Source organism: Macrotis lagotis, chromosome X (genome assembly GCF_037893015.1).
Source record: "Macrotis lagotis isolate mMagLag1 chromosome X, bilby.v1.9.chrom.fasta, whole genome shotgun sequence".
NCBI lineage: Eukaryota > Metazoa > Chordata > Mammalia > Peramelemorphia > Peramelidae > Macrotis > Macrotis lagotis.
Genome location: NC_133666.1, coordinates 620,794,383 through 620,866,156, shown reverse-complemented (window position 1 = coordinate 620,866,156; position 71,774 = coordinate 620,794,383). Strand labels below are relative to the sequence as shown.

Sequence of the window (71,774 nt, the reverse complement as noted above, 5' to 3'; positions counted from 1 at the left end):
AGAGAATTAATGATGAAATAGTCTTGCTACTTACTGATAGATGGGTGAAGGACTCAATGCAGAATAAGACAAATTTTTTTAGAACATGCCCAAAGTGGAAATTTTTTATGATTGACTACATGTACGTATAATGCACTTTGGGTTTTTTGTGTTCTCAAAGAAAGGGGTAGGTTTGGGGGTGGGAGACAAAGCAAGAGTATCTTGGCTGGTTAAAGAAAGTATATATTCCTAAATGTAAATATGTGCATATAAATATGTTTATATATATATTGTTTTAATGTATACATATAAACATATATATATATATGTATATATATATATATATATATTATATATATATATATGAGAAAAGGAGTCTTGGGAACTCTTTATGAACACAACAACTCAACCACATTTCCCGATGACTATTGTTGAAACGTGCTCCCCACCTCCTGACTGACAGGTAATAGAGAGTACATATATAAATTAATATATATGTATATGAATGTATGTAGGTAGTTGTATATAATATATAATATATACATACATATACATACAATATATAGAAATGATCGATGAGAAATTTTGTTTCACTTTGAAATAATCAGATTGACTCTGTATCCTTTTTTGCATTAATTTACACATTTTATTCCATAATATTTATATAACATTACGTAATATCATATAATATTTACAGTTAATTGATTTTTGTCCTGTAACTGCCTAAATCCTGGTACTTTATCTCTGAACCTAGTTCAGAGATTCAGGGGACCTGTAACAAGTTAAGGTTAGAAGTTCAGTTCTCCTAATCACTGTTCTATTTTTGTCACAAGGAAATCTGTTATCTTTGAGGGATGTGAGTGGACACCAAGCAGTGTAGCCTAATATCTTTATACCACCAAGCTTTCCTTCAAGAATGTCTGGTTTATTATCCAAGAGCTAGGGCATGATCCATTGTCTCTAATCTTGCTGATGGACTCAAACTTTGAACATTTCTTAGTCAAAGGAGGAAAGGGGAGAAGGAAGAGAGATTGCTGCTAGGCTCCTTCTCAATTTCCAACCAATTATGTTGCCCCCATGCCTCAGCTCTATAACCAAATATATTGATTTTACCATTCATAATGTCAAGCTCCTGTAACCAATCATTTATTTGTTCCCTGTCAGCAAAATTCTCTTCTTTGTTCTGTACTCCCCCAAAAACTATAAAAAGAAAGCTTTCCCTCTCATTTAGATTTTTTAGCTTTGCTAAGGAAGTCAAAGATCCTATTTATTTGTAAATCTGTGCTTTACTAAGAAAATGAGCATGCTCACAACACTGTGCCTCATTTCACCTTATTTTGATTGAAAGTTTGACCATAAATATTTGTAACAGAGATTTTGTTTGTTTGTTGTTGTTTTAACTTTCTCAGTGGAGATCAGAGTAAGGGAAATAGGACAGAGAGAAGACTGATTTTTGAAAATAAAATTTAATTTTTGGGGGAAGCAGAATGGCATTGCATATCATGGAAATATACTTCTGTAAGTATCGGAGGAACCTTGTTCTCAGAGCAAGCTTAGTATACTCTGCCTGCTCCTAGTTGACTAGGATTTAAGGGACAGGTCTTTGCCCTTGATTCAGAGTATGATATGCAAATATTCTGTAAATATTTCCTTTTCTTGCTCTCTTATTAGGAGGTGAAGAAAAGCTTTTAAGGAACTGATGGGGTGAGAGGTGCAGGAATCTGAGGATGAATACACCAGAAACAGATTATCTCTCTCCCTGATACGTTGAATGAGGAGGAAGAACATCTGTAGGGACCTAGGTTGAGTGGAGGCTCTCTGACATATAGCTATAAATATATTGTACCTTAGCTTCTTTGACTATTAGTATTTGTCCTTTCCTTCCCTTGTGTTGGGACATTGTCTCCCACCCCAAACCTACCCCTTTCTTTGCTCATGACCAGTCAAAGAGAATACCAAGGTTATGAACCTGGGAGATTGGGAAAAACTGTATTGTTTCACAAAAAATAAAGGAGTTTATAACAGGGATAGATTTCAGAGAAAAAAATAGCAACTTATGTTTTGGACATAGTTGAATTTGAGATGCTGTCATAATAACAAGTCTGAAATATCCAGTAGGCAATTCATTTTTATCTCCTTTTTATGTGTCTTTACATCTTTAATTTAATCCTCTTTTATTATTACTATTGCTAGCAGTTCTAAAATCATACCAAATAATGGTGGGGTCAATGGGCATCTTTGCTTTACACCTGTATTAAATGGAAAATATTCTGTTGTATCTTTATTGCATATGATGCTTGCTTTTGGCTTTAGAAAAGTACTTTTTATGACATTAAAATTTCCTTCAGTACTTATACTTTGTAGAAATTTTTAGCATAAATGAGTATTGTTCTTTGATGAAGGATTTTTCTATATCTATTAGGATAATCATGGTTTTGGTTATTTTTAATATGATTATGTTAATTATTTTCCAAATTTTAAACCAATTTTTAATCTCTGCCATAAATCAACTTGGTCATGATGAATGATTTCATGGATAACTCTTTGTAATCTGACAGAATTTTATTTAAAAAAATTTTGAATGATTTTCATTGATAATATTGTTCTATAGTTCTCCTTTTGTGCTTTTTATCCTTCCCTGGTTTAGGGGTTAGGATTATATTTATCTTCTAAAAGGAGTTGAGTTGGGTACTTTCTATATCAATTTTTGAGAACAATTTGTGTAATACTGGTGGTGCCAATTGCTCTTTAAAAGTTTGATAAAATCCTTCTGTGAACACATCGGGACAAGGAATTATTTCCTTTGGTAGTTTCTTCCCATCTAATTTCATTTCTTTTTCTTAGATTGCACTATTTAAGATTTCTATCTAATCTATTATTATTTTGAGTAAGTATATTTTTAGCTGTTTTTTTTTTTTTTTGCAAGGCAAATGGGGTTAAGTGGCTTGCCCAAGGCCACACAGCTAGGTCATTATTAAATGTCTGAGGTCGGATTTGAACTCTGGTACTCCTGACTCCAGGGCCAGTGCTCTATCCAGTGCGCTACCTAGCCGCCCCCATAGGTTTATATTTTTAAAAGTATTCCCCTATTTTTGAATTCTCAGTTTTGTTAGTGTATAGTTGTGCATAGTAGGCTCTGATCTATTTTTAAATTTCTTTTTTTTTTGTTTGGTTTGGGGTTTTTTTGTAATTTTACTTTCCTCATTTGCTATTTGGTTGGTTTGATTTTCTGTACTCTTCTTTTAAATCAAATTGGCTAAATGTTTATTGATCTTATTAGACTTTTCAAAGACCCAGCTTTTAGGATTTTTTTATTCTTATTTTTTCTTTCTAATTTATCTATTACTCTAATTTTTAATTAAATTTCCCCTCTTGTTCTTATTTCAGGTTTTCTAATTTTAAAAAATGTATATTCAGTTCATTAATTTTCTTCTTTTCCATTTTGTATATGTAATAATTTTATAGGAATATGGTTTTCCTCTGGGGAGAGCCTTGGTGGCATCTCAGAAATTTTGGTATGTTGCTTCATCATGTTAATGTTCTTTCCCATAATTATTATTTCCATGATTTATTCTTTGATCCAGACATTACTTAAAATTTCATTAAGTTTCCATTTGGGTCTGTATCTTTTGCTTATATTTCCTGAACTGATTGCTCTTTTTATTGCATTATAGTTTGAAAATGATATATTTACTATTTCTTCCTTTTAACATTTATTTGCTATATTTCTATGCCCAAATGAACTGTCAGTTTTAGTAAAGGTTTCAGAGTGCTGAAAAATACTTGCATTCATTAGCAGTCCCAGTTAGAAGATGCCATGCTTTTAAGCTCTAGTTTCTTTAGCAATTTTTTCAATTCTGTATTTTCTCCTTAGTTTATCTGTTAGGCTTATCAAAAACTGAGAGTGACATTGAAATTTCCTCCCTTTACTGTATAACTATGTCAGTTAATTTTTCCTTTATAAATTTGAATAATGGTTTATTGTCTTTTATTCCTTTAATATGTTGTGAATGTTAATATTTATTTTGTCTGATAGCATGATTGAGCCTCCTACTTTTAGAGATTCACTTAATATATAATAAAAAAGAGTTTTCTATTCCTTCAATTTTATTCTGAGTATTTTTTGTTTCTTAATTGTGTTTCTTATAAGCAACAGAAAGTAAGGTTTTTTTCTTATTAAATCTTTTAATTTTTGATTTATTGGGTTGTTTAATCCATAATCATTTAAAGCTATGAAAATTAAGTTGGCATTTGCCTCCAATTGTCTCTAATGTTTTTTCCTAAACTGGGAATTTTTCTTATTCTTCTATAAACATAACATTTTGTCTCTCCAGTTATTTTAGGTCAATCTATTTAAAACACCCCTATTCAATACTATTACAAAGTCTGTATCCAAAGAGATCACAAAAAAGGAGAAAAGATCCACAAGAAAAAAAATTTAATGCAACTCTTTTTGTAGTGGCAAGGAATTGGAAATGGAGGGACTGCCCTTCAATTGGAGAATGACTGAACATGTTATGATCTCTGAATATTATATAATACTGTTGTTCTGTAAGAAGTCATGAGTGGTCAGACATTATAAAAGCATGGAAAGATTTGCATGAACCAATGCTGAATGAAGTGAGCAGAGCTAAGAGAATGTTGTACACATTAAGGGAAACACTGTGAGATGGATCAGCTCTGTTGGATGCAGCTCCTCTCAGCAGGTCAGTGACCAATGACAATCCTAAGAGACCTGTTATGGAAGCTGACATCCTCATCCAGAAAAAAAAAACCCAACAACAAATCAACACTGGAGTTTAAATGCAGAGCAAAGCAGAATTTGTTCACTTCTAAAATTTCTTTTTTTTTCTTCCTTTCTCATGGTATTTTCCCTCCTTAAGTCTAATTCCTCTTTCACAATATCTCTAATATGGAAATATCTTAAACACAATTGTACATGTACAACTTTTGCCAGAGTATTCACTGCCATGGGGAGGGACAAGGGAGGAGAGGGTGGTAGAAAAATGTGCAATTCATAAGCTTACAAATGGAGAAATGTTGAAAACTACCTTTTGCATATAATTGAAAAAATGAAATAAAATAATGAGAAAAAAAGAAAGCAACCCTATTTTCACTGTTGAAGTTTTCCTTAACATGTATGTATATATATATGCTTGTATATATATGTATATGTGCTTATATGTATTTATATATGTATACATATAAAGAGAGAGAGAAAGAGAGAGAGGGAGAGAGAGAGAGAGAGAGAGAGAGAGAGAGAGAGAGAGAGAGAGAGAGAGAAAGAAAGAGGAGAGCGGTCATATGGCATAATGGATATAGAATTGAACTAGGACCTAGAGAGAATTTCCCTGATAGAATATAAATGCCTGGCATAGTATCTGCCACGTAGTACCAAAGGATGTCAGTTATGTAGACGTGTACTGGATCTTTCTCTTCCAAACACAGAACAGTTAATAACTTTAAGATTTGTCTTGATAATTAGTTCATTCATCTGGCAGACTGAATTAGAGGCAGGAAATGTTCCTGATCAAATTGATGAATTACTCTTTTTGAAAAAATCACAGGGTATAAACTATTAAAGCTTTAAATTTCACTAAGACTTTTGGGGGACCATAGATTCTATCTTACTTGTTGATATCATTAGTTTCAATATTCAATAGTATTCAATTATTCCCAAACCTAGTCTTTGTTTCTTCCTGAACTATGGTCTCATGTTATCAGTTGCCCTTTGGATTTCTTGAACTGGACATTTTTAGACTTGTCAAAATCAACATATCCAAAACAGAGTTCACATCTTTCTTCCCAAACCATGTCTTCTAATAAACTTCTCTGTTATTATTGAGGACACCATTTTCATGCATCACCCAGTCTTGAATCCTTGGTCTCCTTCTCAATTTTTCCCTTCCACTCATCCCACTTATATCTAATTCACTGACAAATTTTTGTCATTTCTACCTTTCACAATATTCCTTGTTTATTTCTTCTCCTTTCAAATGATCCCTACTCTACATCAAGCCCTCATCACCTCTCTCTTGAACTATTGCAATTGTTTTCCCAGTCTCAAGTTATCTCTCTATTTTAATCCACCCTTCTACAGCCTTATCAATCTGTTCTTTTTTTAAAAAATAGTGTTTATTTTAAACATTCTTTTCATTTAAAATTTTGAGTTCCAAATTTTCTTCCTCCCTCCCATCCCTTCCTTACACCCTAAGAAGGTAAGCAATATGACATCAATTATTATCTTTCTTTTTTAGATTTTTCAAGTCAATGGGGTTAAGTGGCTTGCCCAAGGCCACACGGCTAGGTAATTATCAAGTGTCTGAGGTCAGATTTGAACTCAGGTACACCTGACTCCAAGGCCAGTGCTCTATCCACTGTGCCACCTAACCGCCCCTGACATCAATTATTCATGTGAAATCATACAAAACACATTTTCACATTAGCCATATTTTTTAAAAAGCAAGAAAAATAAAGAAAATGAGAAAATTATACTTTAATTTGTACTTTAAGTTAATTAATTTTCTCTCTGGAAGTGGATAGCACTTTTTTAAATCATTAATTCTTTTTTGTCTTCAATCACTGTATTTATTTATCAGAGTTGACAAGTCTTGCACAGCTGATCACCAATATAACATTGCTGTTACTGTATACAATAATTGCTCTCATTTCACTTTGTATCACTTCATATAGGTCTTGCCATGTTTTTCTGACCCCTCCCCATCATTTCTTATAGTACCATCACAATCATATGACTCAACTTCTTCAACCATTCCCCAATTAAAAATCCCTTCAATTTCCAATTCTTTGCCACCACAGAGAGAGTTGCTATAAATATGTTTGTATGTATAGGTCCTTTTCTTTTTTCTTTGTTCTCTTTGGAATACAGACCTAGTAGTGGTATTGATTGTCTAAAGAGAATGTAGAGTTTTATGACCCTTTAGGCATATTTCCAAATGGTTTTCCAGAGTAGTTTGGACCAGTTCACTACTCTACCAGAAATTCATTGATGTATATCTATTTTTCCCTTATCCTTTCCAACATTTGTCATTTCTAATAGATGAGAAGTGGTACCTAAGAACTGTTTTAGGGGCGGCTAGGTGGCGCAGTGGATAAAGCACCAGCTCTGGAGTCAGGAGTACCTAGGTTCAAATCTGATCTCAGACACTTGATAATTACCTAGCCGTGTGGCCTTGGGCAAGCCACTTAACCCCTTTGCCTTGCAAAAAAAAAAATCCTAAAAAAAATAACTTTTAATTTGCAACCCTCTGAACTATAATGATTTAGAGATTTTTTTCATATGGCTATAGACAACTTTGATTTCTTCTGAAACTACCTGTTCATATTTGTTGACCATTTATCAATTGAGGAATAGCTCATGTTTTTATAAATTTGACTCAGTTCTATACTTAGTATATATTTGAGAAATGAGATTTTTATCAGAGAAACTTACTATAAAATTTTCTTCTTATTACTTTATTGTCTATGGTACCTTTTAGCAAAATATAGTTTCCCTGATTATCTCTTTTAATGAGGTCTGTTTTCCCTTTTGCTTTGTCTGAGATAATGATCTCTACCCCTATCTTTTTTACTTTAGCTGGAGCATTTTAGATCCTACTCCAGGCCTTCATTAACAGTGTGTGCCTTTCTGTATCAAGTATTCTCTAGTAAACAACATATTATGGATTCTGGTTTCTAATCCATTCTGTAATTTGCTTCTGTTTTATGGGTGAATTCATCCTATTCACATTCATAGTTATGATTATGATGTATTTCCCTTCATCCCCTGTGTCCTATCCTTCCTATTCAGCAAGTTTACATTTGCATAAGCAATTGAGTGTGGATATATATTCTTCCTTCTTTAAACCATTTCCAATGAGACTGAGATTCAAGCATTGCTTGTCATCACTCCTGCACCTCATTTTCCTCTCCATTGTAAAAACTCTTCCTTGCATGTTTCATTTATGTGAGGAAATTTTTCTATCCCACTTTTCCCTTTCCCCTTCTGTCAGTGAATCCCTCTTTCCCATCCTTTTATTTATTTGTCTATTTTGGAGTTCATTTCAACAAAATAAACTCAAACTCATGTGTGTATCTATTTTCTTATGTAAACTCCCTAATAATGATAAAAACTCTTAAGACTTATATTTGTCATCTTCCCACAAAGGAATGTAAAATTTTTAATTTTATTGAATTTCTTGTTATTTATATTTCATATTTACCTTTGTATGCTTTGCTTGAGTCTTCTTGACCTGGAACTCTGAAATTTGGCTGATATTATTCTTAGATTTTCATTCTGGGATCTCTTCCAGTAGATCATCAATGGATTCTTTCAACTTCTATTTTACTCTCGGATTTAAGACATTTGGGCAGTTTTCTTTGACAATTTCTTGAAATATGATGGCTAGACTCTTTTTTTTCATCGTGACTTTCAGGTAGTCTAATAATTCTTAAATGATCTCTCTTTAATTTATTTTCCAGGTTGTTTCCTTTTCCAATGAGCTATTTCACACTTTCTTTTCTTTTCTTTTCCTCCTTTTGACTTTGTTTGATCATTTCTTGATGTTTCATAGAGTCATAAGCTCCTACTTGCTTAATTCTAATTTTTTTTAGTTTTTTTTTGCAAGGCAAACAGGCTTAAGTGGCTTACCCAAGGCCACACAGCTAGGTAATTATTAAATGTCTGAGACCAGATTTGAACCTGGGTACTCCTGACAACAGGGCTGGTGCTTTATCCACTGTGCCACCTAGCCACCCTAATTCTAATTTTTAAGGGAATTATTTTCTTCATTGAGATTTTTAACCTCTTTTTTCCATTTGGCCAATTTTGTTTTTTAAGTTCTTTTCTTCAGTGAATCTTTGTACCTCCTCTTCCATTTGATGCAGACTGCTTTTTAAAGAGTTCTTTTCATCAGTAAATTTCTGTGCCTTTTTTTTTTAACCATTAGGCCAATTTTGTTTTTAAGATGTTACTTTCTTCAGCATTTTTGGTACTTCTTTTCCTAAGTTTTTAATTTTATTTTCAGCAGTTGCTTTCATTACTCTCATTTCTCTTCTCAGTTTTTCCTCTGTCACTCTTATTTCTTTTTTTCAATTGATATTTTATTTTATTTTTCTAATTGCATATTTTGAAAGTTTTTCAACATTCATCCACATGCATATGCATATTTTTAAGTTACATGATTTCCTTCCATCCTCCCTTCCCACCCTCCTGCCCTCAGCAGCAAACAGTCAGGGGTCATCTCTTTCTTTAACTTTTCCATGAACTCTTGCTGGGCTTGAGTCCAATAAGAATTTTTTTCTTTAAGGCTTTTTTGGTAATTTTCCATATTGTTGTCTTTTTCTGAGTTTATATCTTGAGCTTCTGTTTTATAGTCAAATTCTTTTTTTCTTTGTATTTTCTCATTTTTCCAGTCTGTTTCTTGACTTTGAACTTTATGTTAAAAATGGGCTCTGCTCATTAGGGTTGGAGAAGCACTTTTCCAAGCTTCAGGATTTTTTCTTCCTGTAATTTTCAGAGCTAGCTCTGAGGATCTGGAAGTTTTTGGTGTTTCCAAAGTGGTATGATCCTGGGAGAGGCATGATCACTGCTCTCCTGTTCTGTGCTCTGGTCTTTACCAAGGAAGAGTTCTTGGTCCTCTGTAGTTGCACATGCCTTGGAACTGTAACCAGGGTCCTTCTTCTCTTGTGATTGACCATCAGCATTCCTCTTTTCTCTGAAACTGTGACCTAGAACTGCATATGAGCAACAGAGTCACCAATTAGCATAAGTTGTACCCAGTACCACCAAAGGTCTCATGATTGTAATCTCTTTCTGACCAGTTCTCTGACCCCCTTACTACTTCTGGGCTGAGTTCCCAAAGCTGATGCTGCTGCCTTCAGCCACTGTTGGACAATTTGCTCCTTGCAAAAGAATATTTTTTATTCCCACATTATCCATATTAAGGGGGAAAAGGAAATTTTAAAAAAGGAAGTGAAAAAAATATATTTCAATTTGCATTCAGAATTCATCTGTTCTTTCTCTGGAGATGAACAGCATTTTTCATAAGTTCTTTGGAACTGTCATGAGTCATTGTAGTGATCAGTCTAGTTATGTTCGCAATTCATTGTCCTTATAATATTGCTCCTCCTGTGTACAGTGTTATCCTAGTTCTGCTCATTTCTTCCTGCATCATTTCCTATAACTCTTGTTTTTTGTCTTTGCAAGGCAATGGAGTTAAGTGACTTGCCCAAGGTCATACAGCTAAGCAAGTATTAAGTTTCTGAGTCCAGATTTCAACTCAGGTTCTCCTGACTCCAGGATCAGTGCTCTATCCACCATGCCATCTAGTTGCCCCCTGTTTCTATAACTCTTAATAGTTTTTTTTTTCTGAAACCATCTGTTTCATCATTTCTTGTAATACAATACTATTCCATCACAATCATATATAATAACTTGCTTAACTATTCCCCAATTGATGGGAATTCCCTTCATTTCTAATTATTTTATACCATATAAAGAGCTACTGTAAATATTTTTGCACATATGGGTCCTCTTCTTTGAACTCTGGTATAGAACTATTTACTAGTGGTATCTCTGGGTCAAAGAGTATATATATATATATATATATATATATATATATATATATATATATATATATATATATACACACACACACACATATGCAAGTCACTTAACCCCATTGACTTGCAAATAAAAAAAGAGTATATACAATTTCATAGTTCTCTGGGAATAATTTCAAATTTTTCTCCAGAATGGTGGACCAGTCCAGTTCTAGCAACAAAACATTAATATACCTACTTTTCCATATTGCTTCTAAGCATTTGTCATTTTTCTTTTCTACCATCTGAGCAAATATGAAGACTATGGACTTGTATTTCAGAATTGTTTTTTGCATTATTAATGATTTAAAACTTTTTTCCTTATGATTATTGATAGCTTTAATTTCTTTTTCTGGGGACTGCTTATTCATATCTTTGATCATTTGTCAACTAGAAATCATTCTAATTTTTGTAAATTTGATTCAGTTCCTTATATCATTAAGAAATGAGACTTTTATCTGTGAAACTTTCTATGAAGAAATTTTCCCCAGTTTCTTACTTTCTATCTAATTTTGACTGCGTTGGTTTTATTTGAGCAAATTTTTTTTAATGTATTGTAATTAAAATGATCTATTTTACCTTTCATGAGAAATTCTCTCTGTATCTCGTCTATGAATTCTCTCATTCATAGTTTTGACAAAGAATTTTTCCATGCTCCCCTAATTTGCTTATGTTATCACTTTTTACATCATATACCTGTTTTGAACTTATCTTAATAAAGTAATTTGAAATGTTTATCTTAGTTTCTGCCAGATTGATTTCCAATTTTCCTGGCAGATTTTGTTGAATAATGAGTTCTTGTTCCAATAGTTTGGATCATTAGGTTTAGTAAATACTAGGTTGTTATGGTTACTTACTTCTTTATATTGCATACTTTCTGTATGTTGTGTGGTCATTTACTTCCATATATTGTGTAATCTATTATATTTATCAATCATCTATTTCTCATCCAATACCAGATATTCTACTCCTAGTTTGACTTCATTCACTTTTCTTATTGATTGCTTTAAAAATCATCACATTATACCTACAAATGAATTTTGTTATTCTTTTTTCAATCTATAAATTTTTCTTTGTTTATTGGTTTATCACTGAATAAATCAATTAATTTAGATGGTATTGTTATTTTTACTATATTGACTTAGCCTACCTACAATTGTTCAGATCTATTATTATTTGTGTGAAAAGTGTTTTGTAATTGTGTGTTTGGGTAGTTCCTGAGTGTGGTTCAAAAGATAGATTTCCCCAAATTTTATAATCTACAGTTATTTTTATTTAGTATTTATTTTCCCCTAATTATATGTAAAAACAGTTTTTAACATTCATTTTTTTTAGGTTTTTGCACAGCAAATGGGGTTAAGTGGCTTGCCCAAGGCCACACAGCTAGGTAATTATTAAGTGTCTAAGACCGGATTTGAACCCAGGTACTCCTGACTCCAGGGCTGGTGCTTTATCCACTGCACCACCTAGGTGCCCCAACATTCATTTTTAAAACTTTGAGTTCCAGCTTCTCTCCCCTTCTCCCTCTCCAAACCCATTGAGAAGGCAAACAATTCTATATAGACTATGCATGTGTAGTCATGCAAAACATATTTCCATTTTAGTCATGTTGTGGAAAAAATAGACAAAATTTCAAGAAAAATAAAGGAAAACAGTATGCTTCAATCAGTATTATTTTTCTAGTATGTATAGCATTTTTCATCATAAGTCCGTGTATTAGATTACTATATTGCTGAGAATAGCTAAGTCATTCATAGCTAATCATCTTATGATCTTGCTGTTATTTGGTACACAATACATTTCTGTTTGCATCAACTCATGTAAGTCTTTCCAGGTTTTGACAAATGGTCAAAAGATATGCTAAGGTAATTTTCAGATGAGGAAATCAAAGCTATCTATAGTCATATGAACATTATTGATTAGAGATATAAAAATTAAGGCATCTCTGAGCTATCATCTTATACCTCTCAGACTGGCCAATATGACCAGAAAAGATAATGACCAATGTTGGAGGGGATGTGGAAATTCTGGGACACTAATATATTGTTGGTGGAGCTGTGAACTGATCCACCCTTTCTGGAGAGCAATTTGAAATTATACCCAAAGGACAATAAAAATGTGCATACCCTTTGATCCAGCAATACCACTACTGGGTCTATACCCTGATGAGATTATGAAAAAGGGTAAAAATCCCATCTGTACAAAAATATTCATAGCAGTTCTTTTTATGGTGGCAAAGAATTGGAAGCTGAGTAAATGTCCATCAATTGGGGAATGGCTGAACAAATTGGGGTATGTGATAGAACACTATTGTTCTATTAGAAACCAGGAGGGATGGGATTTCAGAAAAACCAGGAAAGACTTGCATGAACTGATGCTGAGTGAGATGAACAGAACCGGAAGAAGATTACACACCCTAACAGCAACTTGGGAGTGATGATCAACCTTAATGGACTTGCTCATTCCATCGATGCAATAACCTTGATGGACTTGCTACATCAGAGAAATAATAAGGGACAATTTTAGGAGATCCATGATGGAGAATATTGTCTGTATACAGAGAAGAAACTATGGAGTTTAAAGGAAGACCAAAGATTACTAGATTACTATCTTCAATTTTTAAAAAGTTGTCTTATGTATTACATAAGTTTGCTATCTTCTAATGTTTTCTTTCTTCCTTATGGATCTGTTTCTCCTCTTAACATATTCAATTGTAATCTATGCATATCATGAAAACAAAATTAAAGACTATATCAGATTGTCTTCTGTTGGGGGAGGGGAAAGGAGGGAGGGAGGAAAAAAATTATAAAATTCAAAACTTTGAAAAAAAAAGATTGGTAGGAAAAAAAGTGGGGTTTTTTTTGGAACTCTGCCCAAAGAGCAATAAACTATATATATATATATATATATATATATATATATATATATATATATATATATATATACCCTTCAATTCAGTAATAACATTATTAGATCTGTATTCTAAAAAGATTATTAAAAAAAAGGGGGAAAGACCTAAAGGTACATGGATATTTATAGTACTTCTTTTTGGAGTGGTAAAGAATTGAAAATTGAGGGGATGCTCATCAATTAGGGACTGACTGAACAAACTATGGTATATGAATATAATGGAATATTATTGCTCTGTAACAAATTATGAGCAGGTAGATTTCAAGAAAAACCTGAATAGACTTACATGAATTGATGTTCAATGTAGAGTAGAATCTAGAGAAAATTGTACGCCTTAACAGCAACATTGTGTGATGATCAGCAATGATTGACTTATCTCTTCTGAGCAATGCAGCTATCAAACATAATTCTAAAAGACTTGTGATAGAAAATACCATCCACATCTAGAGAAAGAACAATGGAATCTGAATGCAGATCAAAGTGTATTATTTTCACCTTTTTAAATTTGTTTTTTGCTTTTTCCTTCTCATGGTCTTTCCCCTTTTCTTCTAATTTGTCTTTCACAACATGACCAATAAAGAAATATATGTAACATGATTGTACATGTTTTTCTATATCAGATTACTTGTTATCTAAGGTTGGGAGAAGGGAAGGATAGGCAAGAGAAAACTTTACAAAATTACTATTGAAAACTATCTTTACATAGAATTGAAAAAAAAACAAAAATTACAAATAAACCAAAGGGAAAGTAAGAGGTAGTAGCTTTTTGGTTTTGGTTGTAATTCTAGTTCCTTTGCCTCCCAGAATATAATATTTCAAGCCCTCCAGTCTTTTAATGTAGAGACTGCTAAATCTTGTGTTATCTTTGGGCTCCACAATACTTAAATTATTTCTTTTAAAAATTTTTTTTTTATTTAAGGCAATGGGGTTAAGTGACTTCACAAGGTCACACAGCTAGGCAATTATTAAGTGTCTGAGGCCGGTTATGAACTGGGGTACTCCTGATTCCAGGGCCAGTGTTCTATCTACTGCACCACCTAGTTATCCCCTTAAATTATTTCTTTCTAGCTATTTGCAATATTTTCTCCTTGACCTGGGAGTTCTTCCATTTGGCTATAATATTTCTGGAAGTTTTCTTTTGGGTAATCTCTTTTAGGAGGTAGTTGATGGATTGGTTCTTGACCATCAGGACAATTTTCCTTGAAAATTTCTTAAAAGATTATATCTAGACTTCTTTTGATCATGACTTTCAAGTAATCCAATTATTTTCAGGTTATCTCTCCTGGATCTATTTTTCCAATGAGTTATTTCACATTGTTTTCTATTTTTCATTCCTTAGTTTGGTCCTTATTGCCTGATCTCAGTTTATTTTTCTTCTTTCATTGCTATCAATAGCACTTCTAGTATAATATTGAAACACTTGATTTCTTATAGTCATTAACTTCCATTTGTCCAGTTCTTGTTTTTAAGGAGTTTCTAAGTTAGGGGTTCAACCTTTTAGCTCTTACTGGGTCATATATCCAACAAAAATCCCTCAAGGGCTATATACAGAATTTAATAACCACTCTTTTTTTAAAATTATAAATATTTTTATTTATTTGTTTTTCCAACTACATACAATGGTAGTTTTTAATCAATCATTTTTTGTAAGGTTTTGAATTTTACATTTTTCTCCCTCCCTCCTCTTCCCCCTGACAGAAAGCAAGCTAATATAGGCTCTACATTTATAACCATGTTAATCAAAGATCCATATTGATCATGTTGTGAAAGAAGAATCAAATCCAAATGGAAGAAAAGAATATTAGAAAAGATGACATAATACATGATAAATTAAAAAAATTGATATTATAAACTTTGGTCTTCATTTAAACTCCACAGTTCCTTCTCTGGGTATAGACGGTATTTTCCATCCCAAGTCATTTAAAATTGTTTTGATTATTGTACTGCTGAAATGAACAAGTCCAACATGGTTGATCATCACCACATGTTGTTGTTAGTATGTATAATGTTCTTCTGGTTCTACCCATTTCACTCAGCATGAATTCAAGCAAGTCTTTCCAAGCTTTTCTGAAGTTCCATCCCTCATGATTTTTTAATAGAACAATAGTATTCCATCACATTCATATACCATAATTGGTTCAGCCATTTCTCAACTGATTACCACTACTAAAAGAGCTGCTATGAATATTTTTTTATTTGTGGAATTTTTACCCTTTTTTTATGATCTCTTCAGAATACAGACCCGGTAGTGGTATTGCTGGATCAAAGGGTATGCATAATTTTATTGCCCTTTGGGCAAATTGCTCTCCAGAAAGATTGGGTCAGTTCACAACTCCAACAATGCATTAGTGTGCCAATTTTCTCACATCTCCTTCAATATTGATCATTTTCCTTTTCAGTCATATTGGCCAATCTAATAGGTATGCGGTGATTTCTCAGGGTTGTTTTAATTTGAATTTCTGTAAACAATTTTTCATATGACTATGACTAGCTTTGATTTCTTCATCTGAAAATTGCCTTTCCATATCCTTTGATGATTTATCAGTTTCTTATAAATTTGACTTGATTTTCTATATACCTTAGAAATGGGTCCTTTGTCAGAAATACCCATTCTTAAATACCACCAATGAGCACAACAACAAATGTAATAGGGGCTGCTTGAATGGACTTGGAGGGCTATTGCAAAGTTGGACACAATTGTTTTAAGTTGTCTTTTTACTGGGAAATTATTTCACTGTGTCCTTTTGTAGGTTCTGCCATTCCAGGAATTTGTTTCACTTATTACTTAAAGGTGTTTGGAGGAATTTTGGGGAGAGCTACTACCTTTATTCTACCATCTTGGTCCCCCCCATAAGGTATTTTAAATGGAATTTCACTATCTAGCTCTTCCTGCTGAATTGGTAACATACAAAAGGAAAATAATTTGAGTTAATTTTATATCAAAACAGCTTTGCTGAGGTTGTTTCCACTAGTTGACTTTCCAGGGTTCTCTAAGTATACCATCATTTCATCTGAAAAAAAGAGATAGTTTTGTTTCCTTATTGCCTGATCTCAGTTTATTTTTCTTCTTTCATTACTATCAATAGCACTTCTAGTATAATATTGAAACACTTCTAGTTTATTACAATTCAAATAATGCTTTCTCTTGGTTTTAGACAGATATTACTTAACATTTTAAGAAAAACTCCATTTATTCCTATGACTTTTTTTTTTGCAAGGCAATGGGGTTAAATGACTTGCCCAAAGTCACAAAGCTAGATAATTATTAAATGTCTGAGGACAAATTTGAACTCAGGTCCTCCTGACTACAAGGCTGGTACTCTATCCACTACGCCACCTAGCTGCCCCTATTCCTATCTTTTCTAATGCTTTTAGTAAGAGTAGGTGTTACATTTTTGTCAAAACCTTTTTCTGAATCTACTGATATAGTCATATAATTTTTGATGTTTTTGATATTGATATGGTCAATTATGCTTATAGTTGTCTGAATTATAACCAATTCTAGTCAGTGTATGAACACTGTGCTGTAATTACTATAATCTTGCTAGTATTTATTTAAAATTTCTTCTTCAATATTCATTAGGTAAATTGGCTTATGTTTTTTTCCGCTGTTTTTGCTTAATGGTTTAAGTACATCAAAATTATATTTGTGTCATAGAAAGAATAGGCTACTTTGCCTATTTTCTATACAGTTTATGTAATATTAGAATTAATTGCTTCTTAGGTGTTTGGTAGAATCCCTTTCCTTAGGGAGCTCGTTTATAGCATGTTCAATTTTGTTAAATTGTTAAATTTTTGTGAATATTTATTTGTTTAACTTAAGTTGTCAGTTTTATTGGCATATTTCACAAACTAGTTCTTAATAATTGTTTAAATTTCATCTTTGGGGTAGGTTGTTTAATGGATAGAGCACCAATCCTGGAGCCAGGATAATCTGAGTTCAAATGTGGTCTCAGAAATTTAATACTTAATAGCTGTGTGACCCTGGGCAAATCATAACGCCAATTACTTTAACCTAAAAAATAAATAAGTAAAATTGGTGATGAATTTACCCTTTTCATTTTTGGTACTGGTCATTTGGTTCTCTTTTAAAAAAATAACTAATGGCTTATCTATTGTATTGGATTTTTTAAAGATCTTGGTTTTATTAATACAAAGGTTTTGTTGTAGTTTGTTTTGTCTTCCAATTTTATTAATCTCAGGATTCAGGATTTCTATTTTGGTGTTTAATTGGAGATTTTTAATTTGTTCTTTTTCTGGTTTGTTTGTTTCCTCATTTCATTGATCTGCTTTTTCTTCCTTTAATTGAGGTAAACATTAAGATAAATATTTTCTCCAAAACTGCTTTGGCTACATCCCACAAATTTTGGTATGTTATCTCGTTATTGTTAATGATATAAAGAAATTATTGATAGTTTTGATTATTTTATTCTTTAGGAATAGATTATTTAGTTTCCAATTTTTAAAATATTATTCCAAGACTCTTCCTAAATAATTTTTATTGCATTATGATACAAAATGGGTACATTTAATATTTCTGCTTTTCTGCATTTGTTTGAGAGGTTTTATACTATAAGTACATGATCAATTCTTGTGAAAGTGCCATACACAACTGAGAAAAAAAAGGTATGCTCTTTTCTGTTCCTATTAAATATTCTCCAGAGGTCTATCCCATATCTAACTTTTCTAAAATCCTAGTCATCTCAGCTTCTTTCTTGTTTTTTAACTGCTTAGATTTATCTAGATTTGAGAGGTATTAAATTGAGATCTTCTGCTATTAAAATTGTTTTTGTTTATTTTACCAATTATATGTGGAGATAATTTTCAATAAAAATTGTTTTTTCACTGGAAGATTTATCTAGGTCTGAGAGATATAAATTGAGATCTCCTTCTAGTAAGGTTTTTTACTGTTATTATTTTACCAATTATATGTGGAGATTATTTTCAGTATTCAATTTGGTAAAATTTTCTCTCTCCCATCCTTTCTTCCCCCTACACTAGAATAATAAGTAATATAATATAGACTATACATGTCCAATCATGTTTCATATATTTCTATATTGGTCTTCCTGTGTAAAAAGTATCAGAACAAAAAAGGGGAAAAGCAAAAAGCAAAATTAAAAGGGTGAAGATAGTATGCTTTGATCTGCATTCAGATTCCATAGTTTTTTCTCTAGATGTGGATGGCATTTTCCATCACATGTCTTTTAGAATTTTCTTTGATTGCTGAGAAGATCTAAGTTCATCATAGCTGATTATTGAATATATTCTCCTGGTTCTGCTCACTTCACTCAGCATCAGTTCATGTAAGTCTTTCTAGGTTTTTCAGAAATCTGCCTACTCATTGTTTCTTATAGAACAATAATATTGTTATATTCATATACCACAGTTTGTTCAGTCATTCCCAAATTGATGGGCATCTCCTAATTTCCAATTCTTTGCTACCATAAAAAGAGCTGCTATAAATATTCTTTTACATGTGGGTCTTTTCCCCTTTATGTGATCTCTTTGGAAGTGATAGTACTGCTGGATCAAAGGGTATGCATAGTTTTATTACTCTTAAGGCAGTTCCAAATTGCTCTCCTACTAGTATGGTTTTACTGTTTCCTCCTATAATTCACTTAGCTTTCCTTAAAGAATTTGAATGCTATGTTAGGTTTTGATATTATTTCATTGCCTATGGTACCTTTTAGCATTTGTGGTTTCTCTAAATATCTCTTTTATTAGATCTATTTTTGCTTTTACTTTATCTGAGATCAGATCATTAATTGCTATCACATCTTTTTTATTTTAGCTGACATACAATAGATTTTGCTCCAGTCACTTATTTTAACTGTGTTTCTTTTTGGTTTCAAATATGTCTCTTGTTACCAACATATTGTTTGATTCTGGTTTCTAATCTATTCTACCATAATCTTCCATTTTATGGGTTCATCCCATTTACGTTCATAGTTGTGATGGATAATTGTATATTTTCTTGCATCCTATTCTCTTCTATTTTTCCTTCTCATTTTTTGCTCTGACCCCTTCTCAAAAATCTGCCTGGCTTTTGATGTCTACCTTCCACCATTCTCTCCTTCCTTATTCCTTTCCTCTCCTTACCTTTGGGTAAGATGAATTTCTACACCCAACTGTATGTGTCATGTATGTATGTATGTATGTATGTATGTATATAGTTCTCTCTTTAAAACATTTCAAATGACAGCATTGCCTGCTCTCCCTCTATAGTAAAAACTTTTCCTTAGCCACCTCTTTTATGAGATAATTTTCCTCATTCTTTGTCTCCCCTTCCCCTTCTCACAGTGCATCCCTTTTTCTCATCCTTCCATCATTTTTCTGAAATCATCCCAACAGAACAGACTCACACTCATGCCTTCTGGTTATATGCACTCCTTTGTTGCCCTAATAGTGATAAAATTATTAGGAGTTACATGTATCATCTTCCTATATAAGAATATAAAGTTTCATTTTATTGAATCCCTTATGATTTCTCTTGTTTGCTTGCCCTTTTACACTTGAGTCTTGTGTTTGAATGTCAAATTTTCTATTCATCTCCAGTTTTTTAATTAGGAAAGCTTAAAAGTATTTCTTCATTAAAAATCCATTTTTTTCCCTGTGGGGTTATTCTTGGTAGTAATCCTAGTTCTTTTGCCTTCTTATTCTGAGTCCTTTGTTCTTTTATAGTGAGTAGTAGCTGCTAAATCTTGTGTGATCCTTTTGTTTCATGGTATTTGAATTGTTTATTCTTTATATGATTTTCCCCTTAAACTGGAAGTTCTGGAATTTGGATATAATATTCATAGGAATTTTCTTTTGAGGGTGTCTTTCATACAGGATCTCTTTCAGAAAGATCTTTTTTCACCTCTTTTGGGAGATGATTGATGGATTCTTCCAATTTTCCCTTCTACTTCTATGATATATGGGCATTTTTATATTTCTTGAAATATGAAACATATCATAGCTTTCTAGTAATCCAATAGTTTTTTTTTTATTTTTTGCAAGGCAATGGAGTTAAATAACTTGCCCAAAGTCACACAGTCAGTAATCATCAAATGTCTGAGGCTTATTTGAATTCAGAACCTTCTGACTCCAGGGCCTAATCCAATAATTTTTAAATCATCTCTCCTCAGGAAGCTAGATAGCACAGTGGCCCTGAAGTCAGGAGGACCTGAGTTCAAATATGACCTCAGACACTTAATAATTACCCAGTTGTGTGGCTTTGGGTAAGTCACTTAACCCCATTGCCTTGCAAAAATAAAAAAAAAGCATCTCTTCTCAAACTCTTTTCCAGTTCAGTTATTTTTATAGTTTATATTTTCTTCTACTTTTCAGTCTTTTGACTTTGTTTTATTGTTTCTTGATGTCTCACAGAGTCATTAGCTTCTCCTTAATTCTAACTTTTAAGGAGTTATTTTCTTCAGTGATATTTTCTACTTCTTTTACCAAACTATTAATTCTCTTTTCATAATTTTCTTGCATTACTCAGTTCTTTCCCCTATTTTTCTACTGCTCTTGATTTTAAAAATCTTACTTTTGCTCTTTTTTTATCTTTAGTTCTTCTAAGAATTCTTACTAGACTTAGATCCAGTTTTCATTTTTGAGGCCTTGTTGATGTTGTCATTGTCTTTTTATTTTGAGAACCATAGAAGTTGGGTTTTTTTGTTTGTTTGCTTCTTTTTTCAGCCTGTTTCTTGTCTTTAGATTTTATATTAGAGTTGGGTTTTGCTTGCTTCTGGAGTTAGGATAGATAAGCTTCTATGGCTAAATCTAGAGACCTGAAGATTTTTCAATGCTTCCAAGGTGATGTGATATAGTGAAAAGTTCTGATCACTCTCCTCCTAGTTTGTACTCTGGTTCTTACTCAGGTAGGCCCTTTGTTCCCTTACAAGCACAGAGGTTTTCTTTTTTTAATAAAAGAGATTTTATTTTGAATTTTACAATTTTTCCCCTAATCTTGCTTCCCTCCCCCCATCCCCCACAGAAGGCAGGCTGTTAGTCTTTACATTGTTTCCATGGTATATATTGATCTAAGTTAAATGTGATGACAGAGAAATAATATCCTTAAGGAAGAAAAATAAAGTACAAGAGATAGCAAAATTGTGTAAGATAACAGGTTTTTTTTTTAATTAAAGGTCTTTATTCAAACTCCACAGTTCTTTCTCTGGATACAGATGGTCTTCTCCCTCACAGATACCCCAAAAGTGTGCCTGATTATTGAACTAATGGAATGAGCAAGTCATTAAGGTTGATCATCACCCCCATGTTGCTGTTAGGGTATGCAATGTTCTCCTGGTTCTGCTCATCTCGCTCAGCATCGCTTCATGCAAATCCTTCCAGGCTTCCCTGAATTCCCATCCCTTCTGGTTTCTAATAGAATGATAGTGTTCCATCACACACACACATATATAAACACATATGTATATATATATATATATATATGTATATATGTACATATATGTATACCACAGTTTGTTCAGCCATCCCCCAGTTGAAGGACATTCACTTAATTTCCAATTCTTTGCCAGCACAAATAGGGCTGCTATGAATATTTTTGTACAAGTCTTGTTTTTACCCTTTTTCATACTTTCTTCAGGGTATAGACCCAGTAGTGGTATTGCTAGTGTTCCAGATTTCCCACATCCCTTCAAACATTGATCATTGTCTTTTGGTCATATTGGCCAGTCTGAGAGGTATGAGGTGGTACCTCAGAGATGACAAGCACAGATCTTAATCACTACTCTTTACCCCAGAACTGTGACCTGGAACTGGGTGATGAGTGAAGGACCTGCCACTTGTCCTTAGTGCTAACATAGATGTTCCCTCTAATATCTTTTTAGCAAGGTGAGCATTCTTGGTGCCCCTATGTTGTTCTTCCCATTGCCTCCAGATCCCACACAATGTTGTACTTCTAAACAACTCCCACTTGAATGACCACAGACTTCTCTTTTTGACCTCCTAACTTATCATAAGCAAAAATAATTGAGTTATTTTACGATTTTGTTGTCCCACTTAAAATTTTTCATAATTTAAAAAAGTTTTTTTAGAGGATTTATTTGAGAGAACTCTAAAAAACGCTTAATTCAGTCTTCCTTTTTGGTTCAACCCTCATCAGTCTCTTAAAAGAGAGTTACTAATCACTGAACCTTACTAGAAAAAAGACCTGGGGTGGTCAGTAGATGTACTGAAGAAATAAAACTAAGATCTATTGGCAGAATGAACTTTGGCAGCTATGAAGACCAGTGGAGATATGGAATTGAGAGGCCAGTAAGTACTCAAGATAACTGCAGAGCAAAAACTATCTGTCCCCAGCAGAAAAAACAAGTGAGAGCAGGGTAATGACATCGCCAAAAGTCATTAGTAGCAGAGCATTGTAGTGTTATAAGCCATCCCTTTCCACACCCTAGCAACATATGCTTCCTATGTGCAGACTTTTCTGTACATTACAAAGGTTTTTCCACTCTTGCTCTGAAAGGTAATATAGAAGTTTTAAGGGGGAAATGCTTTATTCTTATTTTTTTTCAATTTCATTAATGCCTTTATATATTTTGGCTAGTTAAGTAAACAAATGGGCAAAGTCTGTGGTCGAGCTATGAATTTTGAGTAGCTTGTACCTGATACAGATTTTCTCTTCATTCAAGGGAAGTATTCTAGGTACTATAGAAACATGTCTTCCCATCCCGTTCTAATATAGTTGCTTTTTTGAATCCAAGGGCATAACTTTACAAATGTAGCTCTTTAATGAATGGTTGCTGAATCTGTTTGTTCAACTATTAGACCCCCCCTCTGCTTGGGTCTGGGTCTGGTTCTAGCTTCTAGCTTGCTAAGAGAACTATCCTCTACTTAGCCAGAGCCTGAGAAGGAAAGAGGAAATACTGGTCTTCAAAGCAGGAGACCCACATTTGAATTCTAATATTTATTTGACTTGACTTCTCTGGATCTCAGTTGCCTCATCTGCAAAACTGAACATTATAATTCTTCTAGTACAGAGAGATTGTTGAAAAATCTTTGTTAAAAATAGGATGCCATATGAATATGAATTTTAAAATGATGAAAAAAATCTCTTAGACCTGAGAGGGCTAGAAGTAGGTTTATTGAGAGGGAGGATGAACAAGGCTGGGTCACACATCCTCATCACCCAGGGATAGTAAGAACTCTGGATGGGGGAAAAAGACAGGGAAGAAAAAGACCTGAGATATTTGAGTGAAATGTTAGGGAAGGAAGAATTAGAATTAGATTCTCATAATCTGTGTTGGCTCATCTCAGGCCATAGTATCTTCTTCCTGATCAAGGTTATACTTCATCCTGATAAAGGTTATACTGGGGTGTAAAGGCAGACCAACGGCGGGGAACAATTCCAGGACTGTATGCAGATCCCAATGGCCAGTGGCGGACAACGTGGCGGTAGGACACAGCCATACAATCAAAGTAGTTGATGTTCAGTTTACGAGCAATATGGCGACCCAGAAATTCCAATTGCTGTAAAAAGTAAAAAAAGGAACATGATAGAAGTGAAACAGGCTCAGAGCTGAGGGGAGGAGCAAGGAGGCCAGAAAGATATAGAACTTGGTCTTTCAGAACCAAGGATTGAAGAAGAGACTTTGGTCCTGTTTCACTGTGTAATCTTGGAAAAGCCCTTTTTTCCCCTTCCTTTGGGATTATTTTCTCATGTATAAATGATAGATTTTGAGATTATTATCAAGGTTTAGGCTTCCTTGAGTCTAAAGAGGCATAGTGTCACCTAAGGAGTCAGGAGATGGAAGCATTCTTATTCAAAGAATCTGGGTCCTCCCCACCTTCTGGAATAGTAGATGTGGGGACATAGGCTGGACAGAAGTGAAGCTACCTGCAAGAGGTACCCTCCCCCCACTGGCCCTATTCCTAGAGAAGACTTATTCTTATGGAAACTAGGGTTCCCACCCCAGGATCCTGGTCAGGATTCTCTATCCAGGAACTCAGCCTATATGAAGTCAGATGTATTTATTGGGAACATGCAGCATATATATGAATGACTAATGTGTTATACAAGTCACTGTTTGTCATGAATTCATTAGTGTATGACCCTGCATATTTGGTTCTCCCACCTTTATCTGTTGCCCTCTCTCTCTCTTCCTACCTGTCTGTCTCGCCCCCTGACTCTTTCTCAGCTTGTATCATCTTGTTTCTCTATTCTTGATTCTGTCACTCCATCTGTCTCACCCTCTCACTGTTGCCTACTCTGTTTCTCTTCTATTTCCATCTATATCTCTATGTATCTCTTTCCCCTCTCATTTTCTGCTTTCATTTCTGTCTTTTCCTCCATTTCACCTTCTTGTTCTTTGTCCATCTCTTTATCTGTTTCTTCTTTCCTTCTCTGTCTCTTCCTTTCTGTTACTTTTTCCTTTTCTGTCACTTTTCCCTTTGACTCAGACCTAATTATTACAACAATCTTAACTGATCTCCCTGCCTCAAGTATATCCTTTTAAATGTCAGATAATTTTCCTATGACTCTATGACTCCCTTACTCAAACAACTCCAAGTGATTTCCTATTACCCCTAGAATAAAATATAAACTTTTCTATTTAACTTTTTTTTGCAAGGTAACGGTGGGGGGAGTGTTAAGTGATTTGCCCAAGGTCACTCAGTCAGATAATAAGTGAGGCTGAATTTGAACTCAGGTCCTCCTGACTCCAGGACTGGTGTACTATCCACTTTGCCACCTAGCTGATTCTTCTATTTAACTTTTGAAGTCCTATACAACCCAACTTTTTCAGTTTTATTGGATATTATTCCCCCTCTTGCATTCTATGAACTAGCAAAATTCTTTTCTTCCTGTTCTTCACAAACCTATATAATATCAATAATAAACATGTTATTTAATATTATTGTTGATATATTCATAATAATTATATCCAAAGCACTTTAAAATTTGCAGAACTTTACAAATATTTTATTCTCACAACAATCCTGGGAAGTAACTGATATTAATATCCCCATTTTACAGATGAGGAAACTGAAGAAATGCTTTGATCTCCCATTACCTTTGCACTAATCCTCCTACATGCCTCTCTTTATCTTCACTTAATAAAAATCAACTTTTTCCTTTAATATGACATTTTCTGGGAGTAATGGGGGGCAACTAGGTGGTATAGTGGATAGAGCACCCAGCCTGGGAGTCAGGAGGACCTGAGTGACCCGGATAAGTCACTCAACCCTACTGCCTTGCAAAAAAATATATTTTCTAGTCATTCCTGATTCCAAACTGCTAGTACCCACTCCCCATCAAACTACTGTATATTAAATTATTTATAATTGTTTGCATTTATTAAACTTTATATTTATGCTATGTATGTGTGTGTTCTCATATCTCCCATTCATATGTAACTCATTTCAGGTAGGGATTATTTCATTTTTTCGTATTTGTATCTCTAGCAACTATCTCAGTTTCTGCCATAGAATAGGCACTTAAATATGTGCTGATCGACTGACTGATTTGATCATAAATGATTCCCATTTTAAAAATCTAGTGTATGCAGTGTGGGTTATCTGAAAATAGTTAGTGATGTGAAAGGTCAGAGAGTCAATATGGGAACCACGGTGTAAAGATTAGGAGGGGAAAATCATCACTGAAGTTTAGAGAGAAGAGATCAGCGGGTGAGGGGAGAAATCAAAGGAAAGTCAAAGGGTCAGGGGAGGTCAGTGAAACTTGAGAGATGAACTGAGAGTGAAGTCCTTACCTCATAGTGCTCTGACAGCTTAACCAGTACCAGAGGCTCCAGTTTGTGACCACAAAGGACCAACTGGAAGAAGCACCTGCCATAGGCTACAATGAAAAGAGGGAACTTCAGAACTGCTCTCACAGCCAGAGATTATCCTCTTCCCATGTCTGCCCCACTTGGTAGTAAAAAGGGGGCCTAAAATCTGTCTCTCCAACCCAACCCCTGTCCCCTAGACCTCAGTGTCAATCCTTGACTCCTTATTCCTGCCTTTGAACAATCCTTTCCTAAGTTTTTAGAGCCTGTCTTCAGTTTTCACTTTTCTGTTCCCATCTTCATCTCCCTGGCCTTTGCCCTAGGACATTCTGATCTTTGTCTCCATTCCAGTTTTTTGAAGATGTTCTCAGATCCCTGTCCTAATCATACTATCCCTAACCCTATTATTATGTCTCCAGCTCCAAAGATACCTTCTCCAGAATTCTGTTCCTGTTCTTAGCTTCCAACTTCAATGCATGGTTCCCCACATTCTAATCCTAATTGAGCTCCTTTTTTTTCCCCAGCTCCCTCTAGCCTCAGTTTCTCTAGCCCAGCTTCCCAAACCTTTTCTTTATCCTGAGCTCTTATCTCTAGTTCCATAATCTTGTCTTGAACTTGTCTCCATCCCTATATCTTCAGGTTCCTGTCTATTTGCCCATTTCCCATTCTTGTCCCTGTTCTTAACTCATTAGCCCTATCCCATTCCCAGTCCCCAAATTACTGTTTCATCCCTGTCCCAAGTGATCTTACCCCATTCCCACCTCCCTGGTCAGACCCCTTGCTCCCCAACCATATCAAATACCATCATTTCGAAGGGCCAGACGGATATAGATGCGATGCAAGGGTCCTTGACAGACAGTGTGGCCCTGGATGGAGAAGTGATACATCCCACGAGTGTGGTTTAAGACCAGGCGGCGCCTTGGCAATGATGAGATTGTAAGCCACAGACCAATGCCTACTCCATAGGCAGGGAATCCCCATGTTTCCTGATTCTGCACCTGTAGTTATAAGGTTAATTATAGAGGGACTATCAAAACCCCAAAAGGGAGGGGAGGGGAAGGGAATGAAAGAAGGTGGGTGGATGTGTAAAGATAGAAGACTATAAAAGGGAATATAGAGAAGATACAAGAGACAAAACTTCAGTGCTTCAAAATAACTTCAGCTTGGGGTGGCTAGGTGGTGCAGTGGATAAAGCACTGGCCCTGGAGTCAGGAGTACCTGGGTTCAAATCCAGTCTCAGACACTTAATAATTACCTAGCCGTGTGGCCTTGGGCAAGCCACTTAACTCCATTTGCCTTGCAAAAAAAAATAACTTCAGCTTCATCCATGGGGTTCCTCTCAACAGTTTAGATAGCTACCCATCCACATTTCTTAACTCGTGCCATATTTATCTGTGTCTTCTGATTCTCACAAAAAAAAAAAGCCAATGGTGGGCTTCCCTCTAGATTTCATAGGAGTGTTATCTCCTACTCTGGCTAAGTGACTAACCTCCTTCCTTTTCCAACTCTACATTTCCTGGATTGATATATTTTATGACATTTCTAGTAAGCAAATCATATGATATGGTCTAATCATGCCCACTGGGCATCTCTCTGTTGCCATTTGGGTCATCCACAATTTTGATTCTTCTAAGATTGTGGTATTCTATAGTTTAACTTCCATTCTGACATTAAAAAGATGGGGTTTTGTACCAAGAAAGAACCTGGGATCATTGGAAGTGCTGTGGGGCTTTCCAAATCCAATCTAGCCCACTCTCTTATTCAAATCCAACTCTGAGATCATCTTGTCTCTAAGAAATTTTTGTTCAATATATGAATATATAAAAATATATACATTGGGGTGGCTAGGTGGTGCAATGGATAAAGCACCGGCCCTGGAGTCAGGAGTACCTGGGTTCAAGTCCAGTCTCAGACACTTAATAATTACCTAGCTGTGTGGACTTGGGCAAGCCACTTAACCCCATTTGCCTTGCAAAAAAAAAAACCTAAAAAAATATGTATATATATTATATATATATATACATATAATATATATTATATATATGCTAAGAGTCTAACTTAATGTACTAACCATTTAACTGCATGTCCTAGTTTGAATGAAAGCTATTTCTCATCCATTTGGTTCTTGTGTGCATTGTTAATACCAATTTTCTTTGAGTGGTTATGGATCTCTTTAAGGAAGTTCTAGAATGTTCAAGGTGGGGATAAGGAGGAGGGTCTAATGACACAATGTCATTCATTAATAGGAGAATCTGGAAAATCTTATCATTTATGAAGGACGTCCTCTATGACCACTATAAACCATTTTGACTGGCATGTCTCCCTGGTTTAAAAATCACTTGCTATCAATAAATAGTATCATTAAACAAAGTCATGATTCCATAGGAAAAGAAATAAAGTCTTTGGAGTCTAGGACTTCAAATACTTTTTTTGTCTTTATGATCATTGTCAGACTATCCTGGGCCTGAGTTTTTTCAGTTGAAAATGTGATTAACCGGATGACTTTTGAGGTCTATTTTAGCTCTAAATAAACCATGCTATTATCTTTAAGGGAACCTGATTTGGAAATTCCACTGGTAGCATCAGTATTAAGACATTTGCAATCGAGAAAGAAGTAATTCTGTGTGTGTGTGTGTGCTTATGAGTGTAATGTTCAGTGTGTGCCACATCTGGCATCTTATGATTCTCTTCTTGAAGAAAATATTCTTGGTTATATAACTTCATGTCTTTTTGAGTTCACTGATAACAAAAATATCAACACTGATATGGTTCAGTAACTCCAACGATCTATTGATTTCATGGTCACTAGACCAACTTCATTTAGATCACCAATAGTTAAAATTAATCTTTATAGATGGTCTAAAAATTGGCATTCTTAAGTTACACTGTCATCATCATTGTGAAAGGGAAGGGTCCATCCAGGACCAAGAAACACTTGGTATTTTTCTTTGGCATATATATTGCTATGAACAAAGAATTAATTACCCATTGGCCAAACACTGATAATGCATCACTGTCTTTGGCTATGCTGAATCTCTGAAAAATATGTGTATTCATCTGCTAAGATAACACTTGGTGACTTTCAATACATCTCTCAGTATATAGTTTATTAGAAATGCCATCTGTGGGCAATAAAAATGTGCATCCTCTTTGATTCAGCAACATCTCTACTGTATCTACTGATCTAGCAATATCTCTACTGGGTCTGTATCTAGAAAAAAAGGGTAAAAATATTCATAGCAGCTCTGTTTGAGGTAGCAAAGAATTGGAAATTGAAAGGCGGCCCATCAGTTGGAGAAAGGCTGAACAAATTGTGGTATATGTATGTGATGGAACATTGTTCTATAAGAAATCATGAACAAGCAGGCTTCAGAAAAGCCTGGAAAGACACACTAACAATAACATGGGATGATGATCAACCATGATGAACTTGCTCATTCCATCAATGCAATAATCGGGGACAATTTTAGGGGACTTGTGATGGAGAATACCATCTATATCCAGAGAATGAACTGTGAAGTTTAAATGAAGATCAAAGCTTATTATCTTCAATTTTTAAAAGTTGACTTATGTAATATATAATATTGCTATCTCTATGGTTTTCTTTCTTCCTTTTGGATCTGATTCTTCTTTGAAGCCTATAACAGATTGCTTTCTATTGGGGGAAGCAAGAAGGAAGGGAAGAAGGGAGAAAAACTCAAAACCTCACAAAAAAATGATTGGTAGAAAGTACCATTGAATGTAATTGGAAAACAAATAACATATTTATATAAGAAATAAATAAAATTCCTAGACAAAAAAAAAATTCCATCTGTGGACAAGACCTTTAAGAGCCTAAGATCAATGCCACACCAGGATGAAGCCTCAGAGAAGGGGGGGGAAATTACAGACAATATTATTGCCATTGAAAATAAAATGGTGGGGGCGGCTAGGTGGCGTAGTGGATAAAGCACTAGCCCTGGAGTCAGGAGTACCTGGGTTCAAATCTGGTCTCAGACACTTAATAATTACCTAGCTGTGTGGCCATCGGCAAGCCACTTAACCCCATTTGCCTTGCAAAAACCTAAAAAAAAAATAAAATGGTGACTGAGAAAATATCAGCAATAACACCCATATGGCTACTTTCTCAGTTTTATAAAACCTTGGTGAAATGGACTATATACATACCAAGGGTAACTTTGATAAAAAACATAAGAAAGGAACAAGTCAAGTTTTTAAAGAACATTTTTTCCAACAGATCACATCATGCAACAAAAACTAATTTTGTTCTATGTATTGTTTATGACTTTCAAAAAAGTACTTAATTCAGTAGAACAAAGCACAACCTTAAAGGTTCTCCTCCAATCAAACATTTCCCCCAGACATGTAAGAAAAACAATATCTTTTGCTAGACACTGAGAGAACGATCTTTATAAAGAGTGGCATAAAACAGAGGTATATATACTGGTTAAGTCAACTAGTTGACTCATTGGATAGAGCACTGGATTTGAATCAGAAAGATCCAAGTTGAAATAGGACCCAGACACTAGCTATGTAACTCTGGGCAAGTCACTTTAACCCTTGTTTGCCCCAGTTTCCTCCTCTTTAAAATGGAAACACATTGGAGCAGGAAATGGCAAATCATTCCATTATCTTTGCCAACAAAAACCAATAGATAATGTCCATCAAGTCACTAAGAGTCAGACACAACTGAGCAACTGAAAAAAAATGTTGGTTACTGGAAGGTGTTTAACACTGTCATGGAGAATATCCTATATGAGAATGCTCTCAGGCTTCCAGATGAGGCAACTGTGGCTCAGTGGGCCTGGAATGAGGAAAACCAAATTCAAATCCAGCCTCAAATACATTCTAGTTATGTGATCCTGGGCAAGTCACTTAATCTCTTATTGCCTGACAAAATGGATCTGTTGGATCCACTGGAGAGGGAAATAGCAAAGCACTCCAGTATCTTTGCAAGAAAACCCCATATAGGGTCACCAAGGGTCAGACATGACTGAAGCGACTAAACAACAGCAGTCTTTCAGATGTTCCTATTTATGGATAATTCTGTGACAAGAAGCTCCCAGTTATAAACATGGCTATATCCATTGACCTAATAGTCCACAAGAGAAAAACTAACTGAATGAAGAATGCTTATTGCCTAGTATAACATGTAGCTGAATGGGAAACCCATAGAGTTTCATCTATTAGTACATCTGTTGAACATAGTGGTAGATGAAAATAATGAGTTGGACCCAGAATTTAATAGCAAGGAGAAAGTAAGTTGAGCTACATTTGGGTAGTTGCACAATGGTTCCAACTTGATCTTTGACACAAAAATTCATCTAAGTGGCTCAGGGAATAAAAACATTGGGCCTGCAGTCAGAAAGACTCCTCTTCCTGAGTTCAGTTTGAGCCCCAGACACCAGCTGTGTAACCCTGGGAAAGTCACTTATCCTCTGTCTGTCTCAGTATCCTCAGTAAAATGGAAACAGTAATAGCACTAAGCAACCATGGTTGTTGAGATCAAATGAGGCAATATTTGTAAAGTGTTTTTAAACCTTAAGGCATTATATAAAATGTTAGCTATAGTTATCAATATCTTCTGGTGATCCTATATGGCAAGGAACCATGGAATATCTCAGTCTGCAATTAATCACAATTGTGAGTGACACAAAGGAGAACAGAGAGAATTATAATATATGGCACATCTCAGGAGGCAATAGCATATTGCCAAAGATGATTTGACTTGATTCCAGAAAATATAAGTGGAAAAAGAGGTGGGCTGGTCATGGAGCCTATGTTGCCTATGGAGGCAACATATACCCAGCAACTCTTTCCCCCTCAGGCTACCACAGGATTTCCATGGTCTGCTGGGTCCTGAGCTATTGGCACCAGAAATTTCTGGGAAATAGGAAATAGATGTTGATATTTTTATGAACTTTTTTCAATGGCTTTGCCTTTCAAAGATTTCTAAAATCTTTATAGGCCCCTACTGTCCTTCATATGCTCAAAAAATACTTCATAGGAATATATGGGAAGGAGAAGGATGAGAATGTAGGAGGAATATGAGGGAGTAGTCAAAGGAGGATATAGAAACTAGATAGAAAGGAGATAAATGGGGAAGATATGGGTATTCATACCTTATTAAAAATCCCAAGACTCATAAGTAAAATGCAGACCAAAAACAGCACAATCCCCTTCCACAAGGTATCTTGATAATATTCTAGAACATACACTTTGAGAACAGCAAATAAGAGAATTACATCAGAGTTGTCTTCTGCCCTTTCCCCATTACAATATTATTAAAACCTTTTGAACTCCCCTTGTTATTTGGACTTTTCCTCATATCCCCTTTGTTTCCCAAGCCCTCATGTTCCAACATCCAATAACACCAGTTTCCCCTCAATCCTTCCTCCCCAATGTTCCCAAGCCCTTCTTCACCATTACTCTGCTGCCGAAAGAAGGGATAAAAAGGATTTCTCTTGAGCTTCTTGGCCAAATTGCGCTCAGTGCTGAAACAGCCAATGTCCCATAACTCAAAGCCATTGCCCACATTGCTGCTGCCAGGGATATTGATGGTATTGGGGGACTGAAAGGAGAAAGCATGTCATAGGGAGGAGACAGGGTCACCAGAAGAGATGGACAATATTTGGGCATTGACTAGATCTGAGCAGTAGAAGAAAGAATGTAATAAAGGGCAAGAGAAAGACCAGAAAAGAGGATGGAGGTCACAGAAAGAAGTCAGTTTTACAGGGTAAAGATAGCAATATGGAATAGGGGACAAGATCAGTAGGACAGATTCATAACAGGGAGAATTTGTTCCACAGGTAGGATGGATACTTAAAGAAAAAATGAAGTCACAAAGAAAAGATGTGATAATGGAGTAGATGGGATGAAAGAGAGAGCAGGCCCTGGAGAAAGGATTGGGGTAGATTGGGTCTAGAACATCTCTGAACATACCTGAAAGATGTTCATGATCACAGGTGTGGGGAATATAGAACACCTAAAAAACCAATTGTCCAGACCAAAGGGGGTAGGCAGAATAAGATGAAGGACATAGGTTCTAGAAGGACTAGTCCAATTCTAAATTGTCTGGGAATTCTAGAATCATCAGACTTTGTTTCATCGTGTAGATTAGAACTCTCTCTTTTCCTCTTATTCTCAGAATGACACTGAAATTCAGAATTTCAGTTAATAAGCATTTATATTTTTCTTCCCTTTCTCCTTCCTCCCCTGTCAAAACCCCCCCAACCCCAAACCCTTGTAATAAATATGTAAGCTAGTCATGTCCAAAAAAGAATATTTCACTCTGTAGCTTAAGACCATCACATATCATGAAGTGGGTAATATTTTTCACCATTATCTCACCTCCCTTACACAATTTTTTGAAGCTCTCCAGTGATAAGCTATAATTATTAAATTTTTCTTTATATCAAACCAAAGTTTTTATCTCTGCTCCATTTGGAGTCAAACAAAGATCAAATCTCTCTTTTCCCTGACATCACCTATCATGTCCAATCTTTCTTTTTTTTTTTCTTCTATCTTTTTGCAAGGCAAATGGGGTTAAGGTCACAGAGCTTAGGTAATTATTAAATGTCTGAGGCTGGAATTGAACTCAGGTCTTCCTGACTCCAGGATTGGTGCCCTGTCTCCTTTCTTAAACTAATCAGCCCTAGTTTCATCAAACCATCACCTAGCACGGCCCACAAATCCCCTCTCAGACTTGATTATCCACTTTGTCAATGGTTTTCCTAAAATGGAGCATTTAGAACTAGATACAATTGTACAGATTTGCTCTGGTGAAGGCAAAGGACAATGTACCTAGGAAAACAGGGACTAGGGATTTGTTCTAGATACTATCACTAAGTTCATGTGGCCTAAGATCCCATTAGCCTTGGCAATCTCATGGTGTGGGGTTGACTCCTAGTGAATTTTCAGTACATTAAAGTCAGTATCACAAAATTACTGAATCTTAATTTTGGAAAGGACTTAAGGGGTCAACTAGTGCAATCTATACTTGAAGAAAACTTGCCTCAGACATTCCTGTCAAGGGGTGGAGCCAAGATGGTAGCATGAAGGCAGCATTTCCAGGGAACTCCTTCCCCCCACACTCCCAAAAAACAAACAAATGATGGCTCTAGCCAAAATTTAGAGGGGCAGAACCCACAGAAAGACTGAGTGATACATTTTCCCAATCCAAGATAATTTAGAAGTTCCAAGGGAAAGGTGTTTCACCAAGATGGGGGTTGGAAAAAGCCACGGCCTCAGCACAGCCCAACACAGCCCAGTCCAGCCCAGAGATCACCAGCAACAGCTTGAAGGGGTGGTGAGAGAACTCTGCTCCACCAGAATGAGTGTGGATTAAGGGAGCACCAGCCACAGAATCTGCAGCAAGAATCTGGAGAAAGCAGCCTGCGTCCCCAGAGACGGTAAAGGAAGTCTGCAGAGATTTCTCTGCTCTCTCTGGGGTAGAACTCTGCTGTTTGACTACACTCAGATATTGCAGTTTGGGCTTCCATACTAAGATAGCAGGATCCCTCCTTATAGCACCAGGGCAGAGGGCAGTGCTGTGGTCATCTACATATCAAAGCACAGACTAGAGAGCATAAGACCTTGGAGGAATAAAGGTCCCAGTGGGGTGTCCCCCCCAAAAAAAACCCAAAGCCTTGGAAGTGCTGTAAATTAGTCTTGGACTGAGGAAATGAGTAAACAACAGAAAAAGAAGAATCTGACCATAGAGAATTACTTTAGTCCCATGGAAGATTAAGACACATACTCAGATGATGACAAAATCGAAGCTTCCATATCCAAAACCTCCAAGAGAAATAGAAAATGGGCTCAGACTATGGATGAGCTCAAAAAAGACTTTGAAAAGCAATTAAGGGAGGTGGAAAAAAAATTGGGAGGAGGAAATAAGAGCAATGTAGAAAAATCATGAAAACCAAATCAAAAGCTTGGTGAAAGATATGCAAAAAAATACTGAAGAAAATACTGTTAAAAACCAGTTTAGGCCTAATGGAAAAAGCAAAACAAAAGGAAAATGAGAAGAATGCCTTAAAAAGCAGAATTGTCCAGCTGGAAAAGGAGATAAAAAAGCTCTCTGAAGAAAATAACTCCTTCAAATGCAGAATGGAACTAAAGGAAGCTGATGACTTTGCAAGAAATAAGGAAGTAATAAAACTCTTCCAAAAAAAGACAAAAATTAGAAGAAAATGTGAACTATCTCATTGGAAAAACAACTGACCTTGAAAACAGATCCAGAAGAAATAATTTAAAAATTATTGGACTATCTGAAAGCCACGACCAGGAGAAGAGCTTAGACTTCATTTCTCAAGAATACAGCAAAATTCCCAAGATCCTAGAAGCTTAGGGTAAAATAGAAATTGAGAGAATTCACTGGTCACCTCCTGAAAGACATCCCAAAAGAAAAACTTCCAGGGAAAATAACAGCCCAATTCCAAAACTCCCAAATCAAAAAGAAAATTCTAAAAGCTGTCAGAAACAAAGAATTCAACTGCCGAGGCTCCGTAGTCAGGATTACACAGGCTCTGACGGCATCTACATTAAGGACTCATAGGGATTGGAATATGATATTCTGGAAGGTAAAAGATCTTGGTTTACAACCGAGAATCAACTACCCAGCAAAACTGAACATCCTCTTTCAGGGGAAAAGATAGACTTTCAATGAAACAGGGGACTTTCAAACTTTCCTATTGAAACAACCAGAACTGAACAGAAGGTTTGATCTCCAAGTACAGGACTCTAGTGAACCATAGAGGGAGTGGAAGAGAGGGACTAACTATGAGGAACTTGATGATGTTGAACTGTTTGTAGTCCTGCATGGGAAGAAGATATTAATAACTCATATGAACTTTCTCATAAGAGCTGTTAGAAGGAGCATATTTAGACAGGACATACGAAAGCATAGAATATAATGGTATAATATAGTAAAAAGATGGAGTCAATGGGTGATAAAAGAAAGTACTGGGAGGAAGGAAAAGAAGATGAAGCAGAAGCTAAGACATTTCACATAAGAGTCAAGAAAAAGCTTTTTCAACAGAGTGAATAGGGGGAAGGCAAGGGGGAATGAATGAGCCTTCATTCTCATCGGAAATGGCTCAGAGAGGAAATAACATGCACACTTAATAGGGTGAAGAAATCTATCTTACCCTAGAGAAAAATAAGATGAAAGGGACAGGATAAGGGGGGATGGGGGAGAGGGTACTCAAATTCAACACACTTTTGGACAGGGCCAGGATGAAAGGAGAGAGAGAACAGAATAAATGAGAGTGGAGAGGAATAGAGTGGAGGTACAGCTAGCAATAGCAACTGAGGGAAAAATATTGAAGCAACTTCTCTGGTGGACTTATGTTAAAGAAGGCAACTCATCCCCAGAGACAGAGCCATTGGAATCTGAACACAGACTAAGTACAATTTTTTTTTCTCTTTCTACTCTTGAGGTTTCTGATCTTCTTGGGAGGAGAGGGTATGTTTACTCTTATGTTTACTCTCAATTTACATAAATATATGGCATGGAAATAATGTAGACTGTTAGGCTGCCTTCTATGGGAGGGGGAAGGGGTGGGGGAATTGTAGCATTCAGAGCCTTGCAAAAAATGATGGGTACATATTACTATTGTATATAATTGGAAAACAAATAAAATGTTAAAATGATAAAAAAGGAAAAAAAAAAAGACATTCTTGTCAAAGTAGGCATCCAGCCTCTGCTTGAAGACCTCTAAAGGAGAGGATCCATTCTTCAGACAGTTCATTCTACATTGCAACAGCTCTAGGAGGTTCTTTCTTCTTCTGAACCAAGCTCTGTCTCTCTCCAACTTCCACCCTTGGCTTCTGTCCTTTGGAGGCGAGGGCAAATAAGACCAATAAGACTTCTTCCATGTGACAACCTGGACTCTGGAGGAGAGGATGAGGTTGAGGACTTGGTGTAACCCCACTGTTATCCAATTCACATGCAAATCACCCTTGGGATGTCATTGATCCTCTTGGAGAACAAAGAATGAACAACATGACAGCTCGTGTACTCTTCTCCCCCTCAATCTTCTCTTATCTTGCTTACTTTAATAGATCTCCATACAGTATAACATGGAAGAGGGCTTCAAGATCATCTCACCCAATCTGGTCTGTTTTAGAGAGGAAAGACCAGAGCCCATAGATGTGAAATGATTCTTGCCCAAGGTCATACAACTCATGGGAGTGGAAATAAATGGTTTTAGAAGTCTCTGACCTTAACATTTAAGTTAGAATTCAAAAGTATGAAGATAAAAGTTTCATTGTACTACACCTTGGTCAGACCAGGACCACTATCTGAAGTTCTGGGGCCATATTTATTAAGCGGTGCAGCCCTACCAGATCTAAAATTATATTATAAAGCATGAGTCATCAAAAACTATATGGTATTGGCTAAGAAATAGAGTGGTACATCATTGGAATAGACTAGATGCAAAAGAGATAATAGCAGGAAATGATTATAGTAATCTGCTGTTTGATAAACCCAAAGAATCCAGCTTTTGGGATTAAAAACTCTCTCTTCCATAAAAAACTGTTGGAGAAAATTGGAAGTTAGCAGGGCAGAAACACCTCACACCCTATACCAAGATAAGATCAAAATGGATACAGGATTTAGACATAAGACAATATTTTAGGTAAACTAGGAGATTAAGGAATAGTTTACCTGTCAGATCTATGGAAAGGGAAGCAGTTTATGACCAAGGAAGAGATGGAGAGCATCATTAAAACAAGCTAGATAATTTCAATTACATTAAATTAAAAAGCTTTTGCACAGACAAAACCACTGTAACGAAAATCAAAAGAAATGCAGTAAATTGGGAAACAATTTTTACAACTAGTATTTCTGACTCATTTCTAAAATATATAGATAACTGGGTCAAATTTATAAAAAAAAAGCCATTCTCCAATTGACAAATGGTCAAAGGATATACAGAGGCAATTTACAGATAAGGAAATCAAAGCAATCCATAGTCATATGAAAAATTACTCTAAATCATTACTTAGTAGAAAAATGCAAACTAAAGCATCTCTGAGGTACCACTTCATTCCTCTCAGACTGGTCAATATGACCAGAAAGGACAATAATCAATGTTAGAAGGAATGTGAGAATCTGGGACACTAATACCTTGTTGGTGGAGCTGTGAACTCATCCAACCTTTCTGGAGAGCAATTTGGAATTCTATCCAAAGGGCAACAAAAATGTACATACCCTTTGATCCAGCAATACTACTACTGGGTCTAGACCCTGAAGATCTCATGAAAAAGGGTAAAAACATCACTTGCACAAAAATATTCATAGCAGCCCTGCTTGTGGTGGCAAGGAATTGGAAATTGAGTGAATGTCCATCAATTGGGGAATGACTAAACAAATTGTGGTATGTGTGTTATGGAACACTATTGATCTATTAGAAACCAGAAAGGATGGGAATTCAGAGAAACCTGGAAGGATTTGCATGAAGTGATGTTGAGCAAGATGAGTAGAACCAGAACATTGTACACCCTAACAGCAAGATGGGGGTAATGATCAACCTTAATGGACTTGCTCATTCCATCAGTGAAACAATCACAGACAATTATGGGGTATCTGTGATGGAGAATACTATCTGTATTGAGAGAAAGAATTGTGGAGTTTGAACAAAGACCAAGGACTATGACCTTTAATTTAAGAAAAAAACCATTATCTTATTATATAATTTTGCTTTTTTTTCACTTAAAGATATGATTTCTCTCTCAACACTTTTAATTTAGATCAATGTATAGCATGGAAACAATGTAAAGACTGACAGATTGCCTTCTGTGGGGGGTGGGGGGAGAGAAGTGAGATTAGAGGGGAAAATTGTAAAATTCAAAAATAAATTTAAAAATAAAAGAGGTGCAACAAGCTGGGTATGGTGGTGCATGTCCACAATCCCCGTTGCAGAGTTTGGAATGTCTGAATTTCAATAAAGTTAAATCAATGAAGAGTTTGCACTAAATTTGACATCAATATTGTGAACCTCTGGGGTGGGAATTCACTCAACAGTGTAAGGATGGAGTAAGAGGGGTAATGAACCAATCTTGGTCAGAAATAGAGCAGGCCAAGGCTTCCATGACAATTAATAGTGGTACAGGCTCCAAAAGCAGCCACTGCACTTCCAGCCTAGGCAAGATAGGAAGATCTAGTTTAAAAGAAATATAGTATGGGAGCATATAAAAAAGCTGCATAAATGCAAAAAACAAGATAGTGAGGGAATTTGAAGCTAAGTTGTAGAAAGAATTGCTAATGTGTTAGAATGTCTCTTCCCTTGTTTCATATGATTAAGTGTTGAAGGAACTGGACATATTGAATCTGAAGAAGAAAAGATTTCGGAAGACATGAAAGCCATCTTCAATAAGAACCATTATACAGAAAAGAGATTAAACTTACTGTATGTAGCTCCAGAATACAGTTAGCCACAACAGATGGATAATATAGGAGAAAAAGTTTAGTCTATTATTATAAGGAAAAATTTTCAAATTATACAAGAGTAGAATAGGCAGACCTGGAAGGTTATTAGTTTTACATTTCTTGAGGGTTTTTTCCACAGAAACTGAATGTAAAGATGTTGTAGATGGAATTCATGTTTCAGGTAAGAATTGGGCTAGGTGACTTCGAGGTCACTTCCAGTTGTGTGACCATGTTAAATTCAAAATATACTTTGAAAAAAAAACAAGCTTAATGGAAATGTAAGGGGTGTATGGGCATGTTTCCCATATTGGTTAAAGTAGTTAAAATGTCTGTACTGGAGGCAGCCAGGTGGTACAGTGAATAGAGTACTAGTCCTGGAGTCAGGAGGAACTTGATACTTACTAGTGGTGTGACCTTGGGCAAGTCATTTAACTCCATTGTCCCACAAAAACCCAAAATAAGACAAAATGTCTATACCCTAATCTTGCTATGGGACCAAGAAAGGCCCTATAAATACCAACATATTAATAACAATATTTTTTGTGGTAGCAAAGAATTAGAAACAAAGTAGATGCCTGTAAATTAGAGAGCAGCTAACCAACTGTGGTTTACCTGAAGATAATAAAATATTATTGTGCCTTAAGAAATAATGAGCATGATAAATATAGAGAAGCATGAAAAGACTTATCAGTTGATGCAGCAAAGTAAGTAAAGGTAGGAAAATATTATACACAAAAATAAATGTAAAATTATAAAAATATAAGAGATATGAGAATACACTCATCCTACTCTTTTGCACAGATTAGGAGGTCCATGGGTATGGGACATTGTATAGTTTCTTTTTTTCTGATAACGTACTCTGATTTTTAAAGAAATTCTTCTCAATTATGAAAATTTTTAATATGAAATTTAATGTTATTTAATATTGACAATTAACATATTTTAAAATTTTGAATTCTAAATTCTCTTTCTCTCTCTCTCTCTCCTCTACCCTGTCAAGAAGGCAGGTAATTTTGATATAGATTATACATGTGAAGTCATGCAAAATATATTTACATATTAGTAATATGCAAAAAAGCAGACCAAAAAAGTTAAAGAAAATACTTCAATTTACATTCAGATTCCATGAGATCTTTCTTTGGAGGTGGGTAGCATTTTTCATCATAAGTCCTTTCATAAGCTAAGACATTCACAGCTGATCATGATACAATAATTGCTATTGCTGCGTACAATGTTCTCCTAGCTTTGCTTACTTCATTTGGCATCAATTCATGTGTCTCTCCCCAGGATTTTCTGAAACTATTCTAACTCATCATTTTCCTTTGATCTCTTTGGAATACATATTTAGTAGTGGTATTGCTGGGTCAAATGATATGAATAGTTTCACAACTCTTTGGGAATAGTTCCAAAGTGCTCTCCAGAATGGTTGGATCAGTTCACAACTCCAATTCTTCATTAGTGTCTCTATTTTTCCATAGCCACACCAACATTTGTCATTTTCCTTTTTTGTCATAATTGTTAATCTGAGAGGTGTGAGGCAGTCCTCAGAGTAGTTTTAAATTGCATTGTCTAATCAGTAGTGATTTAGAACATTTTTCATACAATTATAGCTTTGCTTCTTCTGAAAACTGCCTGTTCTAATCTTGGGATCATTTATCAATTTGGAAATGACTCAAATCCTTATAAATTAACTCAGTTATTTAAATATTTGAGAATTGAGACCTTTATTAGAGAAATTTGATGTAAAAAACTGTTTTTCCCCATTTCCCTTTCTAATTTTTGCTGCCTTGGTTTTCAATTTCCTATCCTGTGCTGCTCTCTATCTTCTTTGGTTATAAATATCTGTTGATCTGACAGGTAAAATTTTCTGTGCTCTCATAATTTGCTTATACGTTATGTCTTAATTATGTATCCTTTTCTTATTTATTTAGGGCAATGGGGTTAAGTAGTGTATCCATTTTGATTTTATCTTGATATGTTTGAGATGTTGGTCTATACCTTGTTTCAACCAACTATTTTCTAGTTGGTTGGTTAACAATTTTTGTCAAATTTTATCAATTTTGTCAAATCCAAAGGCCCTGTCCTTGAATTTTTGGGTCCTTGTATATATTTTCAGATTTTTAAAAAAATATAATAATCAGTTTTGCTAATTGTTTTTTCACTTTCTCTTTTCTTTAAAAAAATTCTTTGCAGGGTGGCTAGGTGGCGCAGTGGATAAAGCACTGGCCCTGGAGTCAGGAGTACCTGGGTTCAAATCCAGTCTCAGACACTTAATAATTACCTAGCTGTGTGGCCTTGGGCAAGCCACTTAAACCCCATTTGCCTTGCAAAAAAACTAAAAAAAAAAATTCTTTGCTATATGAGATAGATCTCTGGGTGGGATGGGATACACAGGGAAAATTGAGGTTATATAAAAAACCAAAGATAACAGTAAAATTTATTTTTTTAAATCTAGAAATCCACCAAAAGAATGAGTAATTGTAATATCTACAAGGAAAAAATTCAAAGAGAAAAAGTTTTTCTACAGAGACTACCTGAATTCTTAGAAATTAAATAAGAGATTTTAAAAGGTTTTTGAATTCTCAGAAGAAATTAAATGAGATTTAAAAAATGTTAGGGACTGGGGCAGCTAGGTGGTGCAGTGGATAGAGCGCCGGCCCTGGAGTCAGGAGTACCTGGGTTCAAATCTGGTCTCAGACATTGGGCCACATTTAACCCCATTTGCCTTACAAAATTCTAAAAAGAAAAAAAATGTTAGTAGAATAAAAAAAAAATAGCTGTAAACCTTATTGAAGAAATGAACTACCTAAAAATTAGAATAGATAAAACAGAAATGAATGACTACTTGAGACAGGAAGAAATATTAGAATAAATTAAAAACATTTCCAAAGTAGAAATTTTTATATTTGATGTAAAAAACTGTTGATCTGTTGCTGAAGCAAGTCAAAGAGTGGGGTAGAAGCCTGGACACTATTTCAAGAAATCTTAAAAACTATCCAAATCTTTTAGAATGGCAGGGGCAAAATGAAGGTTAAAAATTACCTCTTAGGGGCAGCTAGGTGGCGCAGTGGATACAGCACTGGCCCGGAAGTCAAGAGAACCTGAGACATTTAATAATTACCTGTGTGACCTTGGGCAAGCCACTAAACGCCATTTGCCTTGCAAAAACCTAAAAAAAAACACCCATTACCTCTTAAAGGAAATTCCCAAAGGAAAGTTCCAGGAATATCAATACTCAAAATGGAAGGAAGGAAAGAAGGAAGAAGGAAGGGAAAGAAAGAAAAAAATACTGTATTCATATTCTGAAAGAAGCAATTCAGGTACCAAGGAACTATAAGGATCATCACCCAAGTCCTAACATAAATGAAAGATTTTAAAATGAAATATTCTAAAAGGCAAAAAGATAGTATAATCAACCAAGAATAAGTTAACCAGGGCAGCTACGTGGCACAGTGGATAAAGCATTGGCCCTGGAGTCAGGAGTACCTGGGTTCAAATCTGGTCTCAGACACTTGATAATTACCTAGCTGTGTGGCCCTTGGGCAAGCCACTTTAACCCCATTTGCCTTACAAAAAAAACCAAAACCAAAACAAAACAAAAATAAGTTAACCTCTAAAACTGAATATAATCCTACTTAAAAATTATAAAGGAACCATTAATGGAATTGAGATTTCAAGCATTTCTTACAGAGACCAGAGATGAGCAGGAACTTGGAATATAAACCTAAGACTAAAACAAAATTTAGAAAGATAACTTTATTTGTGCAGTTGAAAGGGTTAATATTCTCATGGTGGTTGAAGGAAGTAAATGACCCTCCAAATCCTGAAAGTCTTCAGTGGGTATTGAAGGAAATGAAAGAGAGAGAACCAGGAGAAGTGAATTAGTTTTTTCTGAGGATTTGAAGAAAGTAGAGAAGGGCGGGTTGTAGAAAAGGGGGAAGAAGGGTTGGCACTTGCTATTCCTCATAATTGAGTTACATGAAGAGGATGCAACGTAGAGGAAGAGTGAGGGGGCATCAAATGAACCTCGCTCATTTGAAATGGACAAAGTAGAGTTGAACACATATATATATAAATACGGAGTTTACCAAACTCACCAGGGATGTAAGTTGGGATAGGGAGAGGTGGTGTTCAGAGGGAACAGTCAAAAGGCAAAACAAACTTCCTGAACCTGAAGAGGAAATTAAAAGGGGGGGGGGGGGAGAAAGAGTCATAAACCAGAATCTAAGAGGTACCTTAGATGGCTCAAGGGAAACAAACTGTAGTATATAAATGTAATAAAATATTATTGTACCTAAGAAATTACAAAAGAAACAATTTCTGAAAATCCTGGGTATTAACTAGCACACAGTAGAAGTAAAGCAATTTATACAACAGTGATGTTCAAAGAAAAATAATCTTGAAAGAATTAAGAACTCTTGCTCAAAGAAATCAACAATCATGTTTTCAGAGGACTTGTCATGAAGCGTATCATCTGTCTTAAAGAAGTGATTAAACACAAGGTATACATATATTTGTAGATAAGATTGACTAGGCTGATTTGTTAAAAGGGCTTTATTTTCTTTCAGTTTTTAAATGGGGAATGGTGTGTTAATAGATGGAGAAAAGTCATGTCTCCTAAAAAAGTGCCATTGTGCCATTTAAAAAAAACATACAAGAACAGAAATAATTTTAGAAGCACAATAATAAAAGTAACATGTAGAATTTATACATATATATTCTTACTATGAAATGGAGATTTAAAATTTCATAATCTTTTTTTTCTTCTACTCCATGAAAATGTTTTTATGTGCCTGTAAAAAAAATTTTTTAAAGGGGAAGAAAAAAATAAGAACTAGGGATTCAAGGACAGCAAAGAGTTTATATTCTGTGTCATAGAAGGAAATGTCTATTCTGGTTTCAACTTTATTCAGAGGATTTAGCTACTGGGGGGGAAATGACAGGAGACAGAGAGAAATGATTCCACCTCAAAATTTGTGATAGAGGAGCAAAGCCAAATCAAATATAGCTTGACATATACCCTAGATTCTCTCATTTGATATGTATCTCTCTCTCTCTCTCTCTCTCTCTCTCTCTCTATATATATATATATATATATATATACACATATATATAGTCTCTCTAATTTGTACTTTGCAACCATTTTACATTTAAGGAAACTGAAGAAAAAAGCTAAGTGACTTCCTCAGGGTCACACAACTAGTTGACACCAAGGCAACATTTAATATTACAGTTACCTTGTTTCTACTGGAAAGCAAATAAAAAGCACAAAGCACTTAAGAGATCAATTCATTTTGTTTTCAAACGTTAATTATGGAGCATATTTTTATATTGCTCACCACAGGAGTCAATTCATAGTTTATAACCCTGCTATTGACTGATGAGCATCCTCTACAATTATATCAATAAATTCTTCATGGCAGAGTGGCGAATGAGAAAGGAAGAAGTATTATCTAGGGCCTACTGTATGTTAGGCATGTGAGACCAGTTATTTCATTTGAACCTCACAACCACCCTGGGAAATGGGGTCCTTTATTATCCCCCATTTTACACTTGAGGCATACAGAGGTTAAGTAATTCACCTAGGATCACACAGGTTGTAAGTGTCTGAGATCACATTTGAACCCAGGTCTTCCTGACTGCAGGCCCAGAGTTCTAAATGTGACATCAGCAACTCATGCATTTATATCTTTTAACAATGAATGTGAATCCACAAAAGACTCAAAAAATAAAATTATATTTTAAAGATACAGACAGAAGATGGTAGCAAGAACCAGTAAAATAAGGAGGCAAGACCAAAGAATGGTAGAGTTCAGGAAGAATAGTGTCAGAAGAGCTAATAGTCAAAACAAGGTTTTGCGGGTTAAGGAATGCTAAAGAAGGGAATTTTTTGTTTCATTTCATTTTGTTAGTTATAGATAGGGAAGGCATCCACATCCTCCACTGGGTAGGTCACTGAAAAAAAAAAGAAACAAAGTAGGTGCTCCTTGAATGGAGGAGATCTAAACAAACTGTGCCTTGTGGACTTTCAGTTTCCAGGTTTTTGTTATCACAAGAACAAAGGAAATTTTGTATTGACTTTCAAAGAGCTTCCCTGTTTGCATTTCTACCAATGCCAAATAACTAATTTGTATATGTGAAGTGTAGGTTGGTCACTACTTGGAATTAAAAAGAAAATGATTGTGGTTATGTGTGAAGACCTAGAAAAGTCAGACTTCAAACAATTCACTCAAGATTCAAAAATGTACCAGAGGGGCGGCTAGGTGGCGCAGTGAATAGAGCACCGGCCCTGGAGTCAGGAGTACCTGAGTTCAAAAGTGACCTCAGACACTTAATAATTACCAAGCTGTGTGGCCTTGGACAAGCCACTTAACCCCATTGCCTTGCAAAAAACAAAAAAACAAAAAAAAAAAACAAACTAAAAAAAAATGTACCAGAATAACAATAACAAGGAAAATAATGTCTAGTTTAGAGCTGCATAAGAAAAGTACAGGAGAACTCTAAGACTCTAAGACTCTGAGATGAGATAAACCAGGGTAGGCAGAAGATATATCATGAAAGCTGCCTGGACCCCAAGGGGTAGAAAGGGCTAGACAAAACCTATGCCTGAGCCACAAAGTGCCATACCAGGTTCCAGGCCACAGCAGAACAAAGTGCCAGGGAATCTGGGAGGCAAAATGCCAAGCACAAAATGTAAAGTCTTAGGAATGTAACAGGACAAGAATTACACATGAAGAATGAAATGCATAATGAGGAAATCAATGCATAAATGTAAGATACAACTGCTACATCAATTGGTTTTATTGAACTGGTTTAATTCTAAAAGTTTGAGGAGCGGGGGTGGTACTGAAACAGGGAATGATTGTGAGGTAAAAATAGAAGGTATCAATACCATCAAAATAAAGAATAAACATTTGGTTTTATTGAACTGGTTTAATTCTAAAAGTTTGAGCAGGGGGTTGGTACTGAAACAGGGAATGATTGTGAGGTAAAAATAGAAGGTATCAATACCACCAAAATAAAGAATAAACATTTGGATGGATAAAAGGTTGCATACATTGGTATCCACAAGTCAAAAAAGCAAGGAAAGCTCTCTAGTGTGCTGGGCTGTTATGTTTTGATAGAGGATTTAGAGAATATGGTCAAGAATCTCTCATGGGTAAAGAAGGGCTGTGGGGACTTGGGCCCTCTATTCCCCTAGCCTTCACGGATGCAGCAAACAAGGTAAAAGACCACTCAATCAACAAATATTTATTAGGCACCTACTATATGCTTCTCATGCTAGGTACTAATGATAGAAGTATAAAGAATGAAAAAAATCCCCCTCAAAAGCAGTTTACATTCTAATGGGAAAGACACATTGATATAAAAATATAGATGACATAAATATAAAGTGAATGATTACAAATATATACAAAGTAGTTAAATACAAGATAGCTGAAAAGGAGATCCTTGCAGGAGCAAGGGAGAGGTCAGGAAAGGCTTCATTCAAAAGAAGATGGAAGCCAGAGTTTTTTTTAAGAGTTGTTGAAGTCACGATATCTCTGAAAATCCGGTTTGAAATCACCTTCAACTCCCTCAGGCCTTTTCCTTCCTGTACCCAAATGGACTTTTTATTTTTAGAAAAGGATTTCAATTTTACAAAATCTTTAATAGTTTTTAAAATGAGAGGGGGGGAAGACACGGGAAGGGATGTAGGAACAATGAATGAGACAGAGGGAGAGCTTAGCCTGGATCCTAGGTGGTAAGAAGTTGGTCCAAGCACCACTGGATCTCTGCCTGTCCCCGGTACGCCTTCTTTAGACCCCGAGGAAGGTATCGGCATGAGGACAGGTTGAGGTAGTTGAGAACTGGGCAGCTGCTGATCACAGAGCTGTGGAGGGACAGAAAGATAGCAGTCAGTCATTTCTGCTGTCAGTGAACACTGGAACTGGCTCCCTGTTCCATAAACCTCTCAACCCTCAGTCTGAGAGGCATGGCAGGATTCAGTTGTGAAGTGCCTAAGTCCCACAGCTTATAGAGTTACATATTAAATAAAAACTACTCCAAGGTTACTTGTGCTGAAGTTAAGGAATCAAGGAAAGTAAAGAAGGAAGATTTAGAGAGAAAGAGGGGTTTTGTGGGGGAGGGAGGGAACACAGGTTTTCAGGGGAAAGGAAGGTAGGGGGTTTGGGGGAGAAATGTAAAAGAGGGAAGAGGGAGAAAGAAAACAGGAAAAGGGAAGGAAAGTAGGTTCTGAGAAGAGAGAAGGAGGTTTTATAGAAGGGAGAAAAGAATTTCAGAGGAAGGGAGGACAAAGGAAAGGCATATCTGGGGCAAATAGGCAAGAAAGGTTTTTGAGGAAGAGAAGTATTGTTAAGAGGAAAGAAATAGAGCAGCTAGGTGGCGTAGTGGATAAAGCACCGGCCTTGGAGTCAGGAGTACCTGGGTTCAAATCCGACCTCAGACACTTAATAATTACCTAGCTGTGTGGCCTTGGGCAAGCCACTTAACCCCATTTGCCTTGCAAAAAAAAAAAAGAGGAAAGCAGTAAGACTAACAAGGGAAAGAAGGGTAGGAGAATCATAGGTAAATAGACTTGAAAAGAGGGAAGCTCTGGGGCAAGGCTGGGCTGATCCAGGCAGGGAGTATGTATGACATGGGTAGGATGCAGAGCTTTAAGGCTTAGATACTGACCTGATAGTTGCCACAGTAACTTGGGTGCCCTTGAGGCTAAGAGAACGAAGGACGGGGCTATGCCCACTGCCTGTGCTTGAAAAAGCTGCCAGGGCCTGCTTCAGATCCTCTTCATTGTAGCACTGACCATTCAGATCTAATTCCTGAAGAGTGCGATGCCACTTCCATGTGAGCAAGGGACTTCCCTCCTTGGGTAGTGCCACCCAAATTACTGAACCATACAGGCCCAGATGTAACTGTTCTAGGTCTGAAAAGAGGGAGAAAGGGCAGGGTGATCAGCACCTTAGGGTAAAGCCTGGACACCCTGACTTGAATCCTCAGGTTAGACTCCCTCTCTGTATTCTGAGGTCAAAAACCATAGCAACCCCCAAATCCTCCTACTTCCACCTCTGCCACCTACCAAGGATCACTGGTTTAGCCTTCCTTATCCCTTGTACCAGGAGGCTATCACCTCTTCTAAGAAGCAGATCTCTCCTCAGCTGGAAACCATATTTCCCTCCAATCTCACATAATGAGCTGTACTTTTCTGATACACTGGCCAGCAGTACTGCTTATGAGTTATTTGTGCTTGTGTTGTATTTTCCTTATAATAAAAATTATTAACACTGCTATATAAAATAACACCTATAAAACACTTTAAAAGTTTGTGAAATCAGTCTACATTTATTATCTGACAAACTCCAGCACAAACTTGAAAAGATCCTATCATAGGGATTATTCTCATCCTTTCAGTTAAAAAGATTGAAATTTGATGAGATGAAGAGACTTGCTCATGATCATATGGTTAATACATATCAGAGGCAGGATTTAAACTTCCTGGATCCAAGTCTAGCACTTACTCCTCTATACTACATGTTCTCATTCATGTGCATCTCTTAGCCGTCGATCCCCCATGGCCCCAGGCAGGCCAGGCCCAGTACTTACTAGGGCAAGGTAGGCTGGCCAGGCCTGCAGGTGTGAGGCGGGCACAGCCTCGCAGGTCCAACACTCTCAGGCGAGTTGATCCATGTAGCAAGCGGTGCAGGACCTCATCACTCACATAGGTGATGGTGGATGTGGCTAGGCAAAGATCCTCCAGGTCTGGGAAACCAGGCCCCAGGGCTGCCCCACGCCCTCCCATCTTGGGGGACCAAACCAGGTTCAGTAACCGCAGGACCTGTGAGTTGGAAGGAGACTTAGGCTCAGAGTTCAACAGATGCTCGAAATGATAATTCAGACTCAGATCTTTAGGCTAAGAGAGAGATCAGAGGGCAGGGGAGAGAACACACACATATACCAGGAAGCAGTTTTACTTTGTAATCAAGGCAGTCTAGGGGGTCTACACCTAGGAATCAAGGATAGTACGACCTAGAGACAGCGATAACAACAGCTAGGAATTGAAAGAAGGCAAAGTGGGGTAGGGGGTGGGGTTTTAAGATGGGAGATGACTATAGTAGAGCAGAGGCATACTGGTAAACAGAAGTGATAATAGGGACTGGTACTAGTAGCCAGAGATAAAAGTAATTGAAAAGGAGGGATATATTCTTGGGGCTGGAAACAATAACAGCTATAATTAAGATTAGGGGATAGCTATAGCTAGAGACAAGGAGGCTTCTAAGATTGGTAATGGGAGAACCTGAAGTCAAGGGCTACCTGTAGCTGGGGACAGCCAGCCTGCAGAGCTTCAATGTGCAACTGAAAGTGTTGACTATTGGGTTTTATCCCTGTGTCCACCTCAAGAAGTTGAAGTTGGGGGCAGCAGCCATTCTGTAAGGGAGACCAGGCATGATGAAGATTGGAGATAGGGATATGGGGGTAGAGCTCAGTTCAGGGCAGGCACAGAAATCTCCATTTCCCTAAACATAGCCTTCCCTCTTGATTACGTTAAATTAAAAAGCATTTGCACAGACAAAACCACTGTAACCAAAAGAAATGTAGTAAAAAAAAAAAAGCCATTCCCCAATTGACAAATGATCAAAGAATATGCAAAGGCAATTTACAGATGAGATCAAAGCAATCCATAGTCATATGAAAAATTGCTCTAAATCATTAATTATTAGAGAAATACAAATTAAAGCATCTCTGAGGTAAACCTCACACCTCAGACTGGTCTATATGACCAGAAAGGACAATGATCATTTTTGGAAGGGTTGTGGGAAATCTGGGACACTAATACATTTGTTGGTGGAGCTATGAACTCATCCAACCTTTCTGGAGAACAGTCTGGAACTATGCCCAAAAGGCAACAAAAATGCACATACCCTTTGATACAGCAATGCCACTACTGGGCCTATACCCTGAAGAGATGATGAAAAAGGGTAAAAAACATCACTTGTACAAAAATATTCACAGCAGCCCTGTTTGTGGTGGCGAAGAATTAGAAATCAAGTAAATGTCCTTCAATTAGGGAATGGCTTAGGAAACTATGGTATACGTATGTTCATGGAACACTATCATTCTATTATGTGAATTCAGAGAAGCCTGGAAGGATTTGCATGAACTGATGCTGAGTGAGATGAGCAAAACCAGAAAAACATTGTACACCCTAACAGCAACATGGGGGTAATGTTCAACCTTGATGGACTTGCTCATTCCATCAGTGCAACCATCAGGGACAATTTGGGACTGTCTGCGATGGAGAATACTATCTGTATCCAGAGAAACAACTGTGGAGTTTGAACAAAGACCAAGGACTATTACCTTTAATTTAGAAAAAAAAAAATTTATCTTATTGTCTGATCTTACTATCTCTTATACTTTATGTTTCTTCCTTAAGGATGTAATTTCTCTATCATCACAAACAATTTGGATCAATGTATATACCATGGAAACAATGTAAAGACTGGCAAATTGCCTTCTGGGGGTGGGGGGCGGGAAGTAAGATTAGGGGAAAAGTTGCAAAACTCAAAATAAATAAAATCTTCAAAAAAAAAAAACCCATAGCCTTCCCTCTATTTTCCCTGCCCCATTCTTTCTCCCAACCCTATCAAGTGAGGCTCACCGACAGTGAGGAGATGATGGAAGTCATTTGGCTACTATAAGTTAGCCACAGCTGCCGGAGTTGTTTACCTGCTGCCTCCAGAAAGCCAACTACTGCTGCTGACTCCACCTGAAAATAAACATTGAGCAGATCATTGCTAGGCTATTTTTAGGGGTGACTGAGGGTGAATGGGAATAAGCAGGTGTGGATAGGTGGGACAGAGCACTCACCTGGGAGTTCTGTAGGTTGAGGCTATCCAACTGGGGGCAAGTCCTAGGCAAAGTAACCAAGGCCTCTGCAGTCACAGATTGACAGTGGGAAAGCTTGAGAGATGTGAGGTGGGGACAAAACTCACTGACAGCCTATTAGGACAGAAAGATCTTGGTGTCAGAAAAACCCATCCTCACCACAGATGCTCTCCCATTAGGGGCCAACTCTAGTTCCCCTCTTGAATCCTCTGGCTCTACAAAGGAGGGAAGCCAACTACCTTCCTACCCATGTTTCATACTATTCCCCCTTCATACCCTTTACAATCCAGTCCAACTGAACTACTCATTGACAAACTGTCTTCTATCTTTGTGCATTAGCTTAGGACATATCCCATTTCTGGAATACATTTGTCATCTATTTTTAAGGCTTTGCATGCTGTCTCCATAACATACAAGACATATATATACCCAGCACAATTTGTTATTGTTTTTGATTTGGTTGGTTTTGGTTTTTTGTAGGAGTAAGAGTATAAATATCTGGAAGGATTGGGAAAGGCTTCCTGGAAGGGAAAAAAAGGAGCTGTGCTTTGTAGAAAGGTAAGGACCCTACAAAGAGGAAGGAGACTATTCCAAGCAGGGCATTCCTGTGTAAATGGATTCAGATGGGAGATATAATGTCCCATTATGGCAAACAGCAAGCAGTCCAGTTTGGGTACAACACAAAGTAGAAAGTTATAGGGAGTGATGTATGATGAATCAGAAAAGATAACGAAGCCAAGTTGTAAAGAGCTTTAACTGCCAAATAGAAGAGTCTGTATGTGATCTTGGAAGCAACTGGGAGTCAGTGAAGTTTCTTCATCAGGGCAGTGATATAGCTGATCTATGTGACAGAATAGTGATGTTGCCCACAAAGATTCAGGCCCATTTTTCTTTTCCTCAGATTTTTATTTACCCATTCCTAACTCCAGAGTAAAGTAGAAAATAAGTAACAGGTGGAAAGAAGAGGGGGAAGTAGATAAAACAGAGGAGTAAGGAGGAAGAGGGGAAGGGAGAAGAAATAAGCATTTACATGGCTCTGTGTTGCCAGACACTCTGCATCATGTGCTTTTTACAAATTTTATCTCATTTTGTCTTTCCACCCACCCCGGGGAGTGACTGTTATTTCTTAGTCCCATTTAACAGTTGAGGAAACTGAGGCAAACAGAAATGAAGTGACTGATCTGGAGTCACCCAACTAGAAAGTATCTGAGGCTGACCTTGATCTCAGGTCTCCCTGACACCAAGCCCAGGCTGTCCATACACCTACTAGACACTCAGAGGGAATGAGGGGCTCAAGGTTGAATCTTCCTTCCCCCAAACCAGCAGGGACTAGAATTCAGAAGATAATGCTAGAAAGACCTGTTTGAACCAGTGCAGATGGAAGGCAAGTAAAAACAGTAGGGAGAGCTCTTGCCCACCAAGCACTCCAGGCCTAGGTGAGAAAGGTGCTGGCTGATAGGAAATGTTATACCTTAACAAGCCCTCTGATGCAAGCAGAATATGTTGTCTTTCACTCCAAGGAGGAATACATCAGGATTAGAGGCCAGGGACAGCATATCCTTCCCAGCACCCTATCCCAATCTCCTCACCTTCAGCATCAGAGGTACGTAGTTTTTCCAGTGAGAGAGAGAAAGCTCCCGGAGTAAGGAAAATCTGCCATAAAGAAACAAGTATGTATTTATCTCCTTCCATGATCTCATATTCAGCACCTCTCCCCTCACAAAATTGCATGAGCCACTGGCTTTCTGGGATCCCCTAGACAACCACTCCCTGCACCCCTTCTACCTCCCTTAGTCCAGGTAAGCATGAAGACTCAGGGGAGCAATTCTTTCTGAAAAAACAGTGATGTTAGGTATTATGAGTAATCCTTTCCCTCATCACTCCCATCAGTAGGAGAGATTTCAACTCTGTGAAGAACAATCTCAAGCTGAGGGTGAACTAATACCAGAGAAGAAAGGTCAAAGGACATAGGCAGAAAACTCACTGTGGGAAACAAGATAATTATCCTCACCTGTTGGGCACCAACCACTCTAGAGAACTGAGAATCCTCTTCTCCAGTTTTGATGGAGGACCCTTTGAATAGGAAGGCCAAGGTGGGGCCAGAGACACCTTCTGCCATAGCACAGAATGGGAGGCAGCATCATACCACAGGCGGCACACACGGGCAGCCCTGAAAACACAAGGGGTTCTACTATTCCTGTCTCTCTATTAAGTCAACTAACCCCTCTCATCCTGAGCACCTCCCACTTGGGGCACTAAAATAAATAAAACAACCAAAACTGATCTCCTTTCCTCTTTGCCTCTCTAGTCCCGTAGGCCACAGCTCTGTACACTCTTCCCTTTGATTGTAATATCTTCTTGCAACCCCATCCTTAATAATCTTTCTAACCAGCCTTTCATCAAAGAATTGGATACCTGCAAAGGAAGGGCACTGCCCCATCAGATGCCACTAACATTTGGAATATTCGAACTAAAATCTCCAGAGGAATGTGGTCTCCCCAGCCTGACCCTGAGGCAGTGTTGTCCTGAAGAGAAGACTGTCTCTTCTGCTCTAGGCCAAGATCTGTACTATTTGGTGTCTCCTGTCGATGTGGCTGGCGACACTTTGGCTGGCGGACCTTTGGTCGAGTTAACTTCCTGAGATGACAGGCCTTTTTCCTGTGGGCCCGTGATGCTGGCTCTTCCAAATTGGGTACAATCAACAACATGTCCTCAGCTTCATGAATGTGATAACCAACCCTTGCTGCAGGCCGCCTCCATGGACCTCTTCTCTTCTTTTTCTTCTGGGGAGGTCCAACTGCAACTGAGGACCTTGAGCTCTTGCTAGGTTTGAAACGTGATTGTTGTGATGAACTAGAGTCCTCTTGAGGAGGTAAAACCACCCCATTACGAGTGTCCTCAGGGTCCTCCTCCATGTTCTCAAAAGACAGGGCAAATCATAATGGTGCGTCTAGGGGATCCTATGAGAAAAACCAGAAGGGTCAGGTGGGTGAGGAAAAGAGTTCATATGAAGTCCCTGCTGTCACACCAGGTTAAACCCATTTTATGGAGGGTGAGGTGAAAAGAGAGATGTGGAGAAAATAAATGATAGAACAAATTGGGTATCACTAAATGGTGAAAAGGCCCTACCTTCCACAAATACAATCAGCCACTGAATCCTGTTTTCATAATATCTCACATATCCACCATCTTAATTCAAGCAGTTAAGTGAAATAGAGCATTGGCCTTGAGAGTCAGGAGGATAAGAATTTGAATACAGCCTCTTACTAGATGGGCAAGTCACTTAACCCTAAATGCCTTGCATCCAGGGCCATCTCCTGATTCATATCTGGTCACTGGATCCAGATGGTTCTGGAGGAGAAAGTGAGGGGGGTGACTTAGCACAGCATCCCCTCACTCAAATCCAGTTTATATGTTTGATGTCATGGTCTTCAAGAATGAAGGATGGGGCAGCTAGGTGGCCCAGTGTATAGAGCACCGGCCCTGGAGTCAGGAGTACCTGGGTTCAAATCCAGTCTTAGACACTTAATAATTACCTAGCTGTATGGTCTTGAGCAAGCCACATAACCCCATTTGCCTTGCAACACCCCCCAAAAAAGGATAATGATCACTTTTCCTGTGGACTACTGCAACAGCCTACTAATAAGTAGTCTCAAGTCTCATTTCACTCCAATCTATCTTCCATGCAACTACCAAAGTGATTTTCCTATAGCCAAGTCTGACTCCATGATTCTCATACCCAGTTGCTTCCCAACCACACCCTAACCTACCCCTCCTGGCTCATATCCTTTTCTACACACTAAGGTCCAGCCTGGCAGTAGCTCACACATAACCCTTCACCCATATCCAGTGCCTGGAGAACACTCCCTTTTCCCCTTCGTCACTAGAATTCTTCTTACTTCCTTTGAAACTCAGCTGGAGTTCTACCTTCTTCATGAAGATTTTCCTGATTCCACTACCAGCTCTAGTGGCCTCTCTCTCTCTCTCTCTCTCTCTCTCTCTAAAAATTGCTGTGTTTTTTGTACATGTCCTGGCATATGTTGTATCTCTGCAGAGAAGCTCTTTAGAGTCAGGACTGTTCCATTTGTGTCTTTCTCTCACTAATACCCAGCACAGTGCTGGGCAAAGAACACACCTAATAAATGCATATTGATTAATGGATACCAGTGATACCATATTAACAAAGATGACTTGTATACAGTGTCATAAAGATAACTTCAAAGTGAAACGTGAAATACAGACAACAGATGAATAATCTAAATGTCATACTACTACTACTGACAAAATATTAAAACAACTATAAGACCTGGAGGGTAGGTAGGTAGACCAGAGGTGTCAGATTAAAATGTAATTGGAAAATATTTAGCAAAATAAAAACTACATAACAGAGATGATGTTAATTTGTGGTTTTTTAAGTCAATGTGTTTCTATTTAAGCTTGACATCTCTGGAACCGATCTTAGGGAAGAATTTCCAAAGTTTTAAGGACCTGACTCACTCGGGATGCAAAAAGCATGGTAAGGGGGGCAGCTAGGTGGCACAGTGGACCACCGGCCCTGGAGTCAGGAGTACCTGAGTTCAAATCTGGCCTCAGACACTTAATAATTACCTACCTGTGTCGCCTTGGGCAAGCCACTTAACCCCATTTGCCTTGCAAAACTGTAAAAAACAACAAAAAACCCTAAAAAAAAAAATTCATAAAAAGCATGGTAAGAGTCTCATCTGGACCAAAGGAAGGAATAGAATTATGGATAAGATTATATATAATCACGTATATATATATATATATATATATATATATATACACATATATATAAATATATATTAATATATTGGGATGGGAAATCAGGGAATATACACAATTTTCATATACACAAATTGTTATATACTCTGTGGGTGAGGAAAAGAGCTCACACGAAGTCCCTACTGGCACACCAGATTAAACCCATTTCATGGAGGTAAGGTAAAAAGAGAGATGTGGAAAAAATAAATGATAGAACAAACTGGGTATCACCAAATAGTGAAAAGGACCTGCTCTCCACAAATACAATCACAAATTTTATAAATTTTATAAAGTATTTGACAAAGTTTCTCTTACTCTTCTTATAAACTAAAAGAGAGATGTGGAGAAAATAAATGATAGAACAAACTGGGGGGGGGGGTTCTGGCAAAGGATAATCATTCATTCATATGTTGATTTCAAAAATGAAGAGAGATCTCTCCTGGTGGGTTCCCATCTTTGGCTCTGTTGTTTAATTTTTTTGTCAGTGATGTGGATAAAGGTGTAAGTGGTATGTACATAGTCAAAAAACCCCTCTTAGGGACTCTCTTTTGAGTTTCATAAAACTTACTTGTAAGAAGATGCTTTTTCCTCTAATACCCCACTATCTTGTCATTTCCAGGAGACCTCCAAACCTTCTGCTAGAGCTTCAATGTTCCATACAGGTACAAGGCGGGGTGGGGGTGTGGAGTTATAATCAGTCAATCCCTAGCCTCACTCTGCTTATGACATCAGCGATGGGAAACAATCAGAAATACTCAAGCAAAAACTATCTCCTTTTTATCAAGGCTCATGTTCCACAGGAGTGTGGAGACCAGATGTCACCTATCTCCTCCAAAATGAGGAATAATAGAGGAGGGTTGGCAGAGGAGGGTGTACCAAGTCCAGGGGCAGCTTCTCTGAAGGACCAGCAGTGACCCTCCCCCAACATCTCCCATGACCTAAAGACCATACACCTGAGGTTGGAAGACCTCCTTATTGTATCCTTTTCCTGTTTCCCTATATTCCCTTGGTGTCTCATTTCAGGCCTAAGGACCCCCCCATGTGAGTTAAAATGTGCCATAATTTAAGACCTACTCCTTTAAGTATTATTGGCCTGTTTGACACTTTGCTGGAAAACTTCCCCAAATCCCCTAAAGTTTGGGATGGAATGAGAATAGTATGCTTATAAGATTTGTGATTCCACACAATTTAAAGGGATAATTAGTACATTCAACAATGAGATCCAAAAATGGTCTAATGGGCTGAATCATACCAGGTGAAATTTAATGGATAAATGCAGTCTGACACTTGGACTAAAAAAAGAACTGTATGAGTATCTGAGATAGATAAGTAAAGAGATAACAAACCATGCATATAAACAAGGTCTGTGGGCTTCCAAAAGTTCAATGAATCTGGTGTGAAGCACAGTGGTCAAAAAAGATAGCAGGGCAGCTAGGTGGCGCAGTGGATAAAGCACCAGCCCTGGAGTCAGGAGCACCTGGGTTCAAATCCAGTCTCAGACACTTAATAATTACTTAGTTGTGTGGCCTTGGGCAAGCCACTTAACCTCATTTGCCTTGCAAAAACCTAAAAAAATTTTAAAAAATTAAAAAAAGATACCCTGTATTGAGAAGTTCAGTATCCAAAACAAGAAAGGTATTATTACTGTTCAATTTTTTGCCCCATTCAGACTAAATGTGAAACGCAAGTTTAGTCAGTTTTATCTTTTTTTTAGGACACTGATAAACTGAAGTATGTTCAGGGCTTAAGCAATATTGGGGAATACTGGTGAATATGCCGTAAGATTACTGGCAAAAAGAATTGGGAATATTTAACTTGAAGAAGGGGGGGGTTTGATCTCATATGATATTTGAAGAGCTAGCATGTGAAAGGTTGGATTTGAAGGAGAGACTAGGGAAAGAGTACACTGCAAAATACACTGTTAGTGGAGTTGTTGAGTAGTCCACCATTATGGTTTCAATCTGGAATTGTGAAAGCGAGTTAACCCTCCCTATCCTTTGACCCAGCAATCCCAACCATTATAAATTAGTCAGACTTCTAGAAACAAAGGTTCAGCATACATAAACATTCATAGCAGCATCCTTTGTAGGAACAAAGAATGGGAAACAATGAATTAAAAAAACTGATATAAGGATAACGCATGTTGAAGTGGCTAGGTGGCACAGTGGATAGAGCACTGGCCCTGGAGTCAGGAGTACCTGGGTTCAAATCCGGTCTCAGACACTTAATAATTACCTAGCTGTGTGGCCTTGGGCAAGCCACTTAACCCCACTGCCTAGCAAAAACCAAAAAAAAAAAAAAAAAAGTATAATGTATGTTATTTAAGCACTGGATCATCTGCTCACTGGACCCAGATGGTTCTGGAGGAGAAAGTGTTGGTAACTTTGCACAGCCCTCCCTCATAAATCCAATGCATTTATAAGTCATGGCATCACCTTCCAGATATCTAGTCCTCTTCAAAAAATGAAGGACAAACAATGTTATCTAACTTCAACTGAGTCGTCAATGCTCCACATGAATCCACTTATTGCTAATTAATTTACTACTCCATTTCCCGAAGAAGCTGTTCCAAATATTTTTTTTCTATTCTCTGTAAGATCAGAAGAGACTGTCTCCAAACAGAGGCTACATGAGCACTTCTCAGTTACACAGTAGTGGATTCCTTTCATGAATGAGGTGGAGTGGATGGTTGCTGAGGTTCCTTCTCTCCAATTTTATAATTCTTTGAATCCTCAGGTTTCTCACGTGTCCTTCTCCCCCTACATTCTCAATTGAGAAAGTTAAGATTATATCAGTGAGGCTTGCTCTTTATCTAACAAACCCTCAACATCTTTTTTCACTTTCTTCTCTTTTCCTACAGTTTGAGAGAAGAAATATGATCCCTTTCCTCCTTATATGCAAAGTGGCTCCTCAATTACTCTAATCATCAAATTTTTCCCTATATAATGGATCTTTTCTTGCTTCAAACATGCCCAAGTCTCCTTCGTTCTTAAAAAAAAAAAAAACACCTTCACTAGACCCTATATTCCTCAAGCCACTGTCCTATAATTTCTTCTCCTTCCCCAGGAAATGGCTTTGAATCAGAGATGATTCATCTTCGTGAGTTCAAAACCAACCTCAAACACTTATTAGCTGGATGACCCTGGGCAAGTCACTTAAACTTGTGTGCCTCAGTTTCCCAACTGCAAAAATGAACTGGAGAAGGAAATGGCATAATTACCTAGCTGTGTGGCCTTGGGCAAGCCACTTAACCCCATTTGCCTTCAAAAACCTGAAAAGAAAAAAAAAAAGGAAATGGCAAACCACTCCATTATCTTTGCCAAGAAAACTCCAAATGGGATCACAAAGAGTCAAATACAACAACAAAAAACAACAAAATTCTCAGCTAAACTCCTAGAAAAGCTATCTACACTTGGCTAATTCCACTTTTCTTCTCACTCCTCAATCTTTTCTAACCTAGCTTCTGACTCTATTTTTAAACTGCAATTGCTTTCTTAAAATTTATCATAATCTCTCAATCGTCAAATCTAATGGTCTTTTCTTAATCTTCATCCTTCCTGACTTCTCTACTTGGATCCTACACTGGACACTACGGATTCTCCACCCATCCCACTCCCATTCCTCAATTTCCTGGAAACTGTCATCTGGTTCTCTTCCTACCAGATTACTCTTTCTCATTCCCCTTTGCTGACTCAGCATCCATAACTATGAGGGCTCTCCTAGGATTATGTCCTGGATCTTTTTCTTCCTCTAAATTCTCTTTTAAGATTTTTTTAAATTTTTTTTAAGATTTGTTTTTTCAAGGCAATGGGGTTAAGTGGCTTTCCCAAGGCCACACAGCTAGGTAATTATTAAGTGCCTGAGTCCAGATTTGAACCCAGGTACTCCTGACTCCAGGGCCGGTGCTCTATTCACTGCCCCACCTAGCCGCCCCTAAATTCTTTTAATGACCTCAGTTTCTCCCATAGGTTACAAATGACTCACACAGATCTATGAATCTAGTCCCAATCTCTTCAGAATTTCAATTTTTCTTTACATATAGATACTGAACTTTTTAAATTAAATATCTTGGAGACATCTCAAACTCAAATCACCACCAATTCATAGATTGAGAGCTAGAAGGAACCTTAAGGTCCAACCCTCTAATTTTATAGGTAAGGAAATTGAGGCCCATCGAGATTAAGTGACTCATGCACAGTGAGTATCTGAGGCAGAACTGAATCTCTGATCTATGCCCAAATCAGAACTCATTATTAGCTCCCAAATCCATCTTTCTTCCATATTTCCCCACTTCTATAGAAGGCAACCTCATATTTCCAGTATCTTTGATTTTAACCTTTACATCCTTGACTCCTCACTCTTACTCCACTTATGCAGTTTGCTAATCTCCATAATGTTTCTTGCATCCAATCCCTAGCACAGGTGTTCCTCACTTCTCACTTGCTGCAATGGTCACCCAACTGGGCTTCCTAATTTAAGTGTCTTCCTACTCCAATCTATCCTCCACACAGATGACAAAATGATTTTCCTCAAGCACTAATCTGAACAAAATCCAATTTTCCTCCCTCTTTCTCACCCCACCCCTGTATCTTATAGTATCAACTATCTCATTCAAAGTTCCTCACAATGCAATCTGGAATTATTCAATGAAAATAATTTAACTGGTCACCCCCTTTGACCCTGAGATTCTACTGCTAGGCATATACTCCAAGGATGTCAGATCCCCTTACTGCTACCTCATGTACTCTGCAATCCAGTGAAACTAGCCTCCTTGTTGCAATTTGTACAACAAACTCCATGTCTTCATTCTGGGTATTTTCACTGGCTATTGTACTCTATGTCTAAAATACTCTCTGTCTCCATCTCCATCTCCATCTCCATCTCCTGACCTCCCTGGCTTCCTTTGCATGCTAGGTAAAATCTCACTTTCAAAGAGAAGTCTTTAATGATTCCCCCTTAATGCCAGGTGCCTCCCTTCTGCTGATTATTTCCAATTTATTTTTTTACATAACTAATTTGTTCATAGTTGATGGCATAGTTCTCCCAATCAAACTGAACTCCATGAGAGCAGGGACAATTTATTATTTTTCTTTATAACTCCAATCCTTAATAAAGTACCTGGCACATATTATGCATTTAATTAATACTTGTTGAGTAAGAAAGATCTCATATATTCCAAACTATATGTAGCAGCATGTTCTGTAATGGGAAACAAAACAGGTGCTCACTGAGAGAGGAATGGTTAAACAAGTTGTAGTACTTGAATATATTATTATGCAGTTTAAAAAAACCCAGTAAACTTGAATATAGAAAACTATGTATGACATGAAGATGCAAAGTGAAGTAAGAGGAACTTGGTAAACAATATATACATGACTATATATAAATTCAGTAAAACAATTTAAACTGAATACTCTTAAGTTATAATTGCTAACCTTAGCCCAAAGAGAAAATATGAAAAGGAATCTTCTCTTCTTGGTAGAGATGAGAGACTATGGGCATGGAATACTATAAATAATATTTGACTTTCTGGATGTGTTGGTTTTAAGCTTTGGTAAATTTTCCTTTCTCTTTATAATTTTTATAAATAATACCTCTTGAAAGGAGAAAAACTACGCTATGTTAGAAAATGGAGATAATGTAAAAATGAAAAATATCAATGAAAATATGTTTTAAAAAATAAAGCTCCTTCCTACCTTTCCAGCCTTATTATGTTGTTCCTCTCCATTCACTTCACACTTCAGCTATCTTGGCTTACTTTCCGCTTCCCACATGTGCCATTCTGTCTCCTCCTCTGATGCCTTTGTCCAGGCTAGGCCCCATGCCTCCTCATCTCTGTGTCCTGAAATCCCTCACTTTTTATATGAAGACTTCTGGGATCAAATCTGTATCTCAAAATAGCTTGTATCTATTTTGTATATATCCTGTATTTGTTATAAAGAGAAATATTGTCTCCCTTGTTAAAATGTAAACTCATCAAAGGCAAGGATTGTTCTATTTATCTTTATATTATTCCCAGTTCTTAGCACATCTGGCTCTGGGACTTGGCAGCTGGGATCAGGAAACAATTCATGTAGAAAGGGGGCTTGAACTGAGTCTTAAAGGAAAAATTCTAAGGTGAAGGGGGGTACATACCAGGAATTGCAAAGACATAAAAGGCAGGAAGCCGCGTCTATGAGGAATAGCAAGTAGTTATTGGGAACTAATGTGAGCAGATACTTAACAAAAGCTCATCAGGAGCAGCTAGGTGGTGCAGTGGATAAAACACTGGCCCTGGAGTCAGGAGTACCTGGGTTCAAATCCGGTCCCAGACACTTAATAATTACCCAGCTGTGTGGCCTTGGGCAAGCCACTTAACTCCATTTACCTTGCAAAAACCTTAAAAAAAAAAAGCTCATCAATTGAGCTATTCCTGGAAATTATGCCTCTTTAAATGAAACCCAAAACTGAATTTCCTTCTTTTTGTTCCTAAATCACACTAATGACTCATATTGAATTTGCAGTCACACTAAAGCTCCCAGATCTTTTTCAAAACCTACTGAGTTCTAAGTTGTTTTGAACCATTCCTCTGTCAACAACTTAGAACTCAACAGTCTAAAACACTGAATTTTGAATATAATTAGATGAAATTCAATAAGGATAAATATAAAGTTTTGAGAACTAAAGAATGGTTATGTTTAGGCACCTATTTTGTTTCCCATTACAAAATGTACTACTACAAATATTTTGGAATACAAGAGATCTTTCTTTCTTTTTTTTTTTTTTGCAAGACAATGGGGTTAAGTGGCCTGCCCAAGACCACACAGCTGGGTAATTATGTAAGTGTCTGAGGCCGCATTTGAATTCAGGTACTCCTGACTCCAGGGCCACCACCTAGCCACTGGAAGGTAGGGATTCTAAAAGTCAAAAGGTAAGGAAGTAGTACATTCCAGACACAAACAAAGCAGTAATGAAGATGGAAAATGTTCCATACTGAGACCTACATGGTCAGGATGGCAGGAATGCTGAGTATGTGAAGGGGAATAAAATGAAATTAATTTGGAAAGCCAGGTTGGAGCCATGGGTGAAAGGCTCTAATTGGCAAAGAGAAGAGTTTTTTTTAATCCATAGGCAATAGGGTGTCACTGAAGTTTCTTAAGCAGAGGTGTTTTGTGGTCAGATGTGCTCTTTAGGTAAATGGATTTGTTTGGAGGAAAGATTGGAGAGGATAAGAGAGGAAAAGTGACTCATTAACACTAAAATGATCCAGGTGAGATCTGAGGCGATCTTGAACAGACTGAATGGAGAGAAGGGAAAACGAAAGCAAGGAATAATTGTAGAGTCTGAAACAATATGGTTTGGCAACCAACTTTATATGCATATATATACATATATCTGTATGTGTGTATAGTGGTGAGGAAGAAGGAATGGCTGGAGATAATGTCTCCTTGTCATCTAACTGAAAAATGGTGCAGGAATAGCATCGGGTATGTAGATATCGGTCGCCACCCGCACGGAGGTCATAACTGATCACCCAGAAGCTTGTCGGGGGGCAACGCCACGCGGGACCGACAATCTGAGGTGTCTCCCAGGCTCGATTCCCAAAAGTCAACAAGTGCACGTGGCCGGTGTGTCCCAAAAGTCCCTGGTCAAGGCTGCACCGGGAGTGTGGGGGGACCCCGCGCGGGCACGTGCGGCGGGAGAGGCGCCTAGCTCAGGGGCAAGGCCCCTTCTGCGGGTCCTTCTGCTGTGGGCACGGCTGGGGGGGGGGAGGGCGGGGGTGCGGGGCCACGGCCCAGGCCGCGCAGGGGGGCGGCTCTCCCGGGAGCCGAGGGTCCAGGAAGCGGGGCTCCCAAAGTGCCCCTCGGGGGTCCGTGGGAGCGCCTGGGCGCGGGGGGCGGGCGGGAGAGAGTCGGGGCTCTCACCTGGTCCGGGCCCGGGGCCCTCCCTCAGCCGCCTCCGGGACTTTCGGTCGGACGCGCCTTCGGCCGCCACTTCCGGGCACGTGCCGGCGGGGCGGGACTTCCGGCGCGGGAGCGGCCGGCCGGCCCCGGGGGGCGGGGCCCCCGGGAGCCGGCTCCGGGGTCGCGGCCGGTGCGTGCTCTCCCGCTCGCTCCGCGCCCCGCGCCGCCCCGGGGCTGGCACGGGCGCCTCAGCGTCCCGCCCCGCCCCCTCGGCGGCATTCCGCCTGGTTCTCAGCCCGGGCCGGGCCCCGCGGCAGCCAGCCTCCACCCTCGTGGGCCCCGGACCCGCCCCGTCTCCACAGAGCCCGGCGGCACGCGCGCCCCCTCACGCGGCTGGACTTCGGGTCTCCCCGCCTGTGCCTTCCCAGCCCGGCATTCGGGGTCTCCTACCAGCCTGTGGCCCCCGGGGCTCTTAGCCCCCTTGTCACTTGGACATCTCCCCCTCAGGCCCGCTGGGATGGCAGCCCCCGGTGGCCGGACAGCGCTCACCCACCTCCTCGTAGCCCTTTTTGCCATGGGCTCCTGGATCGCCATCAACGGGATCTGGGTAGAATTGCCCATACTGGTGAAGGACCTGCCTGAAGGTGAGTGAGCAAGTGCAAGGGCCCGGGACCGAGGCTCAGGGCTCGAGTCCGGGGGTGGGAATGGGTCAGAAACGGGGACTGACGGGGCGGATTCCTCCGACCCTCAGCCCACCTCCTCTCATTTGCAGGATGGAACCTTCCGTCCTACCTGTCGGTGCTGGTAGCCTTTGGAAACCTGGGACCGCTGGCTGTGACGCTCTGGGGCCGCCTCTCCAAGGGTGAACTGGGCCCGATCCGGGCAGTGCAGGCTCTGGGTGTGGTGGGCATGGCGCTGCTGGCTTCTCTGTGGTCCCACGTGGTGCCCATGGCAGGGCAGCCCCATGCGGTGGCCTTCCTGGCATTAGCCTTTGCGCTGGCCCTGAGCTGTTGCGCCTCCAATGTCACTTTCCTTCCCTTCATGTCTCATCTGCCCCCGGCCTTCGTGCGAACATTTTTCTTGGGTCAGGGTCTCAGTGCCCTGCTGCCTTGTGGACTGGCTCTGACCCAAGGTGTGGGCCACCTAGAGTGCCGACCGGCCCCCTCTCCCAGCTCTAGGGTCTCTACCTTGGCATCCTCCCCAGGTCCCACTGTTTCCCCCTCCCCTGACGTTTCCCCGTCGGGCCCCATGGTGCCCGTCTACTTTGAGGAACGCTTTTCAGCCAACACTTTCTTCTGGGTGATAACCAGCCTGCTTGCCATCTCAGCAGCAGCCTTTCAGGGCCTGCTGCACTTACTGCCAACATCACCCAACACAGTTACTCCTAGGAGCGAAGGGCAGGCTCAGGGAACTACCCCAGAGGAAGAGGTGTCACCGCTTCGGGATCCAGGAGAAGAGATTGGGACACCTGAGCCAGAGTCGGAGGAAAGAGCCCAGGAGTCACTGAAGCTGTGTTCAGTCAGAGGGGCTTGCCTGCTGGGGCTACTAGGGACCACCAATGCCCTGACCAATGGGGTACTGCCCTCTGTGCAGAGCTACTCCTGCCTGCCATATGGGCGCCGGGCCTACCACTTGGCTGTGGTGTTAGGAAGTGCCTCCAGCCCCCTCGCCTGCTTCCTGGCCATGGGCATCCTCTACAGGTAAGAGGAAATCCCAGAGAGGGAACTCATTGGGGAAGAGCCAGGGATGGGAGCCTGGCATGAGGGCGAAATGGGCAAAGATCTAGATGGGGACACTGAAGATAGCAGAGAATTGGGGCTGGAGATGGGAAGGAGAGTGGAGGCTGTCCCTGTTTCTCATCCCCCTGATTGGCAGCCCTATCTTCCCTCAGGTCACTGTCAGGTCTGGGTGCCCTTTCACTGCTGGGCACCTTTTTTGGGACCTATGTGATGGTGTTGGCAGCCCTGAGCCCTTGTCCCCCACTAGTGGGCACCTCTGCGGGTATAGTCCTTGTGGTAAGTGAATGACTGACCTGGACTGGGGTACAGGGGAGGAGTCTCTTCTTGACTGGGTCCCTGCCCTCAATCCTTCCGCTTCTTTCTTTCTGCCAGGTGCTGTCATGGGTCCTGAGCCTGGGTACCTTTTCCTATGTGAAAGTGGCAGTGAGCTCACTCCTGCACAGCGGTGGCCGAGGTGCGCTGTTAGCAGCAGGCATTGCAATCCAGATAGGTTCTCTGATAGGGGCTCTCGCCATGTTCCCCCCAACAAGCATCTACCAGGTCTTCCACAGGAGCCAGGACTGCGTGGACATATGTAATCCCTGATAATCCTCTAAGGGGTTTGTTGGGTTATTGCTGGACTGCCCTTGCCTTTTCTACCCCCCACCCTCCCAGGAAGTTACTCCATCCCTGCTGGAGCAACATGAGCCTTGTTCCCTTTGCACAATTCTCACAACTCAGGGATGGTCCGGGGATTGACTCAGTGCCCCTACCCCCCGGAACCTTTTTCCCCCAAAAAAAAAAACAAAACCCAAACCTTAGGAATAGAAACTGAGGACCAAAGACAGGGATTCTGTTGATTTCCCTCCTGGAGGTTTCTCTACTGGCCCCTCTTGGGTCACTTGTCCTTTGGATCCCAGAACCAAAGTAAATTCAGCAACATCTCCAGAGAGTAGCTGGTGCACAAAGCCTTGGGCTGGGGATCACAGAGAAGATGACAATTGACAGTTCCTCTTCTGGGTACAGGAGAGCAGGTGACACTCTACACAGTGTCCCTCAGACTCAGCTCCCAAGTCCAGTTAGAACTGCAGTTTTAGAATAAAAGTTCTATTTTCTTTCTGAGTGGGCCTCATCAGTGGGGATCAAATTCCTTTCCAGATCTTTCCTAAGTTCCCTCCCTCCCTTCATCCTCAATGTCTGGCCCAAGTTACCCTGAGATTCAGTTGAGAGTACGGGCTTATCTCAGCCTTCCTGATAGGTACAGCTTTGTGGGGTCCTGAAGGAGGAGACTGTCTTAGGCAGCGCCTTGTGGAATACAGTCACCACAAACCTAAAGTTTTCTTCATAAGCTTGCTGCCCAGGTCCGGGGAAATTGAAAAGACCACCAAACAGTAGCCCACAGACTTGTCACAAGGCCATTACACTGTTGCCCAGCAATGTGTCCTCCCTGGCCTGAGCTCCCAAACATCTGTAGAGAAAGAGTTAATTATACTTATGCATAGCCTGACTGTGGGGGGTCCAGCTCCTGTTCATTGTTCTCTTGGAAAGACTGTCCTGGAACTTCCCAAGGTTCCCTGTCCCTGACCTTGCAGGCTCTATCCACACAGCCTTTGATTTGGCCCTGGGCCCTGCCCATCTGTGCCTCCCAGAATCCACAATCACAACCCCTGCCTCCTGTTGGTTTATGGCGCCAACAGTTTGACCTTCTCCCAAGGCTGTTTCCTGCAAGCCTCACTTCTCCCAACATCAGTTCCCCACCACCCTGCTTCCAGCAGGCAACATTTGAGGTCACTTAGTCCAATCCCCTCAACTTTACATGGTAGAGAAGGGAAAAATCTCACAGGCAATTCGTGGTAGAGCTGGGAATTCCAGCCCAGCCCAGGTCTTTGGACTCCAAATGAACTGCTCCATCTTCTGAGAGAAAGGGCTAGGGTGGTCGTTTTCCTTCACAAATCACTGAAAAAATATATGGGTCTAGGGAATCTTTCCCTGTGCAATCTTCTCCATTGTTCTTCATGCCACTGCCAGTTCATCTTCCTCAGAGAAATGTTTTTTTTTAAAAAGTATATTAAATAGTTCCCTATTTTCTGCTAAATAAAATTCAAATTCTTTTGCCCGGTTTCAAAGCTCTCTACAGTCTGGCACCACCCTAGCTTTCTAACCTTTTTGCTACTCTTTTTCGGTGCTCTAAGCCAAACTGGACGTCTCTGCCCTTACACTCTCCTTCCTCCATTTTTGCTCAGGCTCTTATGATGTCCAGTTTCCCTCTTTGGTCTTGATGAATTTTTACTCACCCTTTAAGGCACTGGTCAAATGTCCAATTATCCAGAAAGCTTTCTCAGATCTCCCAGGCAATCATTCTCTTCTCTTTAGACCTCCAACACCTTTTTGTATCTCTCCAAATGAACCTCACGTGTTATTGTGTATTGTAATGTGTTTGCTTTATATCCTTTTACTGGACTATACCTTCCACCAAGAGGGACCAAGTGAAATAAATAACTCCCATTTATATTTTAAATATTTAAATTATAAGTATTTAAATTAAATAAAAAATTTAAATATATTTGTATTTTATATTTTAAAGTTTACAAAGCATTTTCCTCTCTTTTTTCTCCTGTAAGGCATTTTACAAATGAGGGAACAGTGAGGCTAAATTAGATCTATTATGCACAAAATATTTTGGGGAGGATTAGGAAGATTCAGAGACCAAATCGAAATAATATCTGCCCTCAAGGGGATTATATTCTATTAAGGAAAGACAACTTTATTGGAAGAAAGCAAACACTAAAGTGGGTAGAGGTGGGATGGAAAGAACATCAGAAAAAGTTTCCCATAAGAAGTTCTTGAACTGAGTCTAAGAGCAAAAGTGGTATTTTAAGAGGCAGATCTGAAATAAGAGTATTCCAGGCCCTGGGGAGAGTCAGTGCTAAAATCAGAAGTAGAACTTCAAGCTCTGGGGCCGGCTAGGTGGTGCAGTGAATAGAGCACTGGCCCTGGAGTCAGGAGTACCTGAGTTCAAATTCGACCTCAGACACCTAATAATTACCCAGCTGTGTGGCCTTGGGCAAGCCACTTAACCCCATTGCCTTGAAAAATCTTAAAAAAAAAAACACCAAACTTCAAGCTCAAAGGACAGCAGGTAGATTTGCCATTTGGCTGGAATGCACCATACATGAGGGGGAGAGATGGGAAAGGGATCTGGGAAAAGTGGGCAGAAAGACAGTTTGTAAAGCAAAGACTTCAAATGTTAGACTGAAGTGTTTGATGTACTAGAGGCAATAGGGAGACAGTGAAGACTTTAGCGAGGATTTGATATATTTTAGTGAAACTAATTTGCCAACTCTGTAGAGAATAAATTAGAAAGGGGAAAAGTTGGAAACAAAATAATTAGGAAGCTATGGCAATAAATCAGACTAGACAATATACTTGGAGATATTTCACAGATTTTGATTTTGTTTTACCTCTCTGGGAGATGGGGGGGTCATTAGAAGAGAGAATAAAAGCTTAATTAAAAAAACAAATAATGACCAATAACTTTTTTCTAAAGCAAGCTAAAAAAAATCTAGGCCATATTGAGGCAAGGAAGATCTAGATTCTAGTCTAGTTTCTCCTATGTACTGGCTATGTGATCCCAAGCTAGTCACAGCTTCTTATGTCTCCAACCACTTTACACTGCAGAGGTCTGCCAGTTTGAACCAGTGAAGGAAGTTTGTCTGTATCAATGACATCTAAACCTGAGTATGAAGATAGACTAGCTGGCTGCATTCATAGAAGGATAGGAAGGTAGAAACTGCTAGTCTTATAGACCAGACTAGGGATGGGGAAAGGAGGTGTAAGGGGAGGGAGAGGGAAGAATCAGGTGACTCCCTTGAGTGAGCTTTATCCCCACCACAGATTAGTGTTTGCTGTTGAATTGAATGGAATTCCCCAGAAGGCAGAAACTACAGGCCTGAGTCAGTGTTTTTCCTTTTATGGCCTTAATCCTCTTGAAGGTATCTCTCCCAACCTACTGGGCAGAAAAACTGGGACTGAGGGCTCTGAAGGCAAGGCACTGTCGGAGAGGCTGTGTTGACTGGCTGGGGTGGGGGACTGGATGAATAATGGGGTTTCTCACAGTTCTGAGAAGTGGTAAAATATCTCTCAAGTTAAAGCATACCAGCCTGCCTGGGCCCCTTTTTTCCAGACAGCCCAGCTCCACCACTAGGTTGGGTTAAAGGTCTCGAACAGACCCTGATACTTGTTAACTCTGTGCTCTCATTAATGCTTACTTCATCAATCTGCAGGTGCTGGAGGGTAGGGTGAGGGAGAGGCTGTTCTCATTTTTTTCCTAGTGTTTGGTATTATCTGTGCTCTTAGGCAAACCATCCATTATTCCTCCTGGACTATATAATTGGCTCACCACTGGGATCAGACTTTCTGACCCCCACTGTAGCAATGGACATCAACAATATGTTGGAGCTATGTCTATCACACAATTTCTTATGGCATTTTGTCATTCTTTGGAGATCATGGGGTTCCACTGATTCCTGACTAAATAGTTTATTTCTGATTAGATCTGTGATCTCATTGGAAATTAATATAGGGAACTTCCAGAAAGGAAATTCTTTTTACCAATACAGATCAGTAACTCTTCTATATTTTGTAGTTTTTGAGAGTTGCATGGAGTCAGTGAGAGGTTAAATGATTTGCCCAGAGTTACGCAGCCTGTAAGTGGTAGGGAAAAGGACTTGAACCGAGTTTTTCCTGACTCTCCACTGAGCCACTTGGCAGCTACACAATATTACTGGAAAATATTGATGTTGAAAAGGTGGGCTTTGAAAAGAGAAGCTGGGGGCGGCTAGGTGACAGTGGATAGAGCACCAGCCCTGGAGTCAGGAGGTTCTGAGTTCAAATTCAGCCTCAGACACTTAATAATTGTCTAGTTATATGACCTTGGGCAAGTCACTTAACCGAATTGCCTTAAATAAATTTTTAAAAAACTGAAAAGGGAAGTTGGAGATTCTTGAAAATGCTGCTAATTGCCCAAATGAATTACAGCTGAATCTACTATTCAGTTCTAGGCATAAGTCATTTCCCATCTGAAGTTCTAGTCACAAATATCTGTCCTGATGGACTGAATTAAAAAGCCACTCATCTAGTTATATGTGATATTTAGGACAAGATGCATTTTTCATCCACTTTGTTTTTGAGAGTATGTGATTAAACTATTTGCTTTTTCATTGCTGTAGATTTTCCCAGAATGAGATTTTTTGTTGTAATGGGGCCCTTCCCCCCCACATAGCATGAACAAAAATTCTGTTTGCCTCTGGTGGAACACTGTACCCTTTGGCAACACCAGAAGTCAGCTTCTGACCATGTATGACTCATGGCTTGATTAAGATCTCCAATTTTGCTACTGAGCCAGAACTCCATAGGTATTTTTATTTTATTCAGCTAATGTTTAAGTGACTAGACATTCAGGAAATTTTGATCATATATTAAATCTTAAAAGGATAAATGACCAAATATCTGATAAGTGTAATATGAAATCTAAAGAAATAAGTGTTCCATGGGTAAAAATAAATTATAAATCATAAAATAACATTATGATAGATTATATGCAAATTTATAAAGCAACAATTAGTTCTCATTAGGTTCTTCTCAGACACCCACTCTGAGGACTGCCTAATTTCTGTTATAAACTAGATGTCTATGTCTCTGTCCCATCTGATGAAGTCCTATACTATCAATTTTGTCATCATACTAGCATATGTCAGTCTGATTTTTAATTTAGATAATACAGGATTCCATCCTCCTAGGGAAACCAGAATCTTCCTGAGTCAGATTCTGACCTACTCTTTGATATTTCTCA

At 38.3% G+C, this 71,774-nt stretch overlaps 3 protein-coding genes across 7 annotated transcripts; 1 reads left to right on the top strand and 2 right to left on the bottom strand.

The window, feature by feature from the left end:
- Positions 1-23,566: 23,566 nt before the first annotated feature.
- On the bottom strand, positions 23,567-33,311 carry TMEM249 (transmembrane protein 249). The gene is made up of 6 exons (XM_074199503.1): positions 33,162-33,311; positions 32,643-32,790; positions 32,342-32,436; positions 27,022-27,217; positions 26,205-26,290; positions 23,567-23,967 (listed from the first exon to the last, which is right to left on the bottom strand). The coding sequence occupies exons 1-6, from the start codon at positions 33,174-33,176 to the stop codon at positions 23,782-23,784; spliced, it is 726 nt and encodes a 241-aa protein (XP_074055604.1). The 5' UTR covers positions 33,177-33,311; the 3' UTR covers positions 23,567-23,781.
- A 13,140-nt stretch (positions 33,312-46,451) lies between these two features.
- FBXL6 (F-box and leucine rich repeat protein 6) lies at positions 46,452-65,079 on the bottom strand. Of its 4 annotated transcripts, XM_074203051.1 has the most exons (11): positions 64,227-64,320; positions 56,153-56,220; positions 53,956-54,500; positions 53,552-53,710; positions 53,130-53,193; positions 51,523-51,654; positions 51,314-51,421; positions 49,966-50,079; positions 49,258-49,489; positions 48,334-48,580; positions 46,452-47,530 (listed from the first exon to the last, which is right to left on the bottom strand). In XM_074203051.1, exons 3-11 carry the CDS (start codon positions 54,453-54,455, stop codon positions 47,395-47,397), a joined length of 1,692 nt encoding a protein of 563 aa, XP_074059152.1. In that variant the 5' UTR covers positions 54,456-54,500; positions 56,153-56,220; positions 64,227-64,320; the 3' UTR covers positions 46,452-47,394. The 4 variants fall into 4 exon arrangements, with proteins under 4 accessions (XP_074059152.1, XP_074059155.1, XP_074059151.1 ...); XM_074203054.1 differs by lacking the exons at positions 56,153-56,220; positions 64,227-64,320 and adding an exon at positions 64,998-65,079; XM_074203050.1 differs by lacking the exon at positions 56,153-56,220 and having other exon boundaries at positions 64,227-64,334.
- On the top strand, positions 57,137-68,421 carry SLC52A2 (solute carrier family 52 member 2). 2 transcript variants are annotated; one of them, XM_074203055.1, is made up of 5 exons: positions 57,137-57,280; positions 64,713-64,849; positions 64,978-65,905; positions 66,097-66,220; positions 66,317-68,421. In XM_074203055.1, exons 2-5 carry the CDS (start codon positions 64,723-64,725, stop codon positions 66,527-66,529), a joined length of 1,392 nt encoding a protein of 463 aa, XP_074059156.1. In that variant the 5' UTR covers positions 57,137-57,280; positions 64,713-64,722; the 3' UTR covers positions 66,530-68,421. The 2 variants fall into 2 exon arrangements, with proteins under 2 accessions (XP_074059156.1, XP_074059157.1); XM_074203056.1 differs by lacking the exon at positions 57,137-57,280 and having other exon boundaries at positions 64,370-64,849.
- The last annotated feature ends 3,353 nt before the right edge of the window (positions 68,422-71,774 follow it).

Bases quoted from the DNA above. Each gene is read 5' to 3' on its own strand.
- TMEM249 (XM_074199503.1), bottom strand. The intron at 32,437-32,642 runs GTGAAGAAGGGC...CTGTTCTCAAAG, and splicing joins CTTTCGGCAGCAGAGTAATG to TGTATGTTCTAGAATATTAT. The intron at 23,968-26,204 runs GTAAGGACTTCA...TACTTTTTACAG, and splicing joins AGCTGTCAGAGCACTATGAG to CAATTGGAATTTCTGGGTCG.
- FBXL6 (XM_074203054.1), bottom strand. From the start codon at position 54,455: ATGGAGGAGGACCCTGAGGACACTCGTAATGGGGTGGTTTTACCTCCT. The intron at 51,422-51,522 runs GTGAGTGCTCTG...GTTTATTTTCAG, and splicing joins TCAACCTACAGAACTCCCAG to GTGGAGTCAGCAGCAGTAGT. The intron at 49,490-49,965 runs GTAGCCCTTGAC...TCCAACTCACAG, and splicing joins CTGGCTGTCCCCAGCTACAG to GTCCTGCGGTTACTGAACCT.
- SLC52A2 (XM_074203055.1), top strand. From the start codon at position 64,723: ATGGCAGCCCCCGGTGGCCGGACAGCGCTCACCCACCTCCTCGTAGCC. The intron at 64,850-64,977 runs GTGAGTGAGCAA...TCTCATTTGCAG, and splicing joins GGTGAAGGACCTGCCTGAAG to GATGGAACCTTCCGTCCTAC. The intron at 65,906-66,096 runs GTAAGAGGAAAT...ATCTTCCCTCAG, and splicing joins GCCATGGGCATCCTCTACAG to GTCACTGTCAGGTCTGGGTG.